At 39.0% G+C, this 71,859-nt stretch overlaps 3 protein-coding genes and 1 pseudogene across 16 annotated transcripts; 3 read left to right on the forward strand and 1 right to left on the reverse strand.

The window, feature by feature from the left end:
* Positions 1–2,742: 2,742 nt before the first annotated feature.
* On the forward strand, positions 2,743–6,107 carry LOC308398702 (trans-1,2-dihydrobenzene-1,2-diol dehydrogenase-like; the record flags this gene model as incomplete). Its single annotated transcript, XM_080885473.1, is given in 10 exon segments — positions 2,743–2,936; positions 3,045–3,115; positions 3,117–3,151; positions 3,238–3,401; positions 4,379–4,631; positions 5,144–5,257; positions 5,260–5,267; positions 5,461–5,611; positions 5,998–6,005; positions 6,009–6,107. Coding segments are annotated over 10 exon segments (993 nt in total). The 5' UTR covers positions 2,743–2,846.
* A 3,019-nt stretch (positions 6,108–9,126) lies between these two features.
* LOC308398700 lies at positions 9,127–20,274 on the forward strand (annotated as a pseudogene). The gene is made up of 13 exons (XR_013974804.1): positions 9,127–9,216; positions 9,353–9,464; positions 9,542–9,705; positions 10,727–10,971; positions 11,552–11,675; positions 11,869–12,019; positions 15,694–15,932; positions 17,702–17,813; positions 17,961–18,124; positions 18,366–18,621; positions 19,216–19,340; positions 19,515–19,662; positions 19,846–20,274. The product of XR_013974804.1 is annotated as an uncharacterized misc_RNA (transcript).
* Positions 20,275–20,364: 90 nt separating this feature from the next.
* On the reverse strand, positions 20,365–35,350 carry pkma (pyruvate kinase M1/2a). 3 transcript variants are annotated; one of them, XM_080885471.1, is made up of 11 exons: positions 35,204–35,350; positions 29,643–29,824; positions 29,168–29,259; positions 27,327–27,458; positions 27,040–27,226; positions 26,664–26,934; positions 26,299–26,449; positions 26,000–26,152; positions 24,333–24,499; positions 21,747–21,928; positions 20,365–21,624 (listed from the first exon to the last, which is right to left on the reverse strand). In XM_080885471.1, the coding sequence occupies exons 2-11, from the start codon at positions 29,794–29,796 to the stop codon at positions 21,518–21,520; spliced, it is 1,596 nt and encodes a 531-aa protein (XP_080741597.1). In that variant the 5' UTR covers positions 29,797–29,824; positions 35,204–35,350; the 3' UTR covers positions 20,365–21,517. The 3 variants fall into 3 exon arrangements, with proteins under 3 accessions (XP_080741597.1, XP_080741598.1, XP_080741596.1); XM_080885472.1 differs by having other exon boundaries at positions 35,131–35,277; XM_080885470.1 differs by lacking the exon at positions 35,204–35,350 and adding an exon at positions 32,824–33,024.
* A 3,561-nt stretch (positions 35,351–38,911) lies between these two features.
* LOC308397965 (protein mono-ADP-ribosyltransferase PARP6) lies at positions 38,912–55,628 on the forward strand. 11 transcript variants are annotated; one of them, XM_080884294.1, is made up of 24 exons: positions 38,912–38,941; positions 39,117–39,210; positions 40,566–40,638; positions 41,158–41,235; positions 42,873–42,982; positions 43,227–43,287; positions 43,454–43,544; positions 43,727–43,793; positions 43,996–44,145; positions 45,278–45,428; positions 45,887–46,018; positions 46,409–46,504; positions 46,785–46,877; positions 47,117–47,242; positions 47,506–47,571; positions 47,955–48,022; positions 48,261–48,309; positions 48,447–48,559; positions 50,110–50,182; positions 51,864–51,933; positions 52,753–52,832; positions 53,117–53,180; positions 53,662–53,746; positions 54,763–55,628. In XM_080884294.1, the coding sequence occupies exons 3-24, from the start codon at positions 40,636–40,638 to the stop codon at positions 54,863–54,865; spliced, it is 1,929 nt and encodes a 642-aa protein (XP_080740420.1). In that variant the 5' UTR covers positions 38,912–38,941; positions 39,117–39,210; positions 40,566–40,635; the 3' UTR covers positions 54,866–55,628. The 11 variants fall into 11 exon arrangements, 9 of the variants coding, with proteins under 9 accessions (XP_080740420.1, XP_080740419.1, XP_080740421.1 ...); XM_080884293.1 differs by having other exon boundaries at positions 38,930–39,210; XM_080884295.1 differs by lacking the exons at positions 38,912–38,941; positions 39,117–39,210 and adding an exon at positions 39,402–39,676.
* Positions 55,629–71,859: the final 16,231 nt, after the last annotated feature.

The raw sequence follows: 71,859 nt of genomic DNA on the forward strand, positions 1-71,859 counted from the left end.
TCACACTTGTTCTAGTAAAAAAAAAAAAAAGTCTAGCCCACACATCAGAACATGCAGTAGCATTGACAAAATGACTTATTACCCCTCGTTGCACACCTCCCTCTCCCTTCCTAGATTCATCAAACTCCTAACCTCCCCTCAAAATGGCTGGCACTCATCTAGCCTGTCACTCGTCCTCTGCAGTGACCTTGAGAGAGAGATGAAGCAGTGATGGGGCTCCCATAACTGCTGCAGTACAACCCCCCGACTCTCCCCTACAAGAAAAAAAAAAAGCATCACCAAGATGGCTCTCACTTTCCCAGCTGGAGGAAGGAGGGGGTAAAAAGCCCTCTGCATATCTACTTCAATCAAAACAGGATTAGGGTGACTTTCTGTGCTCCTTTCCCCCCTTTACTTAAAGTTGGTGATGAAATATCAAGCAGTTTAATGGTAATCGGGTTTGCAGAATCCCACTGTAGCATTTACTCTTTTCACAAGTTACCTTAAATTAAAATTAATTAAGTGTTAAACAAAAGAAAAAAGCAGGTAAGATTCATTCAGCTTGTCTTACAAATTTTAAATATTTCACGTGCAAGCCTAAATAATTCAATCATTCAAGAAAAACTCAATTAATACTTCTGTGCTGTTAGTATTACAGCGAGGTTGGGTGGTGGAGGGGTTGTTCCTGACAGCAACACAGATGAAATGATATGACAAAGTGTGAAACAAAGCTGTCTGCTGTGATCAAATACCTTCACAGGGAAGTTTCTCCACCCACTCTAAGGAAACTTGTGACTGGTCACATGACCCATCGACTGTCATTCTTCCATGTCTCAGTGGAATAACGATGCAGACAAGAGATGATGCATGAATTCTTAATCAAATAAATAGAGTGAGAAGTGATACGAATGGAAGGCAATCGTCATGCCCGTGCTGAATTAATGAGTTTCCTGGTTTCCTCCTGCACGCCAGTTTTCTGAATAACTTGACAAATCAGCTGTCTTTACCATCTGCCTCTTTCCAGTCCAGCCACAGCAGGTTAAGAAATGCAATTTCAGTTTATGTGGCTGAAGAGTATATGATGGCCACTTTTTAGCTTTTGCTTCATTAAAAGCAAAAGTATGATTCACTATGACCTAGTTGTCACTTTCTACTCGAAGAGGTGGCATTTATGCATCCTGAGGGTGATACTGGGTAAAGTCCAAGTGCCATACAGTTGGGCGAACCTGTCCAAATCCCAACCAAAGCACCATTCTCTGACCACCTGAGCCTCTGCGTTATGCGCCCTTCTGCTGGCAGCTGAGTCAAACAGCATGGAACCAATTCATTGCTTCACACCAATTCAAAATCTACTTGCACTTTCCCATTCTGGTTACACTTCCTCTATCACACTTCTACCTCTCTTTTCTTATTACCTGTGGTGATGTCACAGAATCACCCCGTTAAAGAAATGCGGATGTGTGTTTTACCCCAAAAATGTAAAAGTGACTCAAGGAGGAGTTGGGCATTCCCATGGCAACCAGGTCTTTTGGTATAGGCAAGGATATCAGGCCAAGCCCAATCCATTTGCATACAAATTGCCCAGCTGATACCTTGTTGTTATGACAACGGCACACAGCTCCCAGAATTCATTTGGAAGTGAAATACAAAAAGAAAGCAGCCAGTGAGAGGCCATTGATAAAATTCCCTTTTCTTTTATAATGAGGATGTTGCAGACATGATGATTGGCCTTCCACTGAATTCCAATCAGCATGCAGTAGCTCCAGGAAAATAAATCATATACTTATGACAGGAATTAATGGAAAAGATGGACTTTTAAGTTGAATTTGAAACAGTTGTCAGCTAACCTGATTTGATGTTCTCAGTAACCTCCATTGACTCCTGGCAGATACTTTTGAAAGTAAATTGTCCATTTGCATGAGTCACCTGATTTTGCAAACCTGTAGATAATTCCTTAGATAAGCCTTGCCAAATCCTCAGAGCTTGACGAAGAAAGTAATCTCTGCTGACAACATAGTGTCCTCTACTGGCAGCATGTTGCAGGAAGTTTACACAACCACCTGTCTGGCTAAATAGATAATTATTAGCTCAAGGGCAAGTGTGCTGATGCTTTTCCATAGTCATCCTGGCTCAGCTTACTGGTCAGTTAAATTACCTTGCGTTGGGCTCCATGAGCATTCTGTGAAGCCAGCATATCTATTTATTCCAGCAACCCCCACAAGACTCTGGTTTAATCATTGGCTTCTCTGTGGCTGTCAAGCCATTTCAGGTTAATCAGTTTCTCTCCCAGTGGAAAACAAAGCACCTCCTGGTTCCGATACTTGACCTGAAGTACTGTGGAAGACTGCTGATCTATGGGCAAGGTGATCCCTCACCCTGGCCTATACACATTAAACTCTGCACTACTTCATGTTAATGATGGGCCCCGGTGATCCCCATGTTACAGATTGTTGGACACAACCGGTTCAAACAACTTCAACCTGGATTGAAAGACCTGTATCAGCAACAATGTAGCAAAACAGCAAGGTGTGTGTGTGTGTGTGTGCGTGCGTGTGCGTGCGTGCGTGTGTGTGCATACGTGTATGTGTGTATGTGTGTGTGTGTGTGCGTGCGTGCGTGCGTGTGTGTGCATACGTGTATGTGTGTGTGTGTGTGTGTGTGTGTGTGTGTGTGTGCATGTGTGTGTTACAGTCACTACCTCTCCAGCATGTAATGCAGGAGCCTTCTATCTGCTATCACAAAGGCACAATAGTTTAGTGGGATCCTTCCTCTGAACGTGCAAACTTTCCAAGGTTACATCTCGCCAGCAGCTGAGATCTTTACTGAAGCAACACACTACTCATTTGTCACTTACCATATAATTCAACATGGCAACTCGATGGGGACTCTGTGGAGCTGGAAAGATCAGCCATGACTTCAGTGTGGCCATTAAGACTCTGCCTCCTGGAGATCATCAGGTACGCAATATAAACAAGCTCAGTGCAGCTGCGCTGTCACACAGGATATGTCCTTTCAACTAAATAGATCTGCAAGGTGTGTGTGCATTTTTTTCTTGTTATGCACAGATTGCAGTCATTGCATCAAGGAGTATTGATCGTGCCAAAGATTTTGCCCCGAAGGAAGGTATTCCTAAGGCTAAGGTATGAGGAGCTGGCCAATGACCCAGAAATTGGTAAATTGGGAATAATCTGACTGCACAAATGGAGATAAGGGTGTGACGGTTTTATTGTTTGGGAAAAAAAACTTGTGTTCCCACAGACATTGTATATCTGGGAATGCTGCATACAGAACACTGGAGAGTTGGCATGCTGTTCCTCAAGGCTGGGAAAAATGTGCTGTGTGAAAAACCCTTTGCTATGAACTCCAGAGAGGTGAAAGACCTCGTTGCCACAGCCAAGAAAAACCATGTCTTCCTGATGGAGGTAAGGTTGAAGGGATGCAGTGGTCTCTGTACAGCTTTGCTCTGGTGTCACTTGCTAATAGTAGGGGTAATTGAAGGTGCTGTTTTGAAGCTACCACAACAAAAGAAAATATTTGTTTCAGGATGAAAAATAAAAGTAATCATTTTAAATGTTATGTAGCAAAAATGTAACATTTCAGGATACAGTTGGACTTGTGTCAGTATATACTGATGTACGAATGGTTAAAAATTAAATAAAGCAGCTTATTTTAGCACAATAAAAACACTATAAATGGAGAGGAATGGCTTCCTTAGATCTGTAAAAAAGTTGAAAATGTATCTACTGTGAGCTAGTTCAGGATATTATATTTTCTTTATGTTATATCTTGTAGGCATGTCAGTGCAATACTCCAGTGCAAAACCATTTATGAAATAGCAAATTGTTCTGAAGGGTATAAAATGTCTAAAACAGATTATAAAAAGGATGAACAAAACACAAGATACAAAGTGTAAATTAATACACTTTAATGGAGCTAATAATTGTGTTTTGTTATCTTAAGACAGATTGAGGATAGCTGTATCCAGTCTATGCAAAGCAAGCAGTTTGCTGACTGTAGCTTCATAATTAGGCATCCTAACAGACAGACCACTGCTCATGATGTTCTCATCTAACTCAAAGGAAAATAGCAGACAATCATATTTTTCAATATCTTAAACATTTCCTATAAGGTGAAAAAATACAGGTATTAAATATAAATAAATATAATATTACTATTTAATCTCTGCTTAATGTGGCACAAAAATAAATGAGTTTACATTTACTCTCCACTGCAGATTAGTTGAATATTACTGCCACGACAATACAAATTTGATGCTCACAAGACTCATATAAGAAGCAAAACTAGCAAAAATGATGGTTCATGGTACTTCATGGTGAAACTTGAGGTTCAAATGTTTAGTTCTGTAGCGAGACTGGATCATCTGCCCTTTTCCTCATAGGCCATCTGGTCCCGCTGTTTCCATGTGTATGCTGAGGTGCGCAGGCTGCTGGCAGAGGAGGCGGTTGGGGATGTGAAGCTGGTAAAAGCCTACTTTGGCTCCCCTCAGCTCGACATTCCCCGATCAGTGCAGAAGGAGCTGGGTGGAGGAGCTCTGCTGGATATCGGAGTGTACTGCCTGCAGTTTGTTTTGATGGTGTTCAATGGTGAAAGGCCAGAGTCCATCCAAGCCACAGGGGTGCTGCTTGACTCAGGTATGATTCAGATCATGTGGGAGAAATAGGATGTATGTTAGTATCATTTACCACAGGGCGTGCTTCAGCGATCACAAACGCACACTTGAGCCTTGTCATAAAAAAATCTAATAGAGGAAGAGAAGCACACTTTGTGTGATACAGAGGAATCACTTTTAAATGAATTGTCTAAAATGTAAACACCCCAGGACAGAATTTCACACAGAAAATCCAAGACTTATCATTAAAATGTCACACTAATCCAAATCCCCCCAGAGAATACAGTAATACGGTAAAACTGGCAGGAGAATATGTAACTGCATGTCTCCCCAAAAGCTATCTATAATAATATAAAAAGCTTTTTTTTTTTAGTTTAATGTAAGCAATTTTTTTGAATATATGATTTTTTTTTACTTATATATATAAAATATATAAAGATGACACTGTAAATAAGCTGCAGAGGTCTAAAACAACATTTTAATGCTAATTTATTTGATGCTTTCAATAATTTAATGTTTTTGAATGTTTAACAGGAGTGGATGAATCAGTGGTTGTGACGATGAAATTCTCCAGGAAGAGGATGGCCTTGTGTGCCTTTTCAATTGCAGCCCGACTACCAAATGACGCTGTCATTGCGGGCACTAAGGGTCCATTAAAGTATGCTATGCTCGTCCTTTGCAGGACCATTTGAGTTCATTAAGAAATTACAGGGACATGCAAAGACTGTGCTGACTGATGATTAATTTCACATTTAATTAAACCAATATATTCAGACATAGATTTCACTGTATTTGATGAATTTGCAAATTGAGGGACTGAAACAAAAGTTTGCTTCCTTTTCACTGTACAGGTTCTTGGCCCCATGCACTGCCCCACCAAACTGGTGGTGAATGACAAGGAAACAGAGTACCCTCTGCCTGAGCCGTGTCTCCCTCTGAATTTTACCAACTGCGCCAGGCTGCGCTATGAGGCAGGAGAAGTGAGGCAGTGCCTGCTTAAAGGTAGGTCATGATAAAAGGAAATGTGTGTATTTCTCTCTGAAGAGACAGCCTAAACCACTGCTTCAAAGGAAAGCTGAGTTTGTAAGAAGGACACTGCGGTTTAGACAATCACTTGCATTCTCAGGGCGACAAATGAAAATGTAGAACTATACACCAATTATACTCATCAGATTATGACTGAATGTAATGAATGCTTGGAATGTCCTTTAGCTCACAGAATATTACAGTACTGTTACTTTTACTTCTAATAATAATTTACATAATCTTTATATTCCTGCCTTCTCATAAATTGCAGTTCATTATGGATATGTACATAATTTACACTTATTATAATTTAACATCTGTCCATAAGCCAGAATTTGGATAAAACTTCTCTTCATTTGCAGGACTTAATTAGAGCCCACGGATGCCTCTGGCAGATTCTGTCTTGTTGACAGAGATCATGGCTGAAATCAGGAAACAAGTGGGAGTTGTCTTTAACCAAGACAGCCAGTGAAGCCACTGTCAAGCAGAGTTGTTTCACCTGACCAAATCCTGACCAAAAGATGTAACAGAAGGAGTTGCTTGAGGCAGCTGGAATGAGCCGATCAATCAGAGCACCACGTGACAAAGCATGGCAGCTGTGAAGGACTCAGTAAATTTTTGGAATAGGTAAATGTTGGTTGCATTATTAGGCAGTTTGCTCTCCGTGTAGTCTTTTTAGCTTCAATATAGACCCATGATAGCTCAAAACATAGTTATCCTACCCCAGATCTACTATGTAAATACCGTGAAATACACTACATGAGAAACATTGCCAAATTTTGTATTACACAGATTAAGCAGAGAGATTGAAAATATGATTTAAACCAGATGAATCGCAACGCAAACAGATAGAGCAACTGCCTTGTGTGTCACCATCCTGTAATGAAGTCCTAGTCCTTTAAAGATAAACTCAGCTGTCACTGTGAGGTGTGTGATTGATGAATCCAATAAAGGGCTGATTGTGAAAGCCATGTTTCATTTCAAATATCATCCGCTGGAGAGAAGAAGAGACTTCGAGTGGCACATTTGAATCAAAGTGTTCTGTCATGTCTGACCCTTGCAGCGGTGTACAAATAGATTCAAAAATAGGTTGCACTGTCTGATTTTCAAGGTTAAGACTTAGAAAGGTTTTTATGGCTCATTTAATACTTCGTCTCAACCTTATAGGCTCACATGACTGATAAAAACTGAAGAATGTTTCACTGATATAAAATTTACCCCTTAAATTCAAAATGATAGATTTTGATTATTTGATTAATGGATAATATAATTATATACATATCTCTCTATACATCCTGTGCTGTGTGTCTTAGTTAAAATAGGCTAAATAAATGTGACATGCAGCTTTAAACAAGGTAGTAAGAAATATCAGCTCTAACATGTCCCCTGTTTTTTGAGAAACAAGTGAGCTCAAGTGATTTATGTCGTACAAACAAATAAATGATGCTTTCCATTTTAAAATCAACAGTAGCTCAAGATATAACTAGAGCAGTTATTATGCCATGAACCAACGTTTAGACTGCAAAATATACAACTAATTTACAACTGATGTGATTATAGTAGAATAAAGTTACATCAAACTAAACACATAACAGACAAATTAAAAATATTGCAAGTATTATCATAGGTACTTTATCAATCCAAAGGAAAATAAAAATGCCAGTGCAGCTTGATTAAGACAAATTTTTAACATTAGTCAGCACAAAACATAAAGCAAGGAAATAAAAGTCAATGTAGTGTTATTACACATCGATTGAAGGCAAAGAGCTCCCCTTAGTGGGGTAAGACGAGATAAGAAATTGGAACAAAAAAGCACATTGGTTTAAATGCTCTCCTTTCATGGCTAATATTAGAATTCGGTTTTTAATACCACTCCGTCTGCATGGTGTTATTTTTATTCCACAAATGCAATAAATTTTAAGAAGACACATTATTGGTTCCAATGTTGGCAGCACTTTCTGGAAAATATCTGGATGGCTGCTAAAAATGTAACAGAAGCAATCCGCTGTATCGTTCAACAATACTGCAACAATATGGCTTCAAAATTTAGATAGCTGTTGCATTTTTAGCTTTTGCCTTTATTTCAAATGTATTTTAAATACCTTCATGTGGTGATTTTGCATTTTTGTAATCCTAAAACATTTAAACTGTTTTTATGAATGTTTTTAATATTTATTTATTTATTCCTTCTTTTTTTTTCTTTTGTAGCATTTTGTTTCTTTTCATTGATTCAAAGCTATATTATATAACACTGCAATGCCCGTATCTCCATATATCTCCACTGTGATGCAAAAATACTGGCAAACTTAAAAAGTTACGTCATAAAGTCCACATGTATGCTGTGTCGCCACTCTGAGGCCGAGTACAGTAGCTGCTGAGTTGAACTTAATCTCGCAATCAGCGGTGTCCAATATGGCAACCAGGTGGGGAAACTCATGACCTTACGGTGGCCCTGAAAACTTCCATTTGCTGAACAACAGATATGTCTTTTATCAAACCACTGTTCACAAATCTACCCAGTCATTCAAACATAAAAATTTCCCTCATCATTCAGCGGTTAGACGTGCTGTTGAAATCAGTTTCTTACATCATTTTATTGACACACAGTGTTGTATATCTGGAGTAACACGACAAGAAATCCGCAAAGTATGGTAAGAAAGTTCCGAAACTCCCATCAGCTACGCATGCGTAATCGGTCACGTTATGGTCACTCGTATGATATACCATAGGCTATTTTACTTGGGGGGAAAATGAACAATAATAATAATACCTGATTTCATTTATGACATATGACATTGAATTAGAATAATATTAGAAGAATATTAGAATTTCATGGGCGTGATTTAGATGTCACGTACAAGAAACAGTAAGTATAATGTTACCATGGATACAGTGAGACACGCTACTCTGTACACTGTTTATATATTTTTGAAAAGGTTAATGCGCTAAAATAATTAATATCAGTTTCTTGTGGTGATATGCTGATATATATCATGGGATTACATTAATAGTGATGAAATCTTAAAAATGAGCGGAATCTTGGGCAAGTTCTGTTGCGTAACCGTTGCTGTCTTAGTACACATCTATCGTCAGTTTTAAGATTTTAAGAAAAATATCAATACGCCCAATAATGTGAAGCAAAAATAAACTGTTAATGAATATTGCGAGAATCTTTCCTACGTGAAGAAAAACTATACTTTGTAATGGCCGAGAGTTTTAAAAAGACAGGTCAGATGAAATCCATGTTTGGTTTTTTCCACGTTATTCCCACCCCCTTTCTTGCACCACCGCTAGAAGTCGCTTAATATCAAAAAGTATGTATTGTTTCTAAAAATGGACTTGTGCTAACAAGCTAAGAGGCAGTTATTTTTACAGGGCAGTCTCGTTTAGTAGGTGTCTTCTCCCGATTTGCAGGATTTCCAAGAGGTCATAGCGCAGGCTTTTTTTTCTCTGAAGCAACACTATAGCCTACTCATTTGTCACTTGTCAACATGGCAACTCGATGGGGACTCTGTGGAGCTGGAAAGATCAGCCATGATTTTAGTGTGGCCATTAAGACTCTGCCTCCGGGAGATCATCGGGTACTCAATTAAAGGAAGTTCGGTACAACATTGTCACACAGAGTGTCCCCTATACACTGAACAGGTGTGCAGTGTGTGCGTTTGTTTGAGTTTGTTTTGTTGTTCTTTTTCTTTCCTTTTCTAATGTTATGCATAGATTGCAGTCATTGCATCGAGGAGTATTGACCGTGCCAAAGATTTTGCCCAGAAACATTGTATTCCTAAGGCCTATGGCAGCTATGAGGAGCTGGCCAATAACCCAAAAATTGGTAATAATCTGACTGCACAATTAGAGATAAGGGTGTGACGGTTTTATTGTTTGGATGAAAAACTTGTGTTCCCACAGACATTGTATATCTGGGAATGCTGCATACAGAACACTGGAGAGTTGGCATGCTGTTCCTCAAGGCTGGGAAAAATGTGCTGTGTGAAAAACCCTTTGCTATGAACTCCAGAAAGGTTAAAGACCTCGTTGCCACAGCTAAGAAAAACCATGTCTTCCTGATGGTGGTAAGGCTGAAGGGATGAAGTGCTGTCATTTATAGCTTTGCCCTGAGGACACTTGCTAACAGTAGTGGTAACTTAAGGGTCAGTTTTTACAGTGCCACAGAATAAGGAAAGAATTGTCCATTTCAGGAGGAAACCGAAGGCAATTATCTTAAATCTTCTAAATCTCTTTTTTTTTTTTACAATTTACTAAGAAAGTGGAAAAAGGTACAATAATTTTTCAATTTTACAACAAAAAATTCCAAATATGCAGATCAACATGGTCTGGACATGGACATGGCAGATGGCTCATAGGGGGTAAAATGATTGGTGGGTTTTTTTTCTCTACTATTGTAGGGTCTTTGCCTTACAATTGAAAGCACTTTGAGTCAAGTGTTGTTGTGATAAATAAAATTGAATTGAATTGAATTGAAAGAGGAATTATTGTCATGCATGCAGCTGTTGTAAAAACAGCAATAAGAAAATATAAGTCACTAAACTAATGCCTTTCCAAAACACAGCAAAAGTTAATAATCAGTTTGGAAAATGTTATTGTTTTTATTATTATTTGAGGGTTATCAGCCTCACAGGCATGCAGTTAACATTATCTGTGCTCAGATGGAATGGGATTCAGGTTGCTATTGCAACCTGTGGCCACAGCCAGACACATCTGCACCTGGCTTGATGATCACATTTTAATTCCCATTTCGTGCACAATACACCTGCAGCTTTCAATGTTTTTCTGTTCTTGCTTCTTCTAAATTAACTGTTAGCTACATAAAATGCAACTGTGTATTTGTTTTTGGCTTACACCACTAAGAAACCCAATGGTCAAATTATATACATGGATTGTAAGAAATTGCCATTCCTATTATTTTACATTATTGACAGGAAAAATTATTGTTCACAGTACAGATTTGCCACAACAGTCATATAACTGAGGAGCTTTATAATAAATGCCTGCTCAGGTGAAACTTCAGTTTCAACTGTTTAGTTCTGTAGCGAGACTGGATCAAAATATCTGGATCTGCCCTTTTCCTCATAGGCCATCTGGTCCCGCTGTTTCCCTGTGTATGCTGAGGTGCGCAGGCTGCTGGCAGAGGAGGCGGTTGGGGATGTGAAGCTGGTAAAAGCCTACTTTGGCTCCCCTCGGCTCAAAGTGCCTCGCTCAGAGCAGAAGGAGCTGGGTGGAGGAGCTCTGCTGGATGTACTGCCTGCAGTTTGTGTTGATGGTGTTCAATGGTGAAAGGCCAGAGTCCATCCAAGCCACAGGGGTGCTGCTTGACTCAGGTATGATTCAGATCATGTGGGAGAAATAGGATGTGTGTTAGTATCATTTACCACAGGGCGTGCTTCAGCAATCACAAACGCACGCTTGAGCCTTGCCATAAAAAAACAAATAGAGGAAGAGAAGCACACTTTGTGTGATACAGAGGAATCACTTTTAAATGAATTGCCTAAAATGTAAACACCCCAGGACAGAATTTCACACAGAAAATCCAAGACTTATCATTAAAATGTCACACTAATCCAAATCCCCCCAGAGAATACAGTAATACGGTAAAACTGGCAGGAGAATATGTAACTGCATGTCTCACTGAAGGATATCTTAGTGCAAAACCATCATATAATATATGTATTAAGCATTTTCTTTTCTTCATGGAAGGCATTTGGCAATTTATTGAATAATAAAAAATAGTTTCTTTCATTGTGTATACTATCTTCTTAAAAAAACTAATAAATAAACCTAATTCCAAACTCAGTTTAAATATATAATAAAAAGATTTGCATCTGCAGAGGTCTAAAACAACATTTTAATGCTAATTTGTTTGATGCTTTCAATAATTTAATGTTTTTGAATGTTTAACAGGAGTGGATGAATCAGTGGTTGTGACGATGAAATTCTCCAGGAAGAGGATGGCCTTGTGTTCCTTTTCAATTGCAGCCCGACTACCAAATGACGCTGTCATTGCGGGCACTAAGGGTCCATTAAAGTATGCTATGCTCGTCCTTTGCAGGACCATTTGAGTTCATTAAGAAATTACAGGGACATGCAAAGACTGTGCTGACTGATGATTAATTTCACATTTAATTAAACCAATATATTCAGACATAGATTTCACTGTATTTGATGAATTTGCAAATTGAGGGACTGAAACAAAAGTTTGCTTCCTTTTCACTGTACAGGTTCTTGGCCCCATGCACTGCCCCACCAAACTGGTGGTGAATGACAAGGAAACAGAGTACCCTCTGCCTGAGCCGTGTCTCCCTCTGAATTTTACCAACAGCGCCGGGCTGCGCTATGAGGCAGGAGAAGTGAGGCAGTGCCTGCTTAAAGGTAGGTCATGATAAAAGGAAATGTGTGTATTTCTCTCTGAAGAGACAGCCTAAACCACTGCTTCAAAGGAAAGCTGAGTTTGTAAGAAGGACACTGCGGTTTAGACAATCACTTGCATTCTCAGGGCGACAAATGAAAATGTAGAAGTATACACCAATTATACTCATCAGATTATGACTGAATGTAATGAGTGCTTGGAATGTCCTTTAGCTCACAGAATATTACAGTACTGTTACTTTTACTTCTAATAATAATTTACACAATCTTTATATTCCTGCCTTGTCATAAATTGCAGTTCATTATGGATATGTACATAAGTTACACTTATTAAAATATAACATCTGTCCATAAGCTAGAATTTGGATAAAACTTCTCTTCATTTGCAGGACTTAATTAGAGCCCACGGATGCCTCTGGCAGATTCTGTCTTGCTGTCAGAGATCATGGCTGAAATCAGGAAACAAGTGGGAGTTGTCTTTAACCAAGACAGCCAGTGAAGCCACTGTCAAGCAGAGCTGTTTCAGACCAAATCCTACTAAGATGTAACAGAAGAAGCAGTGGGATGTACTATGAAGGAAGTTCAACATAGCCAGGTTTATTTTGCAATGGGTGGTTTGACAAAACCTAAAATCTAAAACCCAGAGAAAATGCATATCACAACAGTGTTTAACAGCTTTCTCTGCTAAGCTAAGCTTTCTGCTTCACATTCACATGAAAAGGACAGGTTTAGCAACACATGACTTTTTTCTATATGAAATTATCCCTATAACTGATTCCTTCTCTATCTTCTGCCGGGTACCAGGCAGGGGGTGTTATGACAGCTTCCTACCCCATTTTCAAGTACATTTTGTGACAAAGGCACACTCAAACTCGACACTCTCTCTCTTTATCTTTCTCACACTCACACACTCCACAAGAAGGTTGTTGATTTATGTACCTGTGCGTTTTTTAATGTTTGTGTTCCAGGTTTTGTATATTTGTTTTTCTTACAGGTGCGGCAGTTGGCAATACGTTGTGCATTTGTACTCTATCGTTATTATTACATGTTTGGCACAACAGTGCCTACAGATCATAATTCTGATTGCAAAAGCTGCCAGGCAGGACAGGATTTTTTTTTTTTTTAATGAGCATGATTCTTTCATTAGTGTCACTTCATGGGCTCAGAAACTTTTCTAAATCACTTTATGTAAACACAGTTTGCTGCTCTATAAGCTCTATCAGGTAAAGAAGCCATATGATCCAGAAATAGAAGAAGAAATGCTGACATTTTCCTTTGGCTAAGTTCATCAAAATGGACTGAAGCAAAGTGCAAAACTGCTCTATGGTCAGATTAATAGAATTTCAAAATTATTATTACAAAACATGAACATCATATCCTTCAGACTAGAGAAGGGAGGTAACATCCAGCTTGTTATCATATGGTTTTTCTTCTGTGTTCTATTGTGAATAAAATTTGACAACTTCCTTTCTGTAAATAGAATCAAACAAGATGAAATATCTGTAAAGTATCTATCTATCTATCTATCTATCTATCTATCTATCTATCTATCTATCTATCTATCTATCTATCTATCTATCTATCTATCTATCTATCTATCTATCTATCTATCTATCTATCTATCTATCTATCTATCTATCTATCTGTCTGTCTGTCTGTCTGTCTGTCTGTCTGTCTATGTAACCTTATTGCAAGGTTTTTTAGGGGCTTTTTGTTGTAAGATATGACTTAAAAGTTGCTCATTAAAAAGATCTTTTAACAATAGAGAATCTATATTGCATTTAAAATGTATTATAAATAAAATAATCAGAGAAAAAATGGTTCTTCCAGATGATTTTAAACTGAATTTACAAACACAAATTAATACATTATACATAGCTGACCGGTCGGGCTGAGTTTTAAGTTCAACCTAATATATTGTTACCCCATTAATCTTGCTTCATAGTCCACCCCTCTGCGTGAGGCAATTGAAACGAGCAGATCTATCAGAGCACCACATGACAAAGTATGGGAACAGTGACTATGATTAACCACCAAATTAAAGAGTCATCAAATTTTTGGAACATGTAAATTTTGGTTGCATTATTAGGGAGTTTGATCTTTATAGTCTTTTTAGCTTCATGATAGAGCCATGACAGAGCAAATTATAATTATCATACCCCAGAGCTACCATTTAAATACAGCAAACTTCTTGAAAAACATTGACAATGTTTTTATTACACAGAAGAAAAAGATTTAAATCAAACAAATCGCAGTGTAAACAGATACAGCTTCTGCCTTTTGTGTCACCATCCTGTGATGGAGTCCTAGTCATTTAATGAAAAAAAAACCAACAGCTGTCACTGTGAGGTGTTTGATTGATTAACTCAATAAAGGACTAATTGTGAAAGCCATGTTCATTTGAAATATCATCCACTGGAGAGAAGAAGCAACTTCAAGTGGCACATGTTGAAGTGTTCTGTTGTGTCTGACTATTGCACTGGTATAGAAACAAATTCAAAAATAGGTTGTACTGTCTGATTTTCAAGGTTAGGACTTAAGAAAGGCTTTTTCAGTCAGGGAAGGGTATGGCTTATTTAATATTTTTACTTTTAATTTCAACCGTTGGGATTCGCAGGACTGATAAAAACCTGAAGGATATATAGAATTATATATAGTAGGGCCATGTCTAAATATATATAAAAACACACATTTATGTATACATACATACAGAATTTATCCCATGGCTTCAAAATGACATATTTTTATTATTTGATTTTGGGTAATTTAATCATAGATATATCTTTCTATACATCTGCTGTGTTTATACTAAAAACCTTTATGCTATTTAATGGGCAGGTTAAATAAAAGGACTGTGCAGCTTTAAACAAAGTAAATATCAGCTCTGCTCTAACATGTCATGTGATTTATGTCCTAAAAACAAACAAACAAGTGAATTCATTCAAAAACTGTGCCTAGTTAGGTCGTGTTCCACGCCCTATCATTCCCTAGGACAAAGTTAAGACTCCAGGATATACAGCTAAATTATAATTGACAAAAAATAAAGAGGAAAACACAACAGAATCAGTCAGCGAAAAAAAAGGCACATAAAATTTAGTGACTGTAGTGGAATCAGGTTATAACAGACTGTTTTTTTTTAAAGATAAATATATAATAGGCAAATAAATTAATATTAATTAACAAAATAAGTAAGCAGTATACACACTGTAAAAGAGGAAATCAAAGTTAAAACAATGTGGGGGTTATTATTACAAAGATTAAAGGAAAAGAGCTCCCCTTAGTGGGGGCAGATGGAATAAGAAATTAGAAGAAAAAAAGCGTTTTTAGTTCTTCCTTTATGGTCACAGTTACGACGCAGTAGTTTTAAAAACCACATCGTCAGCATAGTATTGTCTTTATTTCACGCATGCAATGAATTTCCACGTGCTGTGTCTGAAATGCTGGCAGCACCTCTGGGAAACCTGGAAAAAATCTAGCTGCTATTTTCTGATTTTTTTAATTTCATGAAAACGTGACTTTCTGTAACAGTAGTCTGATAATCGTCTGTTTAGTTCCTAATTTCGGTTGTTTGTATTTAAATAGCTAAAGAACAAAGTATGTTTTTACATATTTTTAAATGCATTTCTTTATTCTTTGCTCTCCCTGTTTTAGTTTACATTTATTTTCACTGCTTGCAGATTATATGCATTTGTCTTTACATGAAGCTACAACGCATGTAGGAAAATGCAACTTGTGTCTGAAAGTCCACATTGCATGCTGTGTCGCCACTCTGAGGCCGAGAACAGCAACTGCTGCTTCGAATCTGTCTCAGTCCGCCGTGTCCAATATGGCAACCAGGTGGGGAATCTGCAGCGCCGGGAAGATCAGTCATGACTTCACCGTGGCCCTGAAAACTCTTCCACTTGAAGACCATCAGGTATTTCTGTTAGCGAACTACTGTTCACAAATCTACCCAGTGATCAAACATAAACCTTCTCCTTATCACTTAGCGTGGTTTCCTGTAGCCGTGCTGACTGCCGCTCAGTTTCTACTGATTAGAAGTGCTTTTGAAATCAGTTTCTTACAACATTCGATTGACGCAATGTTGTATATTTGCAGTTTGTGTCTTTAACAAAGGCCGATACAAGTGACTCCGGCCGTGAACTTGCGAAAACTGCAAGTTACAGTTTGCAGTATGTTGCGTCACATGTATGCGTTACATGTTTACCGTAAATAACGCAATAAATGGGTATTTCAAATTCTTGGCACTCCACAAATCAACAGTTATGGTACATAAATATCTATAAGTTTCCCTAAAACTTCCGTTTTATTTGCAACGAAGTTTACAAAGAAACAGCAACTTGAGACTGACTTTTCCTGGTTTGTGAATACAAAATGGCCTTGAGAGTTAAAGATTCTGTGTGTGTGTGTGTGTGTGTGTGTGTGTGTGTGTGTGTGTGTGTGTGTGTGTGTGTGTGTGTGTGTGTGTGTGTCATATCCAGTGTTGGGGAGTAACGGAATACATGTACCGCCGTTACGTATTTAAAATACAAAATACGAGTAACTGTATTCCGTTACAGTTACCGTTTAAAAAGGTGGTATTTAGAATACAGTTACTTTGTTGAAATAAATGGATTACACTGCGGTACTTTCCTGTTTCATTTTGTCGCGGGTCAGGGCTGTTTGGGTTTTGTTTGACAGCTACGTGCTGTTGTTCCAGGCGGCAGCGTTATGGTTGCCATGGTTACAGGGCGACGCTCTCTCTCTCTCTCTCTCTCTCTCTCTCTCTGCGACTGTGTGTTTCCTGGGTGAGAGAGCGCCTTTTCGTTGTTGTTGTTGTTGTTGTTGTTGTTGTTGTTGTTGTGCTAAGCTAACAGGCAGAACGCTACAAGCATAGCTCTAAAGAATGTAGCATCATGGGCAGTATAGTCCGTGTTGCAGGGAGAATGGACTGCCATACACGTTATGGGTCTGTGAGCGCGAGGAGGGAGAAAAAGGGGAGTGGAAAGGTACGAGTTGTCATCTAGGAAAAACGGGAGCTGGAAGCATGTAAATAACCACTTCAGCCAAGAAGAGTGCCTGACGAGCCCAGTTGCAAGCAAGCTATTAAGACTCGACTGTACACCGTGTTCGTGTTTTTTTTCCTCCGAAAACAATAAGTTCCGTTGGAGCAGCCTTTCTACGCCTCTCTCTGTCTCTGATAGCAAAGTTGACCCACACAACAAAGTAAAGCTATTTTTCGGCTACGAGCCGACAGGGACCCCGCCGTATTACTCAGAGGTCCCTTTACTACAGTTCGGAGTCGCGGACCTTCAGTAATAGTAATAAATCACACAGCAATAGTACATTCACGTTGTTGTAAAAAGCATGATAATATATTAAGTAATCCAAAGTATTCAGAATACGTTACTGTCATTGAGTAACGTAACGGAATACGTTACAGAATACATTTTGGGGCATGTATTCTGTATTCTGTAATGGAATACATTTTAAAAGTAACTTTCCCAACACATATCACACTTAACTGATGACCTTGTGGTGGCACTGAGGGAGCCTGTATACTAACAAAAGATAAAAATCTTACCTAATTGTTATATATCCAGAAGATTTATATAAACTGGAACGGGAAACAAGACAAGACTCAACAAGAAACTGCCTGCTTACTTAGTTATTGACAGGAGGAACTCATCTGTGACTGTATTACAGGTTGTGGCTGTGGCAGCACGCAAGCTGGAGGATGCACAGGAATTTGCCAAAAAACACAGCATCTCCAAAGCGTATGGCAGTTATGAGGAGCTGGCCAGAGATCGTGACATTGGTCAGTTTCTGCCAAAAGTTTGCTGATTCGGTTTGCTTCGCTGATGATTTAAAGCTCCTGCTTCGGTTAGGACTTAGATGTTTGTTAGACTCCATAATCATTCTTGTTATGGTGCTCTCTCTGGTCGGCATCTTTATGTATTTGCAGATGTGGTGTACATCGGAGTAATCCACCCGTACCATCTGAACACTTGTTTGCTCTTTACAAATGCCAAGAAGAATGTGCTGTGTGAGAAGCCACTGGCTATGAACACCAAGGAGGTGCAGCAGATTCTGGCCTCAGCCAAAAAGAATGGTGTCTTTCTCATGGAGGTACAAGTACAGAAAACCATAAAGAAAAAGGAAATTCTCCTCTTGGTGTTATTTTTCACCTTCACTATTAGTCATAAGTGTTTCTTTATTTCAATTTTGGTGCACGTCAAAGTGTCAAACCCTCATGTAAATAAGAGAATGTAAAAACATTTAGTTAACTTTTAGCTGATTCTATGTAATTTACTCAGAACCAAGTACGTATATGTGAGTGTATGAAATATCTACTGTGTTTTTGTTCCAGGCTGTTTGGACCCGCTTTTTCCCAGTCTCAGTTGAGATCAGACGATTGCTGGCCCAGGGGGAGCTGGGCGAAGTGAAGATGGTCAGATCAGAGTTTGGTGTGCCAATGATGCATGTACCGAGAGCAATGCAGAAGGAGCTAGGTGGAGGAGCATTACTAGACATTGGGATCTACTGCTTGCAGTTTGTATCCATGGTGTATAATGGAGAGAAGCCAGAGAGCATCCAAGCTAGTGGAGTAGTGCACGTGCAGACTGGTAATGACTTTTAAAGCCGTGTCACTTATTAACATGTAGTTTTGTACTTACACGATAATGCTGTTTATACTACTGTCCTGAGTCAAATGGCAATGGTGGAATAGCTGACTCGTTCTTTTTTTCTGTTGCTCGCTTAAAAACAATGAAAAAACAATCTTTGTTGACATTTTAGTCACTAAAATGTATTATTTTTGTGGTCCACAATAGAGCTGACAGTGACAAAGCTGTTTTCAGTTGCAGCTTGTCATGTGATAACATTATAGGGAACTGAAATCTGAAAAAAGCTCAAGTTGTAAAGTTAATGTTCCAGCTTTAGTGACACCATGACATCTGCTGAGTGTGAACTCAGATTTTTTTTCTTTTACAGCATTCCTCTTTTAAGTCTTTATCTATTGTTGCCTTTATGAGGCACAATAAAGGTTGAACTGCAGCAGTTATTTATGGTCCAATATTTTCAGCCAACCATGTCTCCATATTCCTTCATCCTAATGTGTCTTTACCAAATGTACTTTCTTTGCTATTATAGTATATAATAACAAATATATAACAATATATATATATATATATATAATATAAATTATATTGTTATTATAGGAGTGGATGAGACCGTGGTCGCCATTCTGAAGTACTCCAAGAACAGAATGGCAGTGATTACCTGCTCCTCAGGTGTAAAACTGCCCAATGATGCCATTATTATGGGAACAAAGGGCACAGTTCGGGTAGGTCATCAAAGGTTAAATTAAATTTTATTAGTTTGAGCAAACCTTTTTTTGTTAATCATTAAGGATATACATCATACAAATCATTTCAAAGTCAACCAAGGTAATTTCTGAATCAAATATCTATATCTATATTTTTTTTATATTATTTATTTAAATCTATTTATTTCTTAGGTCCCTGCTATGTGGTGCCCCACATCATTAGTGGTGAATGAGAAGGAGATTGAGTACCCAGTTCCAGAACCCTATTTGCCTCTCAACTTCATCAATAGTACAGGAATGCGTTATGAAGCAGAAGAGGTTCGACAGTGTTTGCTCAAAGGTACTAAGACTTTTAGATTATTAGTCTGCATCCACACTAAGGGAAAAAAAAACAAAATCATTAATGGTCCAAATATTTTGGCTATTGACTGACTTGTAATGCACACCTTTAACACAAGGTGGCATCAGAAACTCTACTTAACAACATAAGCAAGCCTAACATTATTTCTTTCCCCCCCCCCAGGGCTGAAGGAAAGTACTGTCATGTCCCATGCAGACTCTCTCCTGCTGGCTGAATTGGAGGATGAGATCCGCAGGCAGGTGGGGGTGGTGTACAGCCAGGACTGCCAGTAAATGTTAAACACGTACCCATGCTGTGATTAACGGGAGCCAGATAATTTTGAACCAATAAAAGAAAATTAACCTTTATTCCTACACCACTGCAAGGAACACATCAAGTTGTAAGGATAAAGACTATCCTTCAGCCAAACCCAGCCACTACAGAAGATGTTAAAAATATTGTCATTAATGGTCATATATGGAAAAACAACACTTTGCCAAACTGTACTTGTAAGTTCTTACATTCCTGGATACTGTTGCGTCTAGCAATACCCTGTACCACTGTGAAACCTTTTGGTGATTAGAACACATTTAAATAAATTTTAATAAAGGAGTCAAGTCTCACTAGTCTCACTCCTTTACTTTGTGCACGGAAATTGAATATACCCACAAACAATGATTCAAACGCATCACAACATTCAGATAGGTGCTCGTCTCTTTTATTGATGGAACTCAAGTCTTGTTGGACAGCTCAGTACACCAGCTAAGCATTATAATACTCCTTTACATTTTGTTAGTTCTTACACTCTAGCATTACAATCAAAAGCATGTTACACACGTGGAGACAGTTACAGCGGGTCACCAACAGAGATAGAAAATCTGGGATCCTACCCATCACCACCATTGACTTAGAGGGTCAGGGCTTCATATCTTTACATCAGTCCTATACTCAATCACACAAGTCATCTTTAGTGAACCACACATTTTTCCATAGGTGCCAGCTTTGATATCATCTAAACGCAAAGAAATGTAAAGGCTTTGACACAACTAAACACACAAACACAGTAACTACCTCTGAATTAGACATCCAAAACTAGCTTTCTATAGACAGTCAAAATATAAGTAGTATTGGATGTCCCAAAACAAAAGTTCACCACTCACAAGAGTCAAGTATAATATTGAATGTAACATTGGAGTAAATTAGGAGTGCAACACTTACATATACACTGTTGTACAGTGAAAGCTGGCGAATGAGGACACTTCATATAGACAGCACTAGAGCAGGATTTGTTTGGGTGGAGTGGTGGAGCCACTGTGCGGGGAGCCCAGAGAATGCCACTACTTTGTTCAATTAACCAGCTGAGGAGTGTTTTTAGTATGCCCTTACAGACTCAAGGGGCTCTGGTAAGGTCAGCTGGCTCCACCACCAACCCCACCTAAACATGAGTCAGTACGCACATGCACACAGACCAGGAAGCAGTCACTCATAAAATTCAACTTTTAAAGTTATACAAGTGTTCTGAGTGAATAAATACAGCAGTTTCTGGTCAGGGTGTGTTACTGAGGCCCTGAATACTGGTTTGATTTAGGTAATTGAAAGGAATGGAACATAGGTAGAACTGTGCGAAAAACACTCCACTCACACTCAAAACCTCGACCATGAGGGTTGTACCTTTTCAAAAATCCTTTGCATCATTTCCTAAATGCTAAGTTGTTGAATGGTAGAGCATGTGAGCCCCAGTGTCTGGATTCCAAAGGCTGTGAGCAGGAGTGAGGTGTGGTGTTGGAACGCTATGAAAGATAGATGAAAGGGGAAAAAAAGAAAAAGGAGAAAGCAGAGCTGCCCTCCTGGCTGTTCAGGCCACCAGAACCACACGCATGGTGTTGGTGTAACCAGAGCCCGGACGCCAGCCAGTCAACACGATGACAACGTCACCCTCTTTGAAGAAGCCTCTGGCCTTGCCTAAACAAAAAAAAGAAAGAAAAGAAAAAAAATCATTATGAAACAATAAATGAAGCAGTGGTTATTTGATGTATTAAATTAGGTTTACAGTATACAGGGTATTAAAGGTAACAGCTGCTTACCCATTTCCATAGCAAAGTTGACACGCAGGTCTACATCCTCTGCCCACACTTCGTTTGAGGGCTTGGTGTAGAGGACAGGGAAGATGCCGCGGTACAGGTGGGCCTGACGAGCCGTTTGAGCATTACGGGTCACAGCAAGGATGGGGGCACGGGGCCTGTACCTGGAGATCAGGTGGGCAGACCTGCACGGACACAGAGGAAACTAAACACTTCATCCATATTTCATTGATGTAAAGACTGCAGTAGTACAAGTTTACTGAAGAGATTCCAGAAAGGAAATGGATGGATTTTAATGCATACTGAGCAGGTGAACCCATTACAACTGCCCAAAAATTTGTATTGATTGGTCCAATCATAGCCCAAGTCTCAAAGTTAAAATGATCAAGTAAAGATAACCACATGTTCTTAGGCAAATAATTGCAATATGGGGTCTTTAATGAGCATGTTTAATTTTATATCCATCTGTCCTATTGTAGCTACCATCTTTTTTGCTTCATTATGGAGTAACCTTAATTTAAAGTTTCATTAGCAAAAAAAAGGGAATTAAACAGTGTTTTACGATGTTTATTTGTGGAGTGTATTGTTATCCCAGCTCTGTGCTACTGTACCAATTGATGTGTCCCATGATTAGCATATGGTACACCTGTGAACAGCGACTTTACCCAACTCATCTTTTAACAGACAGCTAAAAGCTTCGCTCATCTCGGTCAAGGACACAGCCACAGTATTAAATCATTTTTTCTTATCTAACTTTTGTAAAGGACTTTGAACTTCTTTACAGCTTTATGGTATTCAGTGCTTTTTGATTGCAAGGCAGACTTCTTTTTGGAACACGATTTCACATTAGCAAATTCCTCTTGTAAAATGGCTGAAAGTTTTCCTATTATAAAGCCCTCCAGTCACGTTTCATTAATGGAACTCTTCCTTCATTTCTGATTCCAGTTGTTATACTTGATATCATTAGGGGTTAACATACTACTTCCAAAATACACTCAATGTTTCAGTGATCCATTTAACATGGGTGAGAATCCCAATGTTTTGTAAATTAGTAGTTAAAGGTTGTGCAGAACAATGAGGTTTTAATTAGATTTTTTTTTTCCAAAAAGTGCAAAACATTTAACCAAGCAGACATATCCAAGCATTTAACTCATAATACTTAGTGATTTTCAGCAATAAGTAAGAAACTAACAACTTAATATATGCAAATTATCTCCATACTGATGGTTTCCTGAAAGAAGCAATTCAGTGCAATTAATAATCCACCACCCACACACAAGTGTTCTCAGATAGTCTGGCTCATTTCTATTTCTCAGTGTTCTGCTCCCAACAGGTATGAGAGGCAAGGGAAGCAACCAGAGTCTCTAACATTTCCATAGTGAGTGGTCAGAGTAGCCCAAAATAAGTGACAACACTTATGTTTTAGCATCGATATGCAGAGGTTTAAAGTCACTGTCAGTAGCCCAAGATGTCCACGGTTAAAGACCAAGTGATCCTCTAATAGCAAAGATTGTTAAAGGATCACTTTGTTAAACGTGAACTTGGCGTTCTCTGAATAAACCAGCTGCTGTACAGCTAATAATGATAAGAGAAAAATGCTGGCAATTTTTTAAAATCTGCATATTTACACCATAGTGTGTAAATAAGTTATGGTTTTAAAATAATATTTTTGTCACAAGTTCTCAAACATTTTGAGCCAATACAACAATCCAAACTAAAATTTCACAAAACTATAAATGACAAGAGTCTAAAAGATGGGCACCTGGGCTAATGACATAACCGTCTCATTTTTTATAAAATTAGTTACTGTTATCACACACTCACACACACACACACACACACACTCACACTAGAAGGATGGGGATTTTCACAAGTACATTAGGTGTTTGAGGAAGACGGAGGAGCTGGGTTAAATGGGCGAGCACACGTTTGGCGACACCTTACCTGCGGACCCGAATCATGTCACCTCTATTCCACTTTTCCTTACCTTCCAGTCTTAGTGAGAACAATAATGGCACTAGCACAGCATTTGAAGGATGACTCAACAGCTCCAACAGCTACTGCTTCTGTAGGATCTCTGGTCAGCTGCGAGTGTCTCCTCAGCTCCACAAACAGCTTTCTGTGGAAGGTGGCTGCCTCGGCCTCTCGTGCTATCTGAACCCCGAAGGGAAGGGTTGGGGAGGGGTTACTCTCAATCACACACTATATGAGCTACTCACACCAATGGGATTAACTGGCAAATGTGTAGCTAGACTCCTGGTTAAACAAGGATGGCTAATGTAGCCAATGAAGATGTTCACACACACACACACACACACACACACACACACACACACACACAAATCAGTGAAGAAGAACATTGAGTAATAGGGTTGGGGATATGTTGTCTTTTTTCTTTAGGGTCCCCACACAAGCATTTAACTGCTTCTATAGAACTTCTTAACATCCAACCATGAGTCTAGTTATGTTTGCCAGCTCTCCCAGTTGTTCCCTTGGAAAGTCCCTGCCTGGCCCTACGCTGCCTCTCAGACTCCTTAAATACAGTTATTAGTGACCTCCACCAACTGGCAGACCAGATAACCTGCCTACCTTCCAGAGCCTGTGAGCACAATGATCGCAGAGGCCAAGCTCTTAAAGGAGGCCTCCACAGCACCGATTGCAATGGCCTCAGCAGGGTCTTTGCAGTGCGGTGTGGAACGACGCAGGTCCTCAAACACCTGCCGATGGAACATGGCTGCCTCGGCTTCACGAGCAATCTGGCACAAGTGAGGGCAAGATGCATCGAAGAAAGTTTTCAAACCAGGCAAACAGTTGTAAAGCAAGAATAAGTGACAAGAAAAGGAAAACAAATTAAGGAAGATGAAAAACAGGGGAAAAAAAAAAAAAAAAAAAAAAAGTTAGTGAAGGAGGTTTTTAAAAAAAAAAAAAAAAAAAAGAAAAAAAAAAAAAGAAATGAAAGGCAATATAAGAATTTAGGTGTGCAGTAAGTGGGGAAAAAGGGGAATGTCAAGATTAAATTACAAAAACTTTTACATGATATCAAATATGACATACAGTGAACTGCATATTAATTTTAAATTAAATTATCTAAAACATTAAATCACAAATATGTCCTAAAGAAGCTACTGGGTTAAAAACAAATGACAAACACTGAGTCAAAACAAACTGCACAAAAAGCTGAAGAAACTTAAGGGCAGCCAGGAGGAATAAAGAGGAACCATACAGAAATAACTTTTAACAGAGGCTTAGAAGAGGTTAGTTTTATTTTCCTTTTCCTTACTAAATAAGTGTTTTATTTAAATAAACAGAGGCTATTAAGAGGCTGTACTGTACATAAGATTCTAAAGCATTCCTTCCAACTTCACTGTGGGGGCAGCAAGTTCAAAACTAAGATCTGCAGGACTGCTGAGTCACTGCATCTCTATTGCAGAGTAGCTGTGAACAGTTGCAGTAAGCCAAAAAAAGGCATGAACAATGAACACAGCATTAAGTGCATACTTTAGAGCAAATTTCTATGGGGTCTAAGACTTCATCAAAGGTGCTTTACTTTTATTGTACTTCATTCAGACTGTCCCTAACTAAACAACACAAATGTGGGTATACAGTGTGCAAATTTTAAGGAATCTCCACAGTCCTTTGTTAATCAGGTCATTGAGTGTAGCATCATTTAAAAATGCTTTTTCTGTTCCCTTTTCCAGCAGCCACTTTTTTTCTCTCTTTCTGGAATACAAGTGATTTGCACTATGAATTATTTAACAGCTACCAAAGTTCCACAGATTTCCCTGAAATCATAGCAACTTTAGTAACTAGTAAACAATAGCAGTAACAGCCAATGTGTTAGATGAAGGGGTTCAGGCAACATGCATTATGATTTGGAAATCATGCAATGTCAGAGTTATTTAAAATGCCAAACACAGACGAAATTATCACTGGGATTTTGTCAATTATCCCAACTGAGAATTTTAACATGGTTCATTTGTATATTGATGATGTCGGCTGACATCTTAAAGTTTCACCAAGTGACAAAGTAAAAAGTTTATGCCAATGGGCATGAAAGTGAACACAAAAAAAAAATTGAAAGGGGAAAAAAGGGAAAGAATGAAAGCATAACCACCCAGTAGCTATAATCTTTTCCAATTTATAATTGTAATTCATGCAATCAAATCACAAAATCATTACTTTAAATTACAGTTCTTTATGGCCTAATTTGAGATATTTTCCCCATCTTTTGATATTGTTATTATACATTAACTCACCATGTGCTGTGTGCGCACTGCCTCCAGAGGATAGTCTCCCTTGGCAGTCTCTCCACTGAGCATAATGCAGTCGGCTCCATCCAGCACTGCGTTGGCTACATCACTGCCCTCAGCACGAGTGGGTCTAGGCTTCTTGATCATGCTCTCCAACATCTGAATAATTTAGGAAAATAAAACCAGTCTGGTTAAAATTTACGTAGCTGAACACATTTAGGCCGACAGGATGATTAGTACACCGAGTACTCAGCAAACTAGATGTGCTAGGAGGAAATGCAACATTTTCTTTACTGTTGTCTGACCTGAGTGGCACAGGTGATTGGCTTGCCAGCTTTGTTGCAGCGACCGATCATCATTTTCTGGGCAAGGAAGACCTTTTCTGTGGGGATCTCAATACCCAGGTCACCTCGGGCAACCATGATACCGTCGCTGGCCTCCATGATCTCATCAAATCTGCAAAACGGGTACAAAAATTCCAGCTTATCAAATTCATCAAGTGCAACCATTTGTTATGATATATTGTCAGGACTATGGCATAAACATACACTCATAAAGACCACTTTAAAGCCCTTTAAAAAAAAGGTTTCAGCTTAATCTTTTATTTCTTCTCTACAATACACCATCATTTAAATAAAAGATGTTGATATAGCAAGCCATTTCCACACACCTGCGTACACCTTCATGGTTCTCAAGCTTGCTGATGATCTTAATGTTTTTGCCCTTCTCTCCTAGCACTGCGCGGACAGCATGCACATCATCCGCTTTGCGAATGAAAGAGGCAAAGACCATGTCGACTCCCTGCTGCACACCAAACTGCAGGTCTTGGATGTCCTTATCAGAAACAGCTGGCAGGTCTACAGCAGCACCGGGGAGGTTCACTCCCTTCTTACTTCCCAAGGTGCCACCATTCTCGATCTCACAACTGAGGAAATCAGTGCCTTTGGAGGTGAAAAATAAACATAAGTATTTTTTAAATATTATAATAGATCAGAAGAAGAGACTTTGAGGCTGGCCTCATTTATCATGGCCTGGCTTTTACTCACCAATCTCCTTGACTTGCAGGGATATGAGTCCATCGTCAATGTAGACCTTGCTGCCAACTTCAACAACTTTGGTAATGTTCTTGTAATCAAGCCAGAGAATGTCCTCACTGCAGTTCTCCTGGTAAGCATCATCTAAGGTAAGCTTGATCATGTTGCCTTTGACCAGCTCCACCTCAGCAGTACCACTCTGTCAAATCATTAACACAATCATCACATAAGTTATTGTTCTTTCTGGTTGGGTTTTATTCTACTGAAGCTTCGTAAAGAACAAGTGGAGCTGAACTCACTCCCTTAATGAGGCCAGTCCTGATCTCTGGGCCCTTGGTGTCCAGAGCAATGCCAATAGGCCTGTACTGGATGCTGCCAGGCTCAAAGCTCTCACATGCCTCACGAACGTTCTTGATTGTTTGTGCATGATACTGTAAAGCAAGGAAGAAGTCAATATGTTAATATTTCCAGTAAATACTCTTCCCCAGATGTCAACCCCAACTATTTCTTTCAGTCAAAACTGTCCCTAACAACCTCTTTCTATTCCATCTTTGACTGCAAACATGTTAAAGAGCAATACTACTTTATGCATTTATTCTCAGATAAAGGTTTTACAAAGCAGACATAAAAGTAACGCCAGACAATTAACAGATAAAAATACAACTCACATGACTATAAACTGGGTCATAATTATACGTTATCATCATGGGGTTAGAATAGAGAATAGAATAGCCCTTTATTGTCATTGTACACGTACAACGAAATTTTGGGAGCTCCACTGTGGTGGAATAAAATATAAATAGTTGGTAGCATGAATAAATAGCAAACAGGAGAAATGTATACTACCAAGTTGCAAAGTGCTTGGAAGTAGTGGAGAAAAAAAAACAAAAAAAAACTTATTTATTTTTAAATGAGTGGCCTGAGGGATGGGGGTTACTCAATCCATGGCTCAGATTAGTAAAGTGGGTGGGCAGGACTGGGGTGTGTGTTGGTTGGGGAAGGGGGGATGCTTGTTTACAGTCCAAATGGCTCAGAGGAAGAAGCCCTTTGTGAATATGGAAGTGTGGGAACTGATTGACCTGACACGCCGTCAGAGGGCAGTGGGTCAAACGGATGGTGGGCGGGGTGCACTGTCCTCCTGTCTCGTTTTCCTGAGACAGGAGTTCATGAAGCATGGACTGACATGGGCTTGCATTTTTAAGTGTGTATTTGGCTATAAAGCTGTCACGGTTAATAACTGGACGGGTGACATGCCACTGTGTGCGTCCTTAAACACAGGTTACACTTGATTATGACAGACACCTTCTGATACTGTGCCATGTATGATAAGTTTGAGTGTAGCGTTTCTCAAAAGGAAATTCCTCAGTCAAGTAGATGATGAAAAGTAGTACGCCAATAATGAAACTAAATCCTAGCACAAGCAGGAGTGCAAACAAACTAAAATACATTGTTATATCTTAAAGGAAGATAAAGAATGTAGGTGCACTTTTTCCCCCAGAAATCTTGCTACTTCTCAATGCTGGCCAACATTTGCTACAGAGCTGTGGGAAATGCTATAAGAAAATTAAACACATCCAGCTTTGCACCTTAGTGCATGCTAATTAACTAGCAGTGTATCGTTTGTGGTTTTATAAACAGCTACTGCCTGCCCACGGCTTATGCTGCCTACCTGGGTAACCGGAGCTTTCAATAATAACTTAAGTGGCAGGTAATCACATTGGCTGACTTTCAGCGTTACACCACAACCACTATGAGAAAACCATTATGGTTTTGCCAGCTGGAAAAAAAACCCCAAAACAAAGCCAGGTGTTGCTGCTTGCTTTTCTAGCACTGCAAAACAGCAAAGCTTTGATTTCGTTTTCCATTTTCAAATCTACAGTTACATTGATTCTTTGTGAAACAGCTAGATCTACTCAGTCCAAGAATATATTAAAGTCAAGTATGTTAAAAAAAAATTTCAAAGAAAATTATTAATGATTTCTACACTGAATTTTCAGAATCTGCAACACCTTTAAAAACAAACAAAGAACTATATTTGAAGAAACCATCAGCTCAGATAAAATTTGATTTAACTGTCTGAAATGTAAACTGCCATTGCCCAAGACATTTACATAGCGGACCGAGTTGTAGGAAGACCCACCTCATGTGTGCCATGGGAGAAGTTTAAGCGAGCAATGTTCATTCCAGACTTGATCATCTCCTTCAGCATGTCCACAGATCGAGAGGCTGGCCCTGCACAGAGTTATTGAAAATTCTAACATTTAGGATTTTGATACCGTTTACTAGCAGGGAGGAACAAGTCATTGTGTACAAACTAAAGTCCAAAATGTAAAATTCCAAACAGATCTTATTTTGTTAAAAGATACGGTACTGTATGAAGACTCAATGGTGTGAACGGAAAACTTAACCAAACGTTGCAACGTTTGCACCACAAAACCAAAAACTAAATCTCCAGAAATGCAGTGTCTTAGCTTTTAAGCTGCCCCTACAACAGCGGCTTTAAAAACAGATGTTCTCTTTTAAATGTACAAAGAGCTTCGTTCCACATCTATTATTGTGTGAGTACAAGTTAAAAGAAAGAAAAAAAAAAAAAAAAAAAGGTAGGTTGGACCAACCAATGGTGCAGATAATTCCGGTGTTGCGCGCAGTGATGGGCTCTGAGTCGATATCCAGCAGGCACATGTGTTCCAGGAAAGTGTCGGCTGTAGCAGCATAGAGCTGCTGTGTCTGGATGAAGGCCGAGCCCATATCTCCTTTTAACTGAGGCATGGTGATTCCTGGTGCAACTGGAGAAGTCCTAAACAGGAAAGAGAAAAAAAAAATATATAAAATTAATCTATTACTGAGGTTGTTGGATTCCACTGAAAGCATCATCCACATACCTGCATTTGTGTTGTAAAACAGGATAGCTATTAGTTAGGCTAGTTTATATCATAGAGTAACAGTAAGACTGTTAACAGTCTAAGCCCTTTTTGTATACCTTTGTATTAGACTGCGCAAGTCCAACAAAATGTGTCATGATATACACAAGTCATGGCTCAGTTTGCCATAAGGGGAAAACTGAACCATGGTAGTGCTAAGACAGACGGACAGACGGACGGACAGCTCACTCACTCACCTTATGAAATCTAAATATTGCACTGGGTTATTGTGAGCACAGAATTTGCACAAGACTATCTTGAATTTGAGGATATGAATGTTTCACGCTTCAATAATTAAGGAAAATAACTCCAACCTCTTTGGAACAGCTTAAAAACGAACAGGAAATATATTAACGTTGATCTGTAGCGCTAGAGGACATGCTAAGGCTTATACAGAGTAGTACAGCCCATTGAGCTGCTAGACCACCCACCCTTCTTGCTGAGTCACCGATGCCAACAGTCACATCTCAACTAGAAGGTTGGAATTTCTGTACTTTCAACATGAAACCATCACTCTTTTCTAGTTGTAAAACACAAGGCTGTATAGAACAGAGATTACCTAAAATCCTGTGCAGTGGGAAGTGACTCAATATAGTCAGTTGCACACAGGGAACTTTTATGTGTGGCTGGGACACTCCCTTCCTTTCAGCCTACGAATCAGAGTTATGAGAGGTACTGTATCAATGAGCATTGTATCATGCTTAATCCAACAAGGTAGGCATGTCTCAGCAGGGTGTAACATTACTTATCTATAGTGATTATGAGTGCAGCTTCTTTTAGGGCTCTGGTTGCTGTGGTTACACAACTAAAACAAATATTTCATTTAATAGGCTGGTTTTACAGACAGCAAAATTAATCAGATTTGATTAACTTCACTTCTAAGTAGATTTGAAGGGTTTATTTTATGTTTTTTTTTTTTTTTTTAATCAAAGCAACAGGCTGACAAGTCACTAAAAGCCACCTTTAGTACCAGTCTTAATTCCCTACCAATATACACAGAACAGGATACAAAGGCTAATGCAAAAAAATAAAAAATCTGGAAAACACAGACAATTTTTAGATGCTGCAGCTACAACTGAAGCCAAAGCCATCTTTGTGGTAATTTCTCAGTGGAAGATTTACTGCAGACACGTGGTAGTGGTCTGACTTTCTCTTACTCATAACATCCTAAATGCAAATGCATCATGGTGGGGGATTCCAGACAGAACCTCACTGCCAGCAGCCTGCTAACTGGTGATGTAACATTTCCATCAATGAGGCAGACTAATGTTGTACGTGAGCTCAGTCACACTACTGCAGCACACTCAACCCTTCAGTGGGCTGAACCACAAGGAAAAATCTCAGAGGGGGCAAAAGGAGCCTGTAATCATGCTAGCTACTGCAGCATGCTGTTTTTAAATGATTTCCTGGTGTGACCCAAAAAGCAATAAAACGACTTTAACAAAATGGATTAAATAGTACAATAGCATGATGTCGAACAAACACAGCCGATGACAATCAGACAATCAAAACATCTGAGAAAAATGCAACATCTAGATGCAATGCCATCATTGTCACTCTTTTCTACAGTCTAATTTGAATGTTACATCTTTAACGTTAAACCTCTTCAGTTTTGCAATGTTGGACTGTATTGAACTTTAAAGACATTTAGAAGGAAATGTGGAAATGAAGTTTTATGCAACTTCCTACAGAAGATGTTTGTTAGACGACTACAAATATGTCCAAAACCAACTTCCCCCCCCAAAAAAAGGAAAATTCTGTATTTATACAACAGATAGAGAGAATTCACTTGAAAAGAGATGCATTAAAAAATAAAAAATAAAAATTTAGAACTGTGACAGAAACGTCAAGCTGGGCAGGCCCATAGGCCTCTCTGCACCATACAGCCAGTCTTGGTGCTACACGTGGGCACACATGTAAAGCCTTCTATATTTACTAGGCTGTTCCTTGCATCTCTGGAAAGCTACTGTGTTAAAAAGCTTTCCACAGACAGATATACTGACCCTTGCCAAAGTGCTCAAAAGCCCTGTTGCTGTAGTTCCCACTACATAATGTGTCTCCAGGACACACAAACAGTCATAGTTGGCAAAAACAAAAAAAAAAAAAAAAAAAAAAAAAAAAAAAAAAAAACCCACATAGCTGTATCTAGGAGTAGGAATAGTAATAAAACTACAGGCTTGCTTCTAGTGACAGAATTGCTAGCTTACCCTTGCTCGTTGAGGTTGGGGATTTCAAATGTGCATCAACCAAAAATGTGCTGAATGTCTCATCATTACTGTCATAAAATAGGGATCTGATAAGATTTTCTTCTGCAAATACACAGAATTATCTGCATGTGTCTTTTGCAGTTCAGGAGAAATGTCCTCTCACACTCACATACTGCCTGTATCCTCAAGTGAAGTGTTATTTTTGGACCAGAAGGAATGAGACTGGCCAAAGAACATGCATTGTTCCAGCTTGTATGCTCCTTGTTGTTATAGAGAAACACAATGACTACATAAAGAGGCATCTCTGAACCCCGGATACCTAGTGGACAGTAGTCACAGACCAGCAGCAGCTACAGCAACCCTGACACAGATACAGGACCAGCTAAGAGCAGAGTGCTGATAATCATTTTGTAAGACATATACTTTTGTAACATATTGTCTCACCATCTTATCACGTCTTTCTAAACCATTTCTTATCCAACTTATCTATGAAAACAGCTGTGCAATCATAAGCAGTTACAGTAGCATTCCTGCCAGGGCGACATAACATTTTGTATGACCTGCTAAGCATGTGATGTAACACTGGGCTAATCCAAGGTGGCTCTTGAATGGTTTCAATCCTCCACACTCTCTCAACCAAGGCACCATTTGCAGGTTACACTACATACCCCCAGTAGATCTTCCTGTTCTTCTTGGGGACAAAGCATGTTAACACAAATGACCTCCATAGCCACCCCAGTGTGCTTGAGCTTCCAATGCCAGCGAACAAACTTCTCCTTGCTACAGCAGAACTGAGTGCGGCAGCAACGTGCGTGCATGTGTGCAACATTCCCAGGAGCTCAAGAGTAAATCCATTCAATGAGGATAAAGGATATGAAGAGCACCCACAGTGACTAGACAGTCACCACGATCTAATACAACAGACATACATGAGACTTCTGTGAGGAAGTATTCTGTATTCTGACTTCTGGTGTCAGAATACTCCTGTATTCTGACACCAGTGTTGCTACCAGGCTAGGGTAGCCCCGAGTCTAAAAATGGATTTTTGGCTAATAATAACACAACATGGCAAGTCAAGTGGCAGAAAGCTAATCCTCAGAATACATGATGGTTGTTAGAATCTACAGATTATTACAAACTTTATTTAGGGTAGTGTGTACCTTTAGAGTGACCATTTTGTCAGGTGGTGGCAGAGGAATACTCATAATGGTGGAGTTGGCTCCATGCGGCATTAGCAAACATACATCTACAGTAGAGAGACCAACAGCTGTTTGGTCCAGATTAATACACTGACCACCAGCTTTGCTAAAGCTAAACTTTCTTATCAAAACAGCAGGTCAAGGACAGGAGTTCCTACTAGAAGAGGAAATTGTAGTTTTATTCATTAACTGTAGCAGCAGGTGGCATCCACGACTCACACTGGTCTTGGTAAACAGATAGGTGCCCTTTACAATGCTTTCAAAAGCAGAAAATTACTAAGTGATGACCCAGATGTTTGTCACACAGAACCTTCTGTTGAGGTATTTGTTGATAAAAAATAAAAATAAAAAAAAAGTTCTAGAGTCTGAAGTTTAAGTTCACAGGCTCAATTTAACTTGGGTTACTCTGCCTTTATGGGAGAAAATAATTACAACAGTGCCTCTAGAGTTCTGTGCTTTCAGTCTAGCTTTAAGTGGCAAAGACACTCAAGGTTCTCTTGTGGAGTTAATCACTTCAACAGAACTCAGTCAGTTGCCTGACAAACTGATTTGGTTGGGCTCTTGTAAATGAGACTTGAGACTAAAGAAGTCCAGACGCTTTTCTTTGCAAGCTCCTTTGACTACGATGACCTGGATGACTGAGAACCTTCACAGACTAAATGAGACTTCATTTTGTAAACAGCTCATTTGCCCAGGAAGGTCATATCAATGACAATTAGTGTTATACAAATAACTGCATTTCAGAAAATAAAGCATATGCACGAGGTGTATTTCACAATTATTAAGGATATCAAACTGCAGTTTAAAAATTCAGCTAAAAAGAAGCTTTGTGGAAAAAAAAGAAGTGTTCACATACCTGGCAGGATGAGACCTGCCTTCATTCCTATGTATCTAGTGTCAATAAGGCCTTCCACCACTGCGGAAAATTACTGTAGTCAAACAAAACCCATATTTCAAACTAGATCTACAGCACGGTCATGCCATACACAACATCTAACGTGGCCGGCATTTACTTAAGAGAGGAAAGACTGATGAATTAAAGGATGAAGATGCGCATCGTGATGAGTTTAGCTTAGCAGTAACGGGCACACGGAGGAAAAGGAGAACACATACCACGCAATTCTTTAATTAAGTATCATTACATTACCAACAATGAAATTAACTAGATTTTTTTCATTATTTAAAAGCTACATCAGCTATAAAGCTTCAGTGTTTTATAAAAATGCATCAAGTTATAGTAAAGACGATGCGCTAAAGGTCACGTTCTCATCCTGCGTCACATTTTCCTGAGCTAGACGCATCACGGAGATTGACCAATGGGAAGCCGAAAAGACGGAGGGGCCACACCCACGTCAAGAGGCAACAGGAAGCGATTCTACAACGTTTCACGCGAATGAAATAAAATGTTACTGGTATGCATACATTTTCTGGGTTGGCTACAAAAACAATACTGCTACTTTTTGAGAGTTTGTAATATAAGCAGCTGCTCAATTTACACATACATTCCCTCGGTTTATCCGTTTATTAAATGCACTGCCACAAGGCTGTTAAAAGCATTCTAAGCCCGCATATGAGGGGTTTAAAATGGCTGATCTAAGTCGACTGTATTCATCTAGCTGTATTAACACTGTTACATTTTGAGGCTTTAAAATAGTAATCAATTAAAATACCGGTAAATGAGAAAGACAGGAAACCACATGTCGGTGAGCAACACGCAGAGTTACTCGGTAATCTTACCAGAGTGTAAAAAATAGCTACTGAAAATAAAAGTCTTACAGGTTTTAAAAGCTGTGACACGTCCGATGGATCGACAGACAATGCAGCTGAACCCCCTGTTGAGGATACCCACCTTTAGTAGCTGTTGAACCGATGTGACTGGCGTATCACTGAGCTCAGCTCAAGGTGATCTCTTTAGAACCTCAAGCTATGGCACTACTTTCTAGGGATGCTACGATATCCATCCGAGAGAACGTGTAAAAAGGGAAAGGGGGTCTTTAGAGTCTTATATCAATCGCTGCGACCATTATAGCATCAAGAACACGAAAAAGGAAGATTTATTTCACTTTTATATCGGGTTTACGCCTTTTGAAAGCCAGGAAGTGGTAAATAAAAAAAAAGCGCGGAAGGATACAGAGATGCGTATGGTAGTGGTTGGGACGCGTGAGGACCTGGACATGTGACTATGTGTGGCTTTCCCGAATAAAAGTGAGGAAGATGAAAAATGCAGTAGTTTGCTTAACATCGGCATTCAGTCTCCGTTTACAGGCCCCGTAGTATTTAAATGAATTAAATATTACTTGTTGTCTTTTGGCTTCATTAGTGCCTGGACGTGCTAACCATCTGCTGCTTAGTGTAACATGGGAAGCATCATTAGACGTGCTGTATACGGTAACCGACTTGTGTGCTGTCATCATATATTTTTTATGTTAAACTTAGTTGATGAAAGACTGTTAATAGAAAGAAAGAAAAAAGAGACCCAAATGCTTTTTAGTGCCCCTGCTGTATTTTGTAAGTTCCCAATCATTCAGCAGTAGACAGAAAAATCTAACGTGGGCCTCGGAAATTCTTTATAGACTCTAACTCCATCTAGCGATAAAAAACGATACAGCAGTCTGGTTATGGTCAGTTATATAAGTATGTGCATTTTGTTACTTAATATTGAATATTGTCAAAATACGTTCTCTTAAAATATAAACATTAACTTCGATTATTTGTTATGTTATGTAAATATTATTTGCGCCTTATTTAAATTATTATTTTTAACTTTAAATCATATCCGTAGCAGGCATCCCCAAACAGTGGCTTGTCCCCCACGGTTGAAGCAGGTGGGGTAACGATGACCAAGGTAAATATATGACATAAAATTAAGATAAAAAACATTTTTTGGAGAAATAAGGAAAGAAAATAATAACATTCAAATTGGATTGATTTTTAATTGGTAAAAGTTGATAGAATGTGTTAGGCATAAACTGCTTCTGAAGTTGTGAATGTCATAAAACTTTTAAAAGCCACTGGACTACATTAAAAACCTTCCTGTGTTAGAGAGAAAGAGAGAATGTAAACTTTTTGGGGGTGGGGGGGGGGGGGGGTATACATTTACGTTTTACCACTTGGCAATAAATACACATAACACGGATTTGTGCCTTGCATACAGTACATAACTATGAAAAAAAAATGCTTGCCACAGTGATTAATTATCTGGTTGCCGAAAGTAAATCCTTGACACAGGCGCGAATACATTTTAACTGCAGTGAACAAAATGTTTAAGCTCTGCAACAAAACCTGCAGATAATCCTAAACATGTAGTTTACAACAACAATAAAACACAGATGCTATTTTTTTGCACTGCTACAAAAGCCTGCACTTCCCACTGCAGGTGTACCCCCTTTTACCATGTTACATATTTAACTCACCTGTTAACAGTTGTGGTAGCACTGCTACTCCCACTGCCCATGTTGCTGTCCCTCTGATTGCTGACTTCCTTTACTTGGACCCCATCTACTCCAGCGTCCAAGGCCAGTTGACACACCTTTCCAGGTGAGGAACAGACCTGCTGTTCAGTCTCTTTGTTCACTGCCCAAGCTCTTGGCTGTCAGTCAGCATTAATTGCTGCTAAAGCCTGTGCCATGTTGTACAGTAAGACAGTATGAGAATATGCTCAGATAAGTCTCAGAGATGAGCAGATAGAACACCTTAATGCTGCTAATACTGCTCTAGTAAAACTGCCTCCACCAGTGCTACCAAAATAAAACAGAATGTGAAGTACTTGGAACCACAGATAAAAATCAGTTGATACTGTTTAATATTATTTGCTTTAAAATATTGAGCTCATTTACAAAATGAAAAAAACAACAACATGTTTTACATTATGTTATTACAAACACATATCTATATATACGTATATATGTATGGAAGTGAATACATACATATATCCATCACCAAAACATGGTATTGTGTCTTTTTTCTCCTAACCCCAAATAGAATAGTGATGGTGTGGTCGCAGTTTTAGCAATCTGATTATGCTGAAAATGGAGTAAAGATAATGACCTAGACTAAAGACGGAGTTTTCAAAGTGTGGCCTATTGCCCAGTGTTAGCTGTTGGTAACCTGGTAACCTTTTGTGCAGGCAACTAGGTTGACAAGCTTGACAAACTTCTGTTCATTTCCTTCGTCCACTTTATATTGCACTGTGATATAGCTCTTTAGAATAAGATCAGACGGATGAATTTGGACTCCTCTGTACTAGTCATCATAGCAGACTAAACGCTAATGAAGAAAAATATAGCTGCTGTCTGGAAAATGGCTGCTCAGTAAGGGTTAGAAAGCTTGTTTTTAAAAAAACCAACAGAAACTTCCACCCTAAACTGAAATATTAGAAAAATGTACAAACAGACAAAGGGTTCATGTGTGCAGTTTTCTTTTGTAGACTTTAATCAAAAGCGATTCCCTTAATTTGGCAACCTCTTGTCTAAATAAGTCTGCATATGTAATTTAGAATATTTAGATTGACTTCTTAGCTTCACAAATAAAGTACCAAAAAGTCTAAACTCTGTAAGCTGATGAAATCACTGTGAATGACATCAAAACCCATATTTATAGTGTTTCATTGGAGTCAGTGCCCTTTAGTTTGCATTATTGTGGGACAAATAAATGTCTTATTTTCTTCTTCTGGCAGCTGGTTCCTTTAGAGGTCACCACAGCAGATCAAGATTCAAGTTTATTGTCATTTCACATGGTATTTACAGAAATGCACAGGTTGAAACAAAATATTGTTTTTAACCAGCCTCTATAGTGCAGTAATCGGGAAAAAACAAGAATACACTAATAAAAAAACTAAAATGAGGATAAATACCAATCAAAAAGCAGCTTTCCAAGACACTCAGCAAACTCAGGTGTAAACAATCACACTCTTTCAGCAGATCATCTGTGCATCTGCCTTTATCTTATCCAATACCTAGCAATTGGGTGGGTAAGGGGCTGTCCCAAGCATGTCTGTCCAGACTACAGCCTCACAACAGGCAAGTGGATGGACACCTGTCCATTAATCTTCCCATTCTTCAGGTCAGTTCTTAAATAGATACCTGGAGATAAAGAGGTTAAAGACTGATTAGCTGAAGGGCCATTGTCTCACACATGCAAGTGAGTCTATTTTGGAGATGGGAACAATTATTTTCTTATAATGTTAATATAATATAAGTCACTTTTTAAAACATAATTGGAGTGTTAGTATATTATGTTGCATGAAATATTTATTGCATGTAACTGCATGCTATGTAGTATACATTGCAAATGTAGCTTGTGGTATAATTATACTATTTTTATGTTAAATAGATTTAAACAAGTCGTGAAGCATTAAAATATCAACCAAAAGCTGCCTCCAAAGTAAAAGAGCACACTAATGGACACTGACTTATGCAACCGCACACCACATGCAAACACACATGCAGATGCATACACATGCAGAGCCATTTTTCCCCCTTATTTCTCAGCAGCAGTGCAGTCAGCTGCAGGTCACATGACTGGCTTGCCTAGTCTCACTGAGCATGCTCAGACACCTCAGTGTTGTCAGGCAAAATATAAGAGAGCAGTAAGAGCAGAGATCTGTAATAGATAAACACATAGGCTCTTACACACACACACACACTAGCTGGCTTGCCTACGGACTCACACCACAAGCATTGAGAAATAGACACTTCAGAATTTAGGATTGTGGCTCTGGTTTGGTTTTATTTGAAAGGACTTATTGTCATCTATCATTTCAGTGGAAAGCAGCCGCCGAGAGAGAGGCAGGTGTGCCCTTTAAGAGGGAGAAAAGCTGAGGCAAGGACAGCATCCCAGTCTCCATCCTCTGTGGAGGTAAGTGTGGATGGATGGGGTAGGTGGGGGGGTTCCAGAGCATGGGGGGAGGGGAAAATACGCCTGACTGCCTCTGTGTTTAAGCTAAATAGTTATCAAAAGGAGGAATGGGGACGGCTAAATGTGTGTTTGTGTGGGGGTGGGCGCTGTGTCAGTAACTATTGGCATGTGAGACGACAGAGGCTCCAGGAATGGCGGTTAGGGAGCTGGGAGGATGTAGATGCTAGCACGGTTGAGAACAGCAAGGCAGTAGGCATATAGAGAAAAGAGAAGAAGCTAAAGAAGAAGATATGGTTTTGAGAGTAGCAATGTTTAATGAGAATTTACTTGTGTGCTATTGTTGTAAGAAAGGGTGTTTTACAACAATGAGAAGAGCATGATCATGACAGACTCACAAAAACAGATACCCATAATTTTCATGTAGACATACTGAAATAGGCCTTGTCAAAGAAGACATGAAAAATTGGTATCCTTTTTACTATACTGACCTATATATCCCATGAATGGCTTTGTGTATGTCTGTTCTTTTTTGTCTTTGTCTTTTTCAAGGCATTCAGTCTCGTACTGCTAAGCTATGTTGTCACCTTGCCGTATTTTACACCCCTCCTAGATCATTTTCTATTTTGTTAATTTTTTCATTCATTTTATTGTTTGATGTGGGCTGGACTATGTAAATTGTAATTTTCAGCAGTGCATTATTTACATATCTAACAGAAGGGAGCGACTGGATCATTTCGATATTTTTGGCAATCATTGTGACTGTTGTTTCTTTTGAGGCAGCTATTGTTTTCTTGCGTTAAAAATTACTTAAAACTCTAGTGCTCGGGGGAAATTAGCTCAGAAAAAATATTTTTTTTCACATTTGTTCCTCACACTCATAACAATAAATCGCAGTCTAACGGTGCAGTGAGATAAGTAAATGTGCTGCTTTAGCCTTGTGTCTACAACAGGTAAGGCCTATAAAAACCTCTGCTGCTTTCATATTTTTAGGTTAAATTCCTGGAAAAAAAACAAACAAACAAAAAAATGGAAACATCCTTGGAACTGAACGTACTGCACATATCTCCCACACATTCTCTCTGCAGTGATTAATGCCACTCTGAAAGAAGGCAGAGATGGCTGTTGCTAGGATACATGGCAAGGTGAAGTGCAGAAGATTTAAAGAAAAGAGGAGGAGGGCACCGTTTACAAAGCATGGCGTCACTTGCAGTGGCCTCTTTGTTTCTTGTTTTATTATTTTTTTGTTTTGTTTTGTTTGTTTTTAATTTTATATTTGTATTTTTCGAGGTTGTGATACTGAGGAGTAATGTGAGACTGTCAATCAAAGCTTTTGTGTTCTCACTCCTTCCACCTAGAAACAGGCTGACATGGTTGGCACTAATCAAAGGCCCAAACCTGTCTGAGAGAGCCATAACAGCAGACCCAATGGTAAGACAACTGGGAACCTATTGGCGTAATCATTACTTATCATTAAAATGGTGTAAAAAAATGTTTGGCTTTGTTAATGATATAAAAAGCTTTAAATTAAATTATATTGACGTGACAAAATAAATAATTTCCATAGGCATTTAAACATTAAATAACCTAGATCTAAGTATTAAATATAACATATTCTTCTGGTTTATTCTGTTGGACCTCTGGGTTTCAGGCTTTGCTGGAAACAATAAGAAACAGAGTTCATTTTATTTATAAAATCCTATTTTTGTAAAGTCATCCTTTTTCATTGTCATTTGAGGATTCGTTTAAAAAGGGTTGAACTGAGAGAATATCCTGTCGGGAATAAATCGTGTCCCTTCATCTCTCTCTTTGCAATGCTATTTAAGCAGTATTTTGAAGCACACGAAGGAAGTCTAAATAGGGAAGTGGGAGATGAAAGGATGATAGAAAGAGGTTGCTTTTTCGTCCTACTGCACTATAATAGCTTTTTCACAATGTGTGGGCCCACAGGACATCAAAGGACAGTGTTGGACAGACGAGGAGTCAGATGGGGAGAACGAATCAGAACAATTCCTATATGGCATTCAGGTACAGCAAACACTATTACCATCGCAAAATCTCTGTTGAATCTGTTGTCAGGAGATTGGCATTGTGTTTTTACTACTTGTGCTTATTTGTGGTTATTTCTAGTTATTTAAAAGTATGTGTTTTTCTAAAAAAAAAAAAAAGTTTTTCCCAATGTTATAATACATTGACACAAACAAAACCACAGTTAATTTACAGGTTTTGAAATATATATTACTTGTTAATTTCACCTCACGTTAGGATAATGTTGGTAAGTCAAAAACATGTATGGTGTTTATTTTAAGCCTTCTGTCATTATTAAATCCTCAGCAGTAATAACAGAGAGTGTTATGAAGGAAAAAGTAAGCCTCATATCTTTGGTACAGTGCTTTTGTGTAATATTATAGCCCAGTTGATACAAAGGTAATCTTTTAACAATTTAACATGCATGAGCAGAGAGCTCTACTTTTCAGTATGCTAAGTTTATGTCAGGAGGAATTTTTGACCCAATAGTAACTGCAGACAATAAGTCAGAGGTCAGCAGAATCATTTGGGGTGATTCTCTTGGGAACTGTAAATATTCAGACCAAATGTCACGGCATTGTGGTAAATCATTTTTGACATGTTTCTCTCCGATGGGCCAAATGACTGACATTTGCATTCTAATGCTGTGCTGGAAAAAATCCAAATGTATTTTTAATTAATTACAGAATGTGATGCTGTGTTTTGTGAAGTTGTGTAAGTGTTTATATTACCATATGTGACGATCTGGGAATGTTGTGTTTTTATTCAAATTAGGATCATAGTATTTTCATTTACTATTTACACCTTACATAACCCCAAACAGCCCAAGTAATCCCAAGTACCTCAGTCAAATTCATTTCTGATGCAAATATTTAATGTGTCATCTCATCTCACAAAGTTCATTGCTTCACTCTCATATAAGACCTTAATCTGTTAGTTATCCTTTTTGTGGTTATCTTGCAAGTCTTTTGATTGAAATGTAAATCCAGTCTGGGACTTAACGCTCGTTTCAGTGCAGTCAGAGAACATGAAAGCAGTGTAGTGAAGATAAGAACAAAACTGTGTGATCTATTCTACACACTCAGCTGAAGGGAAGAGATATCAACTCTAGATATCAGGAACATATATGACAGACATAGTACATTTTATTTAGGCTTTTTAATTTTTGTAATATAAAGATTAAATACCACTCCATATCATATTGTTCAGATATCCCATATAAGTTATTAACTATAGTTTCATATAAAAAATTGCTTTGTTATAAAGATTTTATTTTTGAGTCAGAGCTTTGCAAGGTCATAGTAAATCATACTGTGGATGATTAGTTAAAATAAGTGTATGAAAGTAATGAGCAGCTAGTTGAAACCTTAAGCTGGTACAAATGCAAACTAACACAAACAGTGAATAAACAATTGTGTGCAAACTGTAGCAATATCAAATGTTAGATCATTCATTTTGATAAGCAATCTCTAATTTAAGGCTTAACTTGAAAACTTAAACTGTTTTGAAACACAACAGTAACGTGTACTTGGATTTTATCTGATGGGACTGTGGGGTGTGTGGGGATATGTTTGATTAAAAAAGAAAATAAGATTAGGAACCACTGAGAATTCATTCCCTGCTATAACTGTGACCAGTGCTGCTTATTGCAGGGGAGTTGTGCTGCTGACCTGTATCGACACCCTCAACTGGATGCAGACATTGAGGCTGTAAAAGACATCTACACTGACAGTGCTATCTCTGTCAGGTACAGCATAGATAGTAAGACACACACACACACATATGCAATCAAGCTGCTTAAATTTTGACTAGTTTTGAAAGAAATAACTAAGTAGAGATAAGATTAAACATGCTTGCACTCTGTTATAACTAGCTGGGCCAAAAGAGAAAAAAAACAACCACCCTCAGGGTATAACCACGTGAATTGGTTTGAGTATAACTTTGATTACTCATGATAAATTAACTCTACATGTTGTTGTGTTTATGAACAGGGAGTATGGAACCATTGATGATGTAGACATCGATCTTCATATTAACATCAGTTTCTTAGATGTGAGTCTTCACTGGAAACACCTCCTCTGATTTTGCCTATTACTATTCTAATATTGACAGTTTGCAAAGTAAAATGCATCATAAAATCATAATCTATTTATATTACAAGAAATGTCTTTAATTAGGATGCTAACTCTGCATATTTGTGTGTCTGTGCCCGACTCAGGAGGAAGTTGCGACGGCATGGAAAGTTATCAGAACAGAACCAATTATTCTGAGACTTCGCTTTTCTCTTTCTCAGTATCTCGATGGACCCGGTGAGTAAAGATGTCACTGTGGATGTTGGTTTTCTGGAAGGGACTTTGTATTTGTGCTACTCAATGAGTGTGAGAGATGAGTACATTGTGCGCCGTACAAGAGGGAGAATGGGGGGAAAAAACAAACACAGTTTGTGTCTATCTGTACACTATGTGTAATAATATTAGTCATCTTTATTTAGAGCCGTCAGTAGAAGTGTTCCAGCCGTCAAATAAAGAAGGTTTCAGCTTGGGCCTGCAACTTAAAAAGTAAGTGATGTCATCTCTTAAATTTGGGACCTAAAAAACATCTATACCTGTACCATTGTGAGCAAGAGCTGCAGAAACATTTCAGTTAGTTTCAGTAGCTTAGTTTAACGTAATAGTAATATTTAGTTTATGAGAAGGTATATTTGGCGCCGATTGAAAGAGAAAATTAGCGTCTTCCTTCCTCACTGTCATATTATCACAGGATCCTGAGCACATTCACCTCACAGCAGTGGAAGCACCTTAGTAATGAGTTTCTCAAGGCCCAGCAGGAGAAGAGGCACAGCTGGTTCAAAGCCGGAGGGACCATCAAGAAGTTCCGTGCCGGGCTCAGCATCTTCTCCCCCATCCCAAAGTAGGTATCTCTCTCACACTTTAGCTTCACCATTGGTAAATGACACTGGAATCCCGAGTAAGATTTAATTTCTGATTTCTGTCTTCTTTTTTTTTTTCATTCAACACAAATGCATGTTTGCTTTCTGTGTAGTCTGTTTGTACTTTTGTTATTTACTGACATAATATAGGCATAGTGATGGAAGACATTGACTTTTTTGAGAACATGTCAAAGCTGATCCAGACTGTAGTGGCAAGTGCTAATATGCTATGTTTCTCCAGTTAATTATCAAAGTTAGTTATCAGTCTTAGGCAGTAGGAAATAAGCATATCTGCCAAAATAAAAACAAAGCTGAAAGCACAAATCATAAATCATATGCAACTTAAGGTTTCATGATATAAAATACTGTGCGCACCTAAAGTTTAATGATTCATTCTCTACCTACGTTCATAAACAGGATAAATACACCATATAAATACTACAAACTATTAGGTGAACTATAGCAAAAAAGACAAACAGGAATGGTAGCTCTGACTCAGCATTGTGAAGACTGACTGAAATTCAAGCTTTGACAAGCACAACCAAATTCCCCTTTGGGTAACTACAATTTTTGGCTTCTGACTTCCTCAGACATTCTTTGACAGTTATTGGTGCATAGGGATTAAATCCCAGCCCACTCAGTGGAGGTCAGCTCCTCTAACTACTAGCCTGTCTTGACATCCTCAAAACTTGACAAGTCTCACGTCAAGGTGGTTCATTGATTATATACTGAGAGCAATGGTAGAAGTCAACACTGGCTCTTGCAGGTAACAGTTAGTGACTTGAGCTGCTGCCAGATTTCAGTTGTCAGAGCTAGTATTACCTGTTAGTACATGTGAATCACTAGAGCAGAGTGTGTACTTCTTTAGAAGATGTCACTATAAAATTGTCCAAGCCTATAGTCGACAAGTATATTACAGTCTAGATCATATATTATTATAGATAATATGATATTTAAAATGAGATTACTCAAAATTAAGATTTTGTTGTTAGCAGCATCATAGTAATACCAAAATGTGTTCTTTAACCTTAAAATCTAAATCCTTTGTGCTCTGAATCATATCCCCTTTGAAACTCTGAATGACAGCTTTCTTTGTATTTTGGTCTCTGTCAGGTCTCCAAGTTTTCCTCTGATTCAAGACACAGTTTTAAAAGGGAAGCTGAGTGTCCCTGAGCTGAGGGTGACGCGCTTAATGAACCGCTCGATCTCCTGTACCATGAAGAACCCTAAAGGAGAGCTATTCAGCTATCCACCAAATAGCCAGGTCAGAGCAAGTCTCGATAAATCAACACCCAAATGTGAAATACCTTTCAGTTAAAATGCTGACTTGTGTAAATTTTACTCCTTTCCCTCTTTCTCAGTAAATATATATTTTAACTGTCACATGTCAAGTTTTGGTTGCAGTGTTTAACCCACAACTCTGAGGCTCTTAACTTTACTTTCTTTCCACTCAGAAAAGTTCTGTTGTAGAAACCCGTAATGTTTGAAGTTAATATTTTAAGTACTGTAATTCTGGAAATTGTATGTGGTGAAATGCTGTTATTAAGAAATTTAAGTTTTTTTTGTTTTTGTTTTTATGTCTTAATCCGCTGTGATTCACTCTGACCCCCTTCTCAGTCACCCGCCACCTGCACTGTACCCACCTGAGTCTTTCCCTACCCTTACCGTAACATGGCTGGTGCGCCCTTTCCCATAATGCTTTGTCTTCACTTGACTCATCAGACTGTGGCTGTCCCAGCGGCCAGGGCCCCAGCGCAGATTACCACGAGGCAGCTGATTGAATTGTTTTTCTCATCCCAGGCGGGCGGCCACTGCAAGAACATTCCTACCTTGGAGTATGGCTTCTTAGTGCAGGTTAGAGCTCAAAAAGATGTCATTCCACTTACAAAGCCACTTCTACATTTTGTCTCAGTCATAGCTAAGAAGAAAGTAAACTAATTACCTGAGCATTAAAATACCACATGTTGTTTGAATGACTTAAAAATAAAAAATAATACCTGGTGAGTAATCTATAAATGGCTTCTGGGGATTTCATCATTGTTAGGTGTGAACCCACACCATACAGTCTGTAGATTCTATTAGCTCCTAGTATTGTGCAAATGATTGTTGAGCTCTAAAATGTAATGTTATTCTAGGACCCAAAACCATGGCATTGTAACAACTTTGCCAAAATAGCATTCCTTTGAATGGCAGTGCTGAAGGTGACAATTAATTCAGAATTAAACTGCTTTTCCCCCCAAACAGATAATGAAGTACTCAGAACAGAGGATCCCCACACTTAATGAGTACTGCGTGGTTTGTGACGAACAGCATGTCTTTCAGAATGGATCCATGCTGAAGGTACCAGAGGCAAATAAGAGAAACACATAGATGTATAAGTAAGAGATGCAGAAATATGAACCCTCATATAAGTGGAAAAAATATCAGTAACTTGAAACATGATCTATGATTTTTTTTTTTCTGTCAGTAATATACATATGCATATTTCTGGTTGAAGATTTTCTTGCTTACTTAATACTAGAGTAAGCAAATGGGAAGATTGTGTGAGTCAATGTACCTTTTTGTGTATGGGTAGTAGATTTCGAAATAGGTGTAGTTTAAACTTTGTTTATTCATGCAGCCTGCTGTGTGCACAAGGGAGCTGTGTGTGTTCTCTTTCTACACTCTGGGTGTAATGTCTGGAGCCGCAGAGGAAGTGGCCACCGGGGCAGAGGTGACCACAACACTTCGACAGTATATCAAATAATGCACATTATTTGGATTTTATAGTCCATTCCTTTAGATATTAGATAAAAGTGCTGAAATATAGATAAGAACAAAAATACCAATGTCAACATTTTGATCCAATTCTGATTACCTGTAGCTAATATGTGTTATTGGAAAAAACACAATTTCACTCATCAGCATAAACTGAAGGCACAAAATATAAATATATAATCCATCTCTTCCCAGGTCGTGGACCTTCTTGTAGCTATGTGTCGAGCTGCCCTGGAGTCTCCTCGTAAGAGCATCATATTTGAACCTTACCCTTCAGTTGTTGATCCCAACGACCCCAAGACTCTTGCCTTTAATCCAAAGGTCAGCATCCTCACTACATTTCTAAAGATCATATTTAATTCCATCATGACATTTAATTTGAAAAAGACATACTGCATGCTTAAAAACAAACTTCTGCCATCAGAACAAACTAAAATTATTGTTACAATTCATTTTTCTATATCATATATTTCAAACTAATGATTAAATCTAAGACCTGTATGTCTCCAGTGATTTTAGATTTCTGTATGTTGTTCTCTCTCTTACTGCATACAATGGATGTTTGGCTCAACCGGTGAACACAGAAGAAGAATTATGAAAGACTACAAAAAGCACTGGATAGTGTAATGTCCATTCGGGAAATGACCCAGGTACAAGAAGGAGGTGGGCGGGAAAGAAAGGCCATAATAGTAGAGCAGCTTTTTTTTTTAAATGGGTTGAAAGGCATGTAAAAAAAGAAAAAAGAAAAAGAAATGCAGATAAAAATAGCATCCCAATGTCTTTGGAAGTAGGCTTTTGTATCGAGATTACTGACAATGTCCGTTCACATTTTATTTTAATTTAAGGAACTGTGCTGTTTAATCTTCATGGATGCAGTTTTGTTAATCAAAGTGGTAGCATGGTCTTCTCCATGCTACATTTGTTTACCCACTTGTTACCTACTGTGGTTGGACTGCATCTATAAGATGATATCCTTATCTAATATTCACATCACAAGTAAAAGCTTACTCATTTGTTTTGGCATTTTTTCCAGGGTTCATATCTGGAGATTAAGAAACAGATGGACAAACTAGACCCTTTGGCCCATCCCCTGCTACAGTGGTGAGTAAAGACAATCCGTTGTGCTGTGTGTTTTCACCTTCTGGTATTATCTACATCACCTCACTGTCATATTGCCATGGGATACTTGGACACTTGAAAAAAAAGGAAGCATCTTCAGTGGTGTGTTGTTTTTACTTTGACAAGTCAAGATGTCTGCTGTGAGTAGTATTGACACGATGCTATTATGATACGATATAGTTTATATACATATTTGAATCTCTTCTCTATGTTTCTACAGGATTATTTCCAGTAACAGATCTCATATCGTCAAGCTGCCTCTCAGTAGGGTAGGAAACCAGAGCAATATTGCCTTATGTCCCTTCTATAAACATTTTTGAATGCTATATTGTGTAATTTGATACGTACTCATTCCCTGTCCACTTGTCTCTGACATTCTCTCGTCTCAATGATCTCACCGTAACAGCAACTGAAATTCATGCACACCTCCCACCAGTTCCTCCTGCTCAGCAGCCCCCCAGCCAAGGAAGCTCGTTTTCGCACTGCCAAGAAGTTATACGGCAGCACTTTTGCCTTCCAGTGAGTTACATTTCCATTATTTAACATGTTGTCAGTAAATGAATTTAAAATTTTAAAGCCTTTAATGCTTAAGAAGTAAAACCATTTAGGCTGTGCTGAAGTATCAGAAAACACTTAGTGGTTATTATATTTATAAGCGTGTGGCTGGTGGGAAATATTTTCTGAGGAATCAAATTCTTTTAATAATTGATGTCAAATCAAGCATAGCTGCTAAAATGAATGCATACTTTAGCTTTGGAGCGCTATACTTTGCAAACATGAACATGTCTCAGTGTAACACCTGGTCATTATGCATTTGCTGAAAGGGGCCACTTTAGCAGATTTTTATGGAACCATAACAAATAACAGCACAGAGCAATGGTCATTCTCCTGGACTGAGAAACCACCTTTCTTAGCCAGCACATGGAGCCAGCAATATCTATGAAATACAGATTTGTACTGTAGCAGATGGGGCTGTGCTGAATATTTTAGATACTCACAACCCATCTGGGCACGTGCAGGGTACAACTGATTCACCAACAGGGCTTACAGTCTTTCTGCATGATGGTTCCTACTAGAAATTTAATAATCAGATAACAATAAATGCCAAATGCTTAATTTAGCCTGACTGCAATTTTTTTTTAGATTGATATAAATAGAAACATGACTTTTTGAAAAAAAAAAAAAGAGAGACCATCTCACATATAAAGGAATTAAATGGCACTTGCCTAATGGTTCTCAAATCACCAAATAATATATTTGAAAAAAATCAGTAGAAAAGTAACCTTATACTGGGTCATGATTACTGAAAATAGATGTTGTTGCTGAGATTCGTGTATTTTGGTGTTTTGAGCAGCAGAATCTGGCTTCATCATATTCAAGTGAAATCCGTACAGCTGATATTTGCAAAACTTATCAACTAACACCAAAACAATCCAGATGGATAAACAGCACCACTAGTCAGCTCAAAAACACAGAGATTTGATTTGGGGGTGAACTGTTCTTTTAATTATGCTCAAAGGCTGATTAGTTAAAAATATTTAAAAAAAACTACTTGCCCGTGTTTTAAGGCTTAATTAACCAATATAAATCTGGAAGATTGTGATGTTATCTTTTCTTTTAACGAATTAAGTTGTAGATTTTGTAGAATGTTAAATTATTAAAAACCAAAAGATTTATAGCTTGTTTAACCCTTTCTTTTTAAAATTAAAAAAAAAAATCCTCTTATGCAGTAATTTACATGGTGATAAATGCAAGTATATTCAGCATCCAGTTGCTCATCCCTGTTGCTGCTCTCTCTTGCCAGTAATAACCTTCAATTACCCAGTTCATGAAAAATGATGAATTTTAAAATAGAAAAACTATAAGATTAAATATTTTGTGATAACATATTTTACAAAGATCTTTATGAAAAGATAACAAAATATTTATTTTTGTTAATTTTTTTCCAGTGTTGAACAGCAAAGATCGAGCCAATTCGAAAAAGAAAAGCGATTCCACGCTATTACACTGTTATATTCACATGGTATTTGTTTTATCTTCTTATCTCTCCCTCTCTACACTTGCTCTAGTGGTTCCCATATAGAGAACTGGCACTCTGTTCTGAGAAATGGACTAGTCAATGCCTCTTATACCAAACTGCAGGTATGTAACCCTGGCAGTTAGCTGGAAGCATCTCCTATCGGACAGCAAACCTGCCCTTGCACAAAGCAGGCTCGCTGTCCGGCTGATTCATTTTCACAGTTAATGGATGCCAGCTTCCTTTTCATCAGCTTTGCAATTGGCATTTTAGCAAGCAGGGCACACTAGGAGATTTTCCTTGCCAGCGTCAGCCTCTTTCTGCCTTCTCTGCTGGCAACAGCAGACAGCATGTCCCTTCCTGTTGTGGGACAAAGGAAATGGGCTGTGGTGTCAGCTGAGAGCCTGTGTGCCCTGTTGGGGTCAACCATCTAGAGCACTGAGTAGGTTAGATCTGTATTTAAAGGACGCAGAGGACAAGTTCTGTGGCAGTGAGTACAGCCTTCAACAGAGTGAATAGGGATCTCTTTTGAAAGGTTAGTAACTGTCACTACTCTTTATATACTCAAAAATATTTTATATAAATCATTCAAATGTTTATAGAAAACTTGTTAATACCAAAGTGGAACAAATGACCATATAAGAACTATAGAGTTTCCCAGGAAAGAAGGGCATACCACCTATCCCAATTATATTTGTGATTTTTTTTTTAATTCTTATTAATTTCCACATTTGTTCTCACTTTTATTTTGTTGTAGTTGTAATCAATCTGGTCTTTCATAGATAATTCTTAAATAATACAAGGGAAAAGATTTGATCTTCAGAGAGAACAGACTGTCTCATTTGCACAATACAGCTGATAAAGACTGCTGCTCGGGAGAGACTCAGGCTTGTCCTGAAAATAGATTAAACACAATTAAATCTGAAATCTCAAGGATCTTTCAGCCATGATTGCTCTATCGTGCTGATGTGTTTCATTTATGCCTTCTTTATTCTCCAACTTTTTGAAGTCTTCATCTTTGATCTTGCTTTGGTGCTCGTCTGCCTCCCCCTTCTCTCTATTTCACCTTGAGCATTGACACTCTTCCTCTGTCATTGTGTTTCACAGCAGGAGGAGGAGGAGGAGGATGACTGAATCTACCTTTAGCTCCAGCCATCACACAAAATCTCTTGTCTCTTGTTCCTTTTCATTTCTTCCAGATGTGCAATGTCCTGACTGCTGTCTCCCTCATGCATTCCCAGTCAAGTGGCTCTTTGTTCTTCCTCTTAATTTGACTCTCAGTCGTTACACATGTGGCCCTTCTGTTTTCCTCCCGGCAGACATTGCAGAGAGAAGGCTCACCTTATAATCAGTTATCTTTGTACTTTGCCATCTTTCCATTTATGTCTACATTTCAAGTTTCATGCAAGTATTATTTGAATACCTGGACGCTTATGCAAAAATTCAAAGCACAAAAATCAAGAGTATCACTTGATCTCTAATGCATAATGTTGAAAGAAGTTAGCAGGTGTAACTGTATATGAATTGCTTCAGATTCCTGGAACAATCTCTCTCTTTGACGCTTTCTTCTTTGCAGAATTTGGATTTGCACTTTGCATGTGTGGGTGTATTTAGTATGCTTGGTTGTTGAGGGGAACTGTCACATCCATTTTAAAATCATTGACATTCACAGGCTATTTTGAGTACAGTTGATCTGAGATGAATTTCACTGTATGTGTTAGCATTTCCAAGTGTACATATGTGTGTGTAAGGCTGTCCTGTGCACATGCTCAGTGACCCTTCCTTCCTGCTCTTTTCAAACCCAAGCTGCATGGGGCAGCGTACGGAAAGGGCATCTATCTGAGCCCCATCTCCAGCATATCTTTTGGATACTCAGGTAGGAACGGTTCATCACCATTCAGACCCCTGTGCCCCCACCCCCACCCCCCTTGCTTTTTCCACCATGTTCACCGAGTAGCCTTTGTGTTTGCCACATGGCCTAATTGACATCGTGGAACACTCCATTTTCACTTGTGGGTGCCTGCCATGTTATCCTGTTGTGCTGTACTGTGTTTCCATTTTTGGATGCTGGGTCTCGGGCCTCTGAGCTTCTGTGCCACCTGCCATGCCATGCTTCATGTTGTGGCTGTATAAAAATAGGTTTGTCATTGGATTTGTGTGTTTTCACATTTTTTGGTTTTCATCTGGCTTTGCCTTTGTCAGTTGAGGGTTGCAAAGATGTTTCAAGGCTTATAGATTTTGCTGGCAATAATAAGGACTTCAGCACAGTGTGTTCCTAGTGGGGGCCAGCTATTAACATATGCTAACTTGGAGAATGGATGTGGAATTCTTAAAAGAAAGCAAAACGCTTAACAGATGTTACAGTTTTTGACATTACATCTACTTGGTTTTATTTTCCCAGCTAATTTTCTAAGTACAAATCTTTTTTTTAAATTATAGGCACAGTCTAAAACAAGTACTGTTTGAACTGTTTATCAATACTGAAAATGAATATTTGTTTTTTTACTTGTTTTCCATGTAGCATGTATTTGGTACCATTTAGGGCAGTGAATTTTATATTAAAGTCGGACCTGTTGACAAGGACATCAAAAGTTCACCAGAGAAAGTTTTTTGTTTCTTTTTTTCCCCACATATTGGTTGAGTTGAGGTAAAGTTGTTCTGACTGTTTTTATTTGTTGTGTGCTGCTTCTTGCAGGAATGGGGAAAGGACAGCACCGCATGCCCACCAAAGATGAACTAGTGCAGCGTTACAACCGCATGAACACTATACCACAGGTGAGGGACAGTGAAGAGTCAGTTTTATTATACTGATCTCTTAAAAGATCCGATTTCTTTTTAAAATAACATTGATGGTTAGATGAGAGTTGGTTTCCAAAAGGCAGTTTGCATTTTTTGACGTTTTTCATGCTTTAAACACTTGTATCGTCACCTTGAACCTGCCTGTGGCGAACCATATAATTTCAGTATTTCTAAACATTAATTATTTGTCTTTTGGATGCTTCAGTTACATCATCGCCTTTTCTGTAACAACTAATTGAGTGATGTTTGCTTTTCAACAGAGCCGTCCTATCCAGTCAAGGTTTCTTCAGAGTCGAAACTTGAACTGTATTGCTCTTTGTGAAGGTAATATTATGTAGGAGGCGTAATATTATTGGTAGATGGGTTAAACTGAGTCACATCATTATAGCTTTTAAGAAATAAATTAACTACAGACTAAATGTGACATGATGTAACAACTAATACACACATTTTTGATATTTTCTACTCAACCCTTTTCAAACTTCACAAACCTTGATAAAGTAAAATACAAATAGAGTCCTATTACAGACTAAAAGATATTATAATGCAATTGCTCTTGCTATGAAGTCATGGCAATATGATCACTGCTATTATTAAAGGAGACAATAAAAATAAAGATTTAGATTGCATCACTTAGAATAATAAGGCCATTTAGCACTTAGGCTATAATACATTTTATGCTGTATCAGATAATTCCAAAACAACAGCAACACTACAATCAAAGCAGAACAAGAAGCACTGTTGTTACAGTTTACAATTTCTAATAACGTTCCTTTGATAAAACACAGTTCTCTGATTTTAACAGTTATCACATCAAAGGATCTGCAGAAGCATGGAAACATCTGGGTGTGTCCGGTTTCTGACCATGTCTGTACTCGCTTCTTTTTTGTGTAAGTATTTCAGTAACTTTCAGCGCCTTTATAATTTCAACTGAATTCTTGGAATTATTACAAAATCGAGTTGGCATACCCATCTAATTTTGTCATTGTCACTCTTGAATGCATCGTTGGTGTTTTTATGTTGTTTTGTTTTTTCTCGTTTTTTAATCTGCTACACTGCGTAAAGATGCAGGTGATTTAAAGATCGGATCAAATAGCAGATTTTATCAATATGTTCTCTGTTTTCTGAGTTAGAAAATAATTTTTAGATTTCTTACAGTCTAACTCAAATGACAGCTAAACATAAATGAACTCTTGTGCTATGTGTGTGCTTATTCTTATTTCCAGAATGGAGAGTGTGGTTAGAATAAAAACAGAAAGATGTCAGAACTCCTAAAATCATTTTTCCTTGCTCCCCAGACAGGAGCATCAAGCCAAACCTCAGTTGTTCCCTTTAAAGGCCTATTTTCTTAACACCTCGATTAAATCTTAATCTTAAAATGAAATAAGGTAAACTATATTTGGAAAAACTGAACATGATTTAATGAAATACAGAGTTTTAGTTTTTAATTATTTGGGGATAAGAGTCTGGTAGGGCAGGACACCCTGGAGTCTAGACACTAGTGATGGTAGAGATGAAGCAGGTGGAGACTTGGATAAGCAGCTCTGGCCAGGTGAAGATGAAGAGGAAGTGGATTGCATGAATCTAAGTCTGAAAGGCAGAATGACAGAAACTCACTAAGATTTGAAGTGTATGTAAAAGTGGCTTGCAGAAGGAGGGAAAGAAAAATATTAGGCCTGATTGATGACAACAGAATTTAATTTGACAGCGTGGGAATGCGGAAGTGATGTAAATAGACGAGCAGCCCTGCAGGCAGAAGAATGAATACAGGTCTTCCTTATTAAAGCTGCGCTTAAGCACCATTAAGTTGGGCAGTTATATCCAAAATAAAGTGCAGTAGAAAGGGCAGGGACGTTATCAAGACCAGGTGTTAAGCAGAAATATAAAGTATTCTCTCTATGCGCAGATATGAGGATGGCCAAGTAGGAGATGCTAACATCAACACCCAAGAGCCTAAGGTGCAGAAGGAGATCATGCGTGTGATTGGGACCCAGATCTACTCGAGCTAATGGAGGTTCACCAGCAGTGTTTGGATCCATACGTTTCTCTGTGGAAGGCACACAGGCAGGCAGACAGTTTTAGCGAATGTTTTCAGCTGGGCTGTCCTCAGGCTTGATAATGAAGGATGAGGGAGCTCTTAAGCACATTATTTCAGAAGTTGCTTTGTTCTGGTCTCCTTGTTTTCTTTTTCCCCCTTTTTCCAAATTGTTACACCTTACATGGTCATTTAATCTACAGTTAGGCTTAATTGGGGTAATGTCTTCTTTTCTCAGTTCATATCATTAAAACAAGTGAAGAAAAATGGCAGTAGTCATCGGATATATTATCAACACACACTCTTCTGACCTTGGTTTCTTTTTTGCTGCATTTTTACTGATCCTTTGAACTCTTCATCTCCATTTATTTATTTATTTCTCTCTGTGAATATATAGTAAAACAAATAACCATTCCAAATGATAATTGTTCCCTTTGTGGCAAACGAGTAAGTGATGGATTTACATACACATGGAATTTTTTATTTTTTTATTTTTGTGTTTGCAAAGTCTTTATCCCTTTTCTTATTATACAGTGTTCTTTCAGTAATGGTATGAATTATTGTGTGTGATATGTTTAGCCCCTGAGCAGCAAGTATTGCTCTGTCGTTTCATCCCCGCATACTCAATGAATTTCCCAGAATCCAAAACACGAGGTGTTGGTGTGGTTTATACTCAGATCACATACACATTAAGCACTTTGCTTTTGATGTGGGGGTTTACCATGATTAGAATTTTTCACAGAACAATTAAGACAGTTTTGATTAAGGATGCACTTTAAATCTTTAGAACCCCCAAATGTCAGAGCTCTAAAAAAAAAAAAAGCTTTGTTCTCTCTGGAAAAATTAGTGACAAAAAGGACAAATGTAATAAAATTTCCTCAAGGATTCATATATTGAAAAATGTGCTGTTAATATTTTTATGAAATTAAGACATTGGCACTGTTTTTGCTCATTTTAAATGAATTCAGTTTATTGTTTTGGTAAAGATCTGTTTCTCTTCCTTTCATTTCACAATTATGATAAAGTGGACAGTGTTTTGTTGTGATGACTTACCGCTCCATCAAGGTTTTGTCTTTGTTCCTGTTTTGAAGAATAATGGGATTTGTAGTTCTTCAACACAAACAGTTATTTCAAGCATTTAAAAACCCAGTGGGGTGACTTTGGTTGTCAGGTTTGACCTTCAAAAACAGCAATATGCAGCAAAATATATAGGTGAAATTATACACATTACTCTTGTCTCACTTGATGGAAAAGAATGTTGATCAGATGTCATATAACATGTTACATCAACTACTTGAAGTTTGTTTTCTGTTTAAAAACTACCACAGTCTGTCATATACCCCTTTTTAAGTAGTCTTTACTACTTAAACATCAATGAATATCTCAATTTAAAATGAATATTTTTGTGTATGAACTACACTGACCAGTGGATCCACAAACAAAATCACCTGTACAAAAAATCATGGACAGTTTTCTAACTACAAACATTATCTAGTCCAGGTGAGCTCAAGTCCTTCTCACCCCTAACGCAATTGAGACTGGATATTATATAGAGGTGCATGAATGTGCAACTCTTTGGTTTCACGTTGGAGAATGGCAATGTTGTATAGCTAAACAAGTTTATCAGTTAGTCATGTACTGTATGTATGTATGTGTGGCTTTGTATTTTCTTGACATTATAATAGACATTGCACTTACTCAGCGTTCGCCTAAACTGGACAATTTGACTGTCCTTGGGCCTGCAGTAGACGGGAAGTGGTGAAAAAGATATGATAAAATAAATGTTAATGGAATCAGCAAGACTAAAATATCCAACATCTTAACTGTGTTTGTACTAAGATGGATTTTGTCTTCTGAAACTGACCACTGAATGGACTTGTGGGGCACAAAAACAAAACAGATTGTACATAAGGACACTGGAGAGCTTGTTGAAATGTATTGCCCAGAAAAAGATGGACACATACAGCTGACCCACTGTGGGACTTGGGACTCTTCTAACAGCTGATGCCTGTTTTTGCCAAGACACTGAGTGTCTCTGAGAGTCGTTTCTCTCGCTGACTGTAACTGGTGAGTAATGTTTTTGACGATGATGTTATGACAGTGATGGTGATTATGATCGAGATGAAAGGGGGCGATGCAGACAAAAAAATAAAAAATAAAGCCTGGTTTTGCACAGTCTTATTCTCGGCGTCGTTTTGTTTATTATATGTGTTGAAATGTCTATTGTTGCTGAGCTTTTGTGCGGCATTTTAAGCAGAAGGGGGCACTATTACTCCACCACCGCTTAGACTGCTCGAGTCCTCCGTTCTGTTTGAATCCTGTGTTGGTGATCAACATGTTTTCCTGTGTATTCGCGCTCACGTGTATATAAAGGTAAGGCAGTATGCTAAATATAAAAAAACTGACATGTCAAAGAGAAATGAGGTTTCGTATTTGAGAAAACCGAGTCATTAATGTGTCAGTCTTTGATGATTATCGTGTAAAAAGCAAGAATGCTGCAAAAAAGAGAAGCTTGAAGCCATCGAATCAACATATACTAAACTGTACCTAAAGAAACACAAAAGAGATGTTTGTATGACATTTACTTTTGCCGTTTTTATGCAGTTACAGGAAGACCAAACTCGACAACTGCAAATAAATAAAAATATAGGTGATGAATTAGCATACAGTTGCAAACTACATCACACATCGCTATGCTGATATAAAAACAACAGAAGTGAATAGGCACTTGAGTGGCATATATTTTGCAGAATCTCGCGCCATAGGCCTACCGGTGCGATCCCGTTCCTTAAATTTCGTGTTATGTTTCTTTTTCGTTAGAAACAAAGTCTTTGACCTTAAACACCACCATTGAAACTAACTTTGCTTCTTAAAAACAATGGATTTAGTTTTTTTTAAATAGTAGTGCAATATACCAGTATACAGACATGCCGGTGCAAAAGTACTTACAACATCTAAATGTTTACAATTCAGGGCATCATAAATTCATTCAAGTTGCTGTTGATTTCTTTTAAATTTAATCTCTCCTCCTCGAAATATTGCAGGGTATGCCTCCCTCTCAGAGAGGATCACTAATATTTGTTGATCAGCCAAATGCTCACTCTGTTCTCCCTCTCTCTGTCTCGCTTGCTCTGTCTGACCACAGAAAGCTCTTTACTTTCAAACCAGTTGAAAACAGCACATTGCTACTTTGCTGCAAAAGTCCAGTCTGATGGCTGTTTTGGCTCTGGATGTGCTGTATGTGTACGACAAGTGCTGGGTGTGTAGAAAGTGGGTATAATCATAGGGAAGCTGAAGCACTCATGGACCCTTGAAAGGCACTTTATGTGTGTATTTGTGGCTAAGGTAATTGGGCCCCTCCCCTTGGTAAGCTGACCCATTTGACAGGGCCTGTGGTTGGGCCCTTGTACTGATATTTGTATATATGTGTGTGACTTGCAGATGATGTGTATGGTTCATGTGTTACTATGATCTCTGAAACCCGGCCCTCATGTTGGACATGGTCCTCTGGTTTGGCTTTCTCCCCCATTACCAAAGCCAGCTGGCTGATGGCACACAACTCCAAATCCCTTCGATCCAACCGAGGGGATTTGGTGTGTAGTTTAAGCTTTGACCACTGAGGGGAGCTCTGGTGCTATTCTGCTCTCCCTTTGTTTCAGCAGGTTTCTTTGCATACTTAATTTACACACGGGTAAATACACATAGGGCATTAGCACACGCGCACACATACACACACACACACACGTACACATAGGTAAACACACACTACGCAGTCGTTGTTTGGTCAGATAAAGGAGTAGTGACGGGAGGGCAGCGGGTCACTGAGGGTGTCTGGCCCTCAGTGGAAACGACTGCTCCCAGCCTCCCTTTCTCTTGCCTCAGTAATAAGTGTGACCGTTTGATTCCTGCACAAAAGGAGCAATTAAAGGGAGTTGTTTAATCACCCACACTTTTATTGAGCTCGGGGTCTCTTAGCTTGCAGCTCAGGCTCCCGTCGTCGGCAGCAGCGGGCGACAGGAGTGACAGAGAAGGTCGGTGGTTTAACAGGGCGCGAAGGGGTCTCGTTTGAGTTAAGACTTCGCAGGCTACTTTGCACGCTGTGGAGGCCCCTGGGACAGAGACAAAGAGGTAGACTAGACCAGAAGACAGGATGGCCAGCCAGGCAGAGAGATAGATAGACTTAAGATCGAGGGAGAGAGAGACTAGAGGGCAGAGTTTGGGGGACACATCAGAATCAGAATCGCTTTATTGGCCAAGTAGGATAAATGTGCAGGAATTTCTCTTGGTCGTGTTCTTGCAGAGACATGGCAACATTTTTTTGCAGTGACACAAAGCAAAAGAGGTATTTGAGCACATGACAGTGTGGTTGCACTTGTTGAGCAGGTGTGGAGAGTTCCCAGAACTGCAAGAGAGTCAGTATTTAATGATTTTGAAGAGAATTGCATCAGCCACAGTATGAACAAAGCCTGGATATGATTCTTGTACATTACAAGCAGCACAGCATGCACGGACTTGTGTGGATGCTGTGAATGCAGGGATTGCATACAAACACTTTTTTTTTTTTAAACACAAAGAGAAAGAAGAAAAACAACAGAATTCGATTTTCCTACTTTACAGTCAGCCCAGAGCCCCAGTAAACCCAAACTCCCATTCAAAAGAGTACCAAGCACTGTCAGTGTCAGTGCTTTTTATCGAATTTTCAGCCTGGGTGTTACTCTATATTTGTGTGCATTGTGGAGTGCCTTCTCTACTTCTTGCCTGGGAATGAATGATGGGGTACAAGTCTGGTCTCACATAGATACAAGGATGGTGGTGTGAGGTGAAGAAGAAGAACAGAGTGACAATGGATGAAAAGCTGATGGCATGGTGACTGTCCCTGTCTTTTTCCCTTTTGGGGGGGGGGGGGGGGGGGGGGGGGATTTATATCACAAAATGTAAAACACTAGCACCACTGTGTGGTCACCAATGGGAGAAGGGTGTGCGAGCATGTTGGGTGGGTGGGAGGGTGGCATTAGAAAGAGATAGAGTGTAGATGAGGATGAGTGGGAGAGGGAGAGGGGAGGAAAGGAGCACACCATTGCTGCTCATAAAGCCAACAGCTGTGTGGGTAATGTTTTGTGACACCAAGCCTCTCCGAGCCCTTCTGTTTCCCAGAGAGCTAGGAGACGCCATATTCCGTCGTCACAAATGGCTCTGTCATTCACCCCCTAAGTCTTAATTATCGCTCCCGGTTTTTTGGCCACGTTTTGTTCAGGCGTATGGATCCATCTGCACGCTGTATAATTCCACTCCGCAATTTACAAGTGGCATTTATTACAATGGCCTCTGCAGCATCTCCTCTTTAACACTGGCAGCCCTTTCCAGAAAGATGGGGGGAAACAAAAGAGCAGTGCAATCTGGCAGCAACAGTGCCCACCCTCAGTTCCCTCAAATCTCTCTCGTCTTTTTTTTTCCATCTGTACCCTTGCTCTCTGTACGACTATCTCTCTCCACCCCCGTACTACTAATTTTTCCGCCTCTATTTGTGTGTGTGTGTGTGTGTGTGTGTGTGTTTTTTCCCTTTGTTATTAATTTAATTTTTATGGGATTCACAGTACTTGCGCAAACCGCCCCCTATCTGCCTCGAAGCAGAGGAAAAGGAAATAGCTGATGTTGATTTTTTTCCCCCTGCCCCCCAACACCCCTTCATAATTCATTTTGGATTAATTCCCCTGTCTTCAGAGACAATCCTAATTCTTTATTATTTCCACTTCACAGGCTTGATGACATCCCCATATCCACATATCATATCCAGGGGAAACTTTACACCCAGCAGACCTTCTTGTTTTCTCTCCTCTTTTCCTGTCTACTTTCTCACTTCCACCATGCTTTAATTTTCTCTCTCTCTACCTTTTGTTCATACGCATCTCGCTCTTCATTTTGATTCTTTCTATCTGCTTCTCCGTGTCCTTCCCTGTATGGTGTTTCTCACTAGAGTGAAGTTACTTGTTAGTTTCTACTCAGCGGCTGGCTCTATAGAGAGAGGCAACCAACAGAAGTCACCTGCTTGTCTCGCTCTTTCACACACACACACACACACACACACACACACACACACACACACACACACACACACACACACACACACACACACACACACACACACACACGCATACACCTTCATGCTGCACATGCTCCTCTTTGATTCGGTCACAACGCTCACTTGTCGATTTCTTTTCTTTTTGAAATGGTCAATGGCAAGAGGGCACTCAGGTTTTTGTTCTTTCTTTCTTTCTTTCTCTGGCTTGATTTCTTTTTGCATGTCATGTATAATTTCTTCAATCTGCCTTCTACAAATTTTCTTTGACCATTTCCACCACTGCCATGGGTGTTTTCCCTTTATGCCACATCTACTAAGAACACCCTCTCATTCACTCTCACTCTCTCTCTCTCTCTCTCTCTCTCTCTCACACACACACACACACACACACACACACACAATGCCCCATCTCCAATTCACTATTAAGTGGGCCCTGAATTTCCCCTGAGCTCTGGTATGGTGGCGGCTGCCTCTGGAGTCCGGCTGTGCTAGATGTGTTGTCTGCTCCGTTACCATTCAATTACCCTCCTGTAATCTGACAGGCTCCTCATGGCCTGCACTGGGACAATCACTAGTGTGTGCGTGTATGACTGTGCATGTCTTTTATATAAGTGCACTTCTCTCTCTTTCTTTCTCTCTCCCTCTATTGTATTTGGTGTGTGTGTGTGTGTGTGTGTGTGTGTGTGTGTGTGTGTGTGTGTGTGTGTGTGTGTGTGTGTGTGTGTGTCTGCTATTATGTCTGTCTCTTTGAGGGCATTCCTGCATTTTGGATGCATGCAGAAGCAAGGATGGTTTTTGTGTTGTATGCACTGCTTTTCTGTTTCTTTCCCTATTACTTCTCCCATTCAATGCCTCCCTTAAATCTCAGGCCTAAAGTCTCTTGACATCCTGCTGCACCCAGAAAAACACACACTGATAGATCAGAAGAGACTCAGTCTTGCCACAAATGACCAAACCCAACATTTTGTTCTCTTATCCTCTCCATTATTGTCTTTGTCCTCCAATCTCTGTCTCGTCTCTTATCACTTTCTTCCCTCTGTTTTTCTTCTTCATTTTATCATGTTCCCGTAATCAATGTCCTCGTGCTTTTTCCTTTTCATCTTCATCTGCTCTTACCCCCTCCCACCCCACCACGTCTGTGTGAGGCAGGCTGGCTCTCGGTGTTGACCTGAGAAGGACTGACATTCAGAGGCCGGTCCCCTGCCTGCAGCGCTGACATTTCTGCCAGACTTTGATGGCGCCTTTGAACAGAGATGTGTGGAGGGAAGAGTTGCCTGTCTCTCCGCCTTCCAGCAGCTCTAGCTCTGGCTCTCCACTACTCAGAGTGAGATGTACTGTAGCAGATTGCTCTACCATTGCACATGCCGGGACAGAAGCACAAACATATACAGGAACAGAACTGTGCATACATACATACACACACCTGTACTCTAACATTCATATATATCTGTACTGATGATGTTATTCGCATATGAAATGTACAACCACACATGCTCACACACAATCACATAGCTCCTGCTGGGATGCCTTCAAAGACCTTCATCGCGCCCCTGGGATAAAATTGGCACGGGTAGAGAGACAGAAGAGCAGGTTGTTGGATGGGACCTGGTTATCGCTCCCACCTCTCCTCTTTCTGCTGAGCACCCTGCCCCCTTCAAAGACACCCATGTCACTCTAATAACGCTGTAGCATCTCCGCTTGTTCTCCTCTTCTTCTGCATCTGTTGTGCTTTCCAGTCTTCTAGCCGCTCCGCCCTGCATCACGTTCCCTTTATTACCAGTTTTTCCACAAGGTTACCAAAAACACAGGAGAAATAAATAAATGACTGAATGAATAAATAAATAAATAGGAGAATACAGACAGAAAATCAGTTGATGGGTGTTCCTCTTCTGACAATCAGTGCAGCATGATGTAAAAAATGTAATTCTGTAGTGATACAGTGAATGCCAATGTTTTGCCATATTTGTTGCTTTGGCAGATACTCCCATCTCTCCACTGTCACTACAGGGAGTGGGATTTTTCTTTTTAATGTGTTGGAGTCAGGGACCAAAGCATGGGGTGCACTTTGAATCTAATTAAAATGACTTGGCTATTTTGCCATGCATTGGGTCTTTCAAAGAGAGGTGGGTGAGAATTGAAAACCCTCAATTTTGTTTCACTTGGTTCCACTTCTCTGTGGAGTTGGACTGAACCAAGTCTTGATGACAGTGTGGATTTGACAGCTGTGGATGCATGCTGATGCATATTAGAGGATGTGTTTATGTGTGCGTGCACACTGTAAAAATGCCCATTTTAATAAGTCACTTAATTTGTATTCAGTCCTATAGTCATAAATAATTTAACTTGCAGTGCAGGAGCATTAAATGACCAGACCACAAAGTGTGCAGATTGCAGTGCTCTTGTCAGGCAGTTTATCAGCTAAGTTTGACTTAAAGTCATTTTGGTCTTATTGACGTTCCTGGAAAGAAGTACGATTTTTTTAGATCCTGTGATAAGAGATATGCTGCCAAAATGTCCATCTCGTATTATTTCATTCTATTATCTTTGCTTAAAGCAGTCATCTTACACACTAAAACAGCATGTGACACTAATTCACTTGTGTCTAATGCAACAGACTCACTTTCAAGTGCTTTCTTGTATTAACTGATGTTTTCTTTGAAATAGGCAGAGTAATTGCTTTCTTTGAAGACTGTCTCTTGTTTTGAGGAACACATTAAAGACAGATTGTTCTAAGGCTGTGGCTATTCTAGTATCTGTTAGGGCACTGGAATACTAGGACCCCTCCAGTATTAATCACCATTATGTTAAATGATGTGACACCACCAGCAGCAGTCTTATAAAACAACGTAAACGTCCTCCTCAGGTTAAATATCATCTCCTAAACTGAAATCATAGCACTAACGTACGCAAACGTGTAGACGCATGCTTATTTATTCCTGATATTACTTATTGTCAGCAGATTAAACGTGCAACCCTTCTGTATCTGGACAGCTGACAATGAGCCAGCTAATCGACAACAACAGCTGGTTATAAGCTAATATGCCAGCTAATGTCAGGCTTGAGTGTCCTAAAAGTCCCATTTTGCTCTGATAAATGGTTTGATTACATTCTCACTTCGTTTGACAGTTTATTTGCTAAGTGTCCACTTCAAAAAAAACTTTCACTAACACTAGCTAACAGCAGCTAACAGAACTAACTCCTATTTGATGACAATACTGAGGTCACTGACTCATCGACTTGTATCAGACTGCTTTCACACAGTCTTACAACTTCCTCCAGACTAAATAGTGGTGGACGCTTCTCACACAACATTGGAATGTGAAGTAAAAGTGAACTGACAGCCTACCCAGACTCTGGTCCAGAGTGACTTTGCTCTCTGGGTACTCTCACTACAGATGAATGGTGGCCAGAGTTTTTGAGGAAACTCTGGGGTAGAATACTCCAAAATATTTACATACACATATCTGTTTTTATCCCAGAATTTATTGCTAAGTGTTGATATTATTCTAATATGTTAAAATATATTGTATATGAAAATGTTTCTTTACACAAGCTTGCAGGAAGGATAAAGAAACAATTTAGTTGTCTGCAGTCTCCAATCCTTTGACATCCAGGGTTAAACACAATAAATACTTCACAAAAACACAAACTACTCACTCATCAGAACTTAATCTTCCAGGACTTGAGCTCAGCAATGTTACTGAAAACACTGTTCAAGTAGAAAGTCATGCCCTTTGTCTTTTGAGGACCACTTTTTTGCTTTGGCTCACTAAATGTAATTTACAACGCTGATGACTAATCTGCAAACACTTGCCGAAAAATAAATTGTTACATCTCTGATGCTAACAGGTTCATGTGCATTTCCCACAAATGACAGAGAACAAGGTCAGGAAGTACAAGTAATATTTTTCCCAGCATGCCCTCTGCCCTCTATGCATCTTTATTTTTGAGAAACTCTGCCTCTCTTAGATGCTCTTTTTTTATACCCAGTCATATTACTGACCAGTTGCAGATTAACCTAATTAGTTACGAAACGGTTTCTTTTTAGTACCACTTACTTTTCCGGCCTTCTGTTGCCCCTGTCCTAACTTTTTTGAGACCCGTTGCTGCCATCAAATTCAAAATGAGCTAATATTTGTTGTGAAACAGTGAAATATCTCAGTCTAAATATTTGATACGTTTTCTTTTCTATGTTTTTTTTCCTATTGTGAATAACATCTGTTTATGAGATTTGCAAATCACTGCATTCTGTTTCCATTTGCATTTTACAGAATGTACCAACTTTTTGGGGAATTGGGGTTATACTAGTTACTCACCATCATCTAATTTTTTCCCCTCTTCCCCAATTCCTCTTTATTTTTGTTGACTGGCTCTGTTGTTGTCTGTTGGTTTATTGAAATGAAATCATGCATCCCACTTTCCAGAGGAGTGAGTGAAGTCACGTCAGGCCCTCTTAGTAAGGTCGGGTCTCTCCTTCTGCAAACTTTGCACATTGCCACTGCTGTAGTTTAAAGTTTGCCAGCCCTTATAGACCTGTCACTTTCCTGTGGTCTGTCCCTCTGTTCCCTGTTGTGATTCATTGCAAATAATTTTCAATAAATTGCATGTATGTGTCGGGTAGAAGTGCAATTGTTATACAAATGAATCCATTTAAATCCAATTTAGAATTTAACTGTAGATTCAGAGTATTTCTTTATTCAGATTTCCTTCTTTAGACACATCTAAACACACTTTTAATTTCTTAGTTTGGACTGATACAAAGCTTCCTCTTTCACAGTTGCCAACGATGTGCAAAAAAGTACAATTTGACCACTGAATTTGCAGAGAAATTGTGTCTTGATGCATGTCTGGCTATGTGTATTTGTATGAGAGAGGAAGACAGGAAGTGACAGGCACCTCTCAAAAAGCCCTCCTGCCCAGTAGCATGGCATGATTCCATCTAAGTCTTTCTTGCCAGCTCCCCACCCTTCCAACCCTCCCTCTCTTCTCTGCAAGCTGGGGGCCCCAGGGTGCCTCCAGCCTTCCTGTGCTGGACTATTGATTGGGAATAGGGCTGCAGCTCACCTGCTAATTGAAAGCCGATTGGGGCCCTGGGGCAGAGCTGTAAAACAGGCCCCACGTGGCATTAAAAACTGAAGGCTGACAGGCCACTGTAAATCCAGAGCTGCTAATAGTCATGGCGTATATCCATCTGTGTTAGAGCTGTATGGGTGAGTGTGTGTGTGTGTGTGTGTGTGTGTGTGTGTGTGTGTGTGTGTGTGTGTGTGTGTGTGTGCCTGTCTTTGTGCTCCTCTAAACTAAGTAGACACATATACATAATGTTAATGGATCTGTGGTATGTGTGTGAACATCTTAACTAGTGCCTATTTGTAAGTGCATGTGCAAGTATATACTACTGTACACATGTTTGTGTTAGCACATAACATTGGCATATTATGCACAGGCATAATATGGTAACAGCCTGGTTTCCCATAGCACCAGGAGGACAGTCTTGCCTGTAATGGACACATCCTTCCTCTTTCTTCAATTCTCCTGACAACAGAAGCAAACAGAAGCATCTCTCCCTCTCTTCCTCTTCCTCGGTCTCTCTTCCTCTCCCATCGTCTAGGTTTCTCTTCTGTCTTTGTCTCTGCACAAGTCACACCTGTGATCCTTCACTGAGACATCAGCTCTTGAGCTGAGCGTCATTTTTTCTAAGCATTTCTGTCTTTCTCATTTTTTTTCCATAACTGCCTGTCTTTATTTGTGTGTTTATACCTGTTCGCGCGCGTGTGCGTGCGTGTGTGTGTGTGTGTGCGTGTGTGTGTGTGTGTGTGTGTGTGTGTGTGGCAAGTTCACAGTTGGTGTTCCAGTACATCCCAAATTTGTGTGATGGAGCTGAGACCATTTCCCTGTTTAGGTCAGTCTGACAGCTCTGACACCAAACAGTATAGCTTCACAGATCTTACTTTATATAGCAGGAATCAGGAAACCTGCTTCCCCAAACTATTGTTGCTGAATAGAAAGTGGTTTTCCATTATTTTTGATGTTTCTGCACACCTTTAGGCCGACAGCATATCTATCTGTCTATCTACAAGATCTTTGCCCTTCATGCATATTTTTTCTTCTATTAAATCTCACTTTACTTTTTGGTCAGCCTCTTCTCTGTCTCGCTGCCTATCTCTATCTGAGCTGTGTGATTGAGTAGGGAGAGCGCTGGCCGTCCTGCAGCATGGCGTGTGGAAACAGAGGTTAATTGGATTGTAATTAGAGCAGAGGTGATTAATTGATAGCATCTGTAAATTTGGATGTTTCCATTGTAAATGTGACAAATGAAAATGTGGTAGGCCAGAGGAGAAAAAGCAGAGAGCGTAAGAGAATGAGACAGACAAAAAGAGAGAGAGATAGACACAAAAGCATAAGAAAAAGATGAAGAGTTACATGAGGAAAAAGCAGAATAGAGTTAGGAATAAGAAAGAGAGGTTTATTTTTAGTTATTGCTACAGCTGTTTCCCACTGTGTTATAGGCAGATAAATATGATTGAATGCTTGTTTAATCAAGCAGCATCTGGGTGGCAGCTGACATACTGTGCTTACTTTTAGTGGCTTACAATCTAGAATTGACTCAAATTGTTTTGTTCCACAAGTGTGCACAATAAAACTGCACACTAACCTGTATTTTTGTTGTACGTTTTGTGGCCTGTGACAATTTCAATTAGTTTCTATATGCAGGATCATCCTGTTGTCTATGACAGTGAAAAGTATCAGAAAGCGCAGCTCCTCCACACAATGTAAATAATAATTTTGCCAGTGAAATTTCTACACAGATTATGAAATGTACGTTTAGTTATCATGCATAATTGTCTCTTTTCCACTGCTGTGGTGCGAGTCCGTGCCTAATCTAGCACCAGGTCCATTAATTTTCCCTGAAAACAGATCACAGCCTGTGCCAAAAAGCTGGCATTAGCACAAATTTACAGTTTGGAACAGGTGACATTACTGTTTGTTTGAAAGCCCACTGCAAGAAATCCATGGATGATCTGAAGATGCAGCACACAGATTCTGTCAGTCATGGTTTTCAACTCATGAAAATGCACTCTTATAATTCAGTTCAATTCAGTTTATTTCAATTAAGTTACATTTTGACTAATATAGCACTAAATCACAACAACATTTGCTGCAAGGCAGTATATATTGTAAGGTAAAGACCCTACAATAATACAAAAAATAAACCCCAACAACCCCTTTTGATCAAGCATTTGGCAACAGGGGGAAAGAAAAACTCCTTTTTAACAGGAAGAAAAACTCTGGCAGAACTTAGCTCAGGGCCAGTCAGCCATCTGCCACAACTGGTTGGGGGTGATGGGACAGAGACAAGACAAAGCTCGATGTGTAAGAGTGTCAGAGATAAATAATAACTAATGATTAATTGCAGAGTGGTGTTTGAGGACAAAGAGACAACAGCAGCAATCACTACAGGATAAACTCAGCTGTAATTTAGAATGTTAATTATGCCCCTGTGACCGAGGATCTGCTATTATGGATGTTGACTCAGGGAAATGGCTGTGACATAAAAATAGGGTCTTTATTTTATGTTAAAGCAAGGCAAGATTGAGAGCATGTCAGTTGAAAAGAGGTAAATGTCAGACAAGTAATTCTTCTCTTTATATCATGCTCATTATGATGTGTGATATGTGACTTTCTGAATCGCATTTCATTAATGATCTGAACAGTTGGGTGCAAATTTAACCATTAATACAATTTCAGAATTAAATAATTCATTAGTAGAAGATGTTTCAGCTAAATATTGTTAAAATACAGTGAAGGTTTAGTCCATTAGTCTCAAATTTAGAAATAATGTCTGCACTTAACATTTTTCTTGGTTTGTGTATCCATAATATAAACTATTGTGCATTCTTTTCAAGTATTCCACTAAAAAAAAGGCACATTGATCATGTTAGCCATCTGGATTGAGCTGTTACCCCAGAAATACATTAGCTGGTTCTGTGTTAGTGATGGGAATTGATAAGACTTTGCCAATTCAGGTTCCATTATCAATATCTCACTTGCTCCGCTTTGGCAAGGCTGTGATGATCCCCTTGGCAAAGTAAATCCATTGGGTATCTTTGTTAGCTTTCAGACATCAATTCTGTCAATTCTGACAGCTAAAAAACCAAACGGAACAGGGAAAAATAAAATAAAAGGTCATGGAGTTTGGAAAGAAAAGTAACTGGACTTGAAGAAATCCAATTAAAGATTTGGACTTGTCAATCCAAATCATCAGCAACTTCTAAATTTAAATGGGTGGCTTTTCTAATAATTTTAGAAAAAGAGGCTGGTGAAAGTAGAAAGGATAATTAGATAACAAAAACAATTGGCATTGCATAATGACTTATTAACCCTTTAAAACCAGTCAGAGTGGGCACGCTCTGTTTTGCACAACTACTTTTAAATCCCGGTAGCACTGCAACCATGTAAGCTAGCGCAATCATTTTCTTTGCAAATGAAACCGGAGAAGTTGTACTGACATCTTATGCCATCAGCTCGTCCTAGGTCACAGTTTCCTTCCACATTTAGCTTTGCAAAAACTGCATAAAAAGCACTTGCAGCAACAAAAACATAATATTCCAGAAACACGCTTTGCTGATCCGATCAGCTGTTCATAACACTTCCTATGTTGGAATAGACGTCAGCGCGAACTATCGCATGCCCGCCATGACCTGCCCGAAACCAAAAGTGACGTCATTTTTGCGGAAATGTAGTTTTTTACCATCAGGGCCTCATGAGCCTATACTGGTGTTTTTAAAAGTTATGTTTGACTTTCTGTGTCGTTTCTGGGATGCTTAGGACTCATATTGCACTGCTGGAAATCGTTTATTTTGATGCACTTGCTGCTTTTTTGCAAATTTGCACTATAATATTTATTTTCGTTTTACCTGCAGTGTATAAAAATTGGTGTATTTCAAAAATAAAACTATGAAGACACTCAAAATAAATTTCCTGTGGTGGGAAACTAGTTTGTGTAACTTTTTTGTATTTACAGTTTTGAGGGATAAGCCTCTTAAATTTCTCTAACTAGAAATGTATGTTAAAAAAACAAAAATGATTTTCAATTTTTTTGTAGTTTATTGCACTTTTTTGCAATTTATGTAATTACTATGCACTTAATGCAGACATATTATTACAATCTAGGCTGTAATGGTTGTATTGATGTATAGCAACTTGAAATTCTCCCAAAAATGGCTCTACGCCATAAGCTCTGGTGGACTTGGTTCTATGGTAGGTCTTAAAGGGTTAATAAATGTTATTTGCTGACAGGAATTTTAACAGTATTGGCATTGTCAGTGGGAGACTGCACAGTCCATACAATGTCACCATACAAATACAGTATTTTTTACAAATACTGATACACATACATATGTAGTTACAGCAATCTTATGAATATTTGTCAATATGATTGGTTTTTATTGAGACTATTTGTGGGACTGTCATTGTGTTTTGTTCCCTCAGTCATGTATGAACATTCTTGCTCATATAATGTTATGACTCATACTATTCCTCACATAAAGATGTAATCTGAAATGTAGCTTGAGGAGAGGATATGAAAGATGCCCCATGTAAGGTGAATGTGTATTGAGTTCGTGAGAAGTAATGGCTAAGCTCATGCTGAGAAGGTTTTGCGGCCTCAACCCGCCAACAAATATTTTTTATGGGAGATATATATATAGTAAGATAAAGTACTGTTTACTCTCCCAGGAGGAAATTCAGTTTACATGCACAGCAATGGACACCATGTGATACATACACAAGTAACAACATCCACAGTAGAGCCAAAACCTGCGCAAGTCATCAAATTAAAGCATCATCCAGGCACAGAGAAATTAACAAGGCTGTTTTTTCCATCATCTGAGCACAGAAAAATTAATAGGCCTGTACTTTTTACAATCGCAGGTTCTCCAGTGTAATTTCTTGGGCAGGTGTCACAACTATGAAAACCTTTTCAGAGAATATGTGGACAGCTCACAATTGCTCATGTGGTTCGTTGCTCAACGGAACAAATTGTTCATTAACTGTGGGCTTAATGCTCTAACAAATGTCCCAGGAACATTGCTGCGGTGGACCACACTACGATGGAATTAAGCTAATCAAATAAGCCTCCAGTCATGTCCTATCAGACAGCTCCAGACTGTAGCAAATGAGCCCACGTCGCAAAATTTACATTTCGTCTTCCCCAGGGGACAGGTTGGGTCCCACCTCACCACTACTTTTCGCCCCAATCAGCATCTGGCTCCTGGAGGACGAAGATGGAAATGGGGAAAAAGAGAGATGTGATCGTTCCTGGCTGTACAGTGAAGCCGCTGAACCTCTCCTGCCACTTCCTGGGCACGCTTCTGATGAATAAGGGAGAGAAAATAGAGAAGATGACAGCAGGGGAAATATTTGCTGTTGCAGTTGGAGTGCCACTCAGATCCCAAGAATGAGGGCCAGGCGTATTTGCGCAGCTGTCCATTTCCCAAGCGCCGAGTGCATGAGTGTGGGCCTGCTGGAGACTATTTGTTTGTCAAAGTCACTATGGCTGCGATCTGTAAGTTATTTTTGCCTTTGGTTTTGAGTTACTCTATAAGTGTGTTTGCATCCATGCATCTATGGGCCTACTGTGTGTGTGTGCGTGTGTGTGTTTGATTTACTGTGTATCCAGCGAGAATTGAATCCATCTGTCTTTCTTGGATAAAGATGCCAGAAACAAGGAAGAAGGAGAGACTGTGCTCCAATAGAGAGTTGGGAAGCAAGGAGAGCCAAACAGATGCCCTCATAATTCCTAACTTGTCTCCTTGCTGCCTTCGTCCTTCCAGATGCTCACTAACTTGTCATCTCCCATTCTTTTGTGGAGTATAGGCCTATAGAGAAAA

This window comes from Rhamphochromis sp. 'chilingali' (genome assembly GCF_963969265.1).
Source record: "Rhamphochromis sp. 'chilingali' genome assembly, chromosome: 6".
NCBI classification, from domain to species: domain Eukaryota; kingdom Metazoa; phylum Chordata; class Actinopteri; order Cichliformes; family Cichlidae; genus Rhamphochromis; species Rhamphochromis sp. 'chilingali'.

Excerpts from the sequence above, each read along its gene's own strand:
- pkma (XM_080885470.1), bottom strand. The coding sequence starts at position 32,984 with ATGTTGCACACATGCACGCACGTTGCTGCCGCACTCAGTTCTGCTGTA. Across the intron at positions 21,929-24,332 it reads GTGCTCACAGGCTCTGGAAG|GTCTGCCCACCTGATCTCCA; the intron begins GTAGGCAGGTTA and ends GTGTCCGTGCAG. Across the intron at positions 21,625-21,746 it reads CAACTTTGCTATGGAAATGG|GCAAGGCCAGAGGCTTCTTC; the intron begins GTAAGCAGCTGT and ends TTTTTTGTTTAG.
- LOC308397965 (XM_080884287.1), top strand. The coding sequence starts at position 40,405 with ATGGCGTCACTTGCAGTGGCCTCTTTGTTTCTTGTTTTATTATTTTTT. Across the intron at positions 43,288-43,453 it reads TTAACATCAGTTTCTTAGAT|GAGGAAGTTGCGACGGCATG; the intron begins GTGAGTCTTCAC and ends TGCCCGACTCAG. Across the intron at positions 50,183-51,863 it reads CCTCTTATACCAAACTGCAG|CTGCATGGGGCAGCGTACGG; the intron begins GTATGTAACCCT and ends TTCAAACCCAAG.